Source organism: Orbicella franksi, chromosome 8, assembly GCF_964199315.1.
Source record: "Orbicella franksi chromosome 8, jaOrbFran1.1, whole genome shotgun sequence".
NCBI lineage: Eukaryota > Metazoa > Cnidaria > Anthozoa > Scleractinia > Merulinidae > Orbicella > Orbicella franksi.
The window spans coordinates 25,293,673-25,365,540 of NC_138152.1; the positions used below are offsets into that span (position 1 = coordinate 25,293,673).

General features: G+C 38.4%; 3 protein-coding genes, 1 long non-coding RNA gene and 2 pseudogenes across 6 annotated transcripts in view; 2 read left to right on the plus strand and 4 right to left on the minus strand.

Moving 5' to 3' along the window:
* LOC145495424 (uncharacterized) overlaps positions 1 to 323 on the minus strand; it is a 2,676-nt gene extending 2,353 nt beyond the window's left edge. Inside the window, exon 1 of the long non-coding RNA XR_014050417.1 lies at positions 1 to 323. This exon is cut by the window's left edge and continues 17 nt beyond it. This is a non-coding gene — a long non-coding RNA (uncharacterized LOC145495424).
* Positions 324 to 19,851: 19,528 nt separating this feature from the next.
* On the plus strand, positions 19,852 to 23,358 carry LOC145494890 (uncharacterized; annotated as a pseudogene). Its single transcript, XR_014050343.1, has 5 exons — positions 19,852 to 19,886; positions 19,998 to 20,024; positions 20,282 to 20,371; positions 20,855 to 20,911; positions 21,581 to 23,358. The product of XR_014050343.1 is annotated as an uncharacterized LOC145494890 (transcript).
* A 3,012-nt stretch (positions 23,359 to 26,370) lies between these two features.
* On the minus strand, positions 26,371 to 39,649 carry LOC145494293 (DELTA-actitoxin-Aas1a-like). The gene is made up of 6 exons (XM_081473733.1): positions 39,309 to 39,649; positions 31,529 to 31,637; positions 30,506 to 30,574; positions 29,443 to 29,536; positions 28,959 to 29,153; positions 26,371 to 27,082 (listed from the first exon to the last, which is right to left on the minus strand). Exons 1-6 carry the CDS (start codon positions 39,647 to 39,649, stop codon positions 26,745 to 26,747), a joined length of 1,146 nt encoding a protein of 381 aa, XP_081329859.1. The 3' UTR covers positions 26,371 to 26,744.
* A 7,554-nt stretch (positions 39,650 to 47,203) lies between these two features.
* Positions 47,204 to 50,313, plus strand: LOC145494998 (uncharacterized; annotated as a pseudogene). Its single transcript, XR_014050364.1, has 4 exons — positions 47,204 to 47,532; positions 47,791 to 47,880; positions 48,364 to 48,420; positions 49,090 to 50,313. The product of XR_014050364.1 is annotated as an uncharacterized LOC145494998 (transcript).
* A 4,171-nt stretch (positions 50,314 to 54,484) lies between these two features.
* On the minus strand, positions 54,485 to 60,465 carry LOC145495414 (uncharacterized). The gene is made up of 4 exons (XM_081475025.1): positions 60,013 to 60,465; positions 58,378 to 58,446; positions 56,821 to 57,398; positions 54,485 to 54,955 (listed from the first exon to the last, which is right to left on the minus strand). Exons 1-3 carry the CDS (start codon positions 60,118 to 60,120, stop codon positions 57,225 to 57,227), a joined length of 351 nt encoding a protein of 116 aa, XP_081331151.1. The 5' UTR covers positions 60,121 to 60,465; the 3' UTR covers positions 54,485 to 54,955; positions 56,821 to 57,224.
* Positions 54,618 to 57,149, minus strand: LOC145494294 (DELTA-actitoxin-Afr1e-like). Its single transcript, XM_081473735.1, has 4 exons — positions 57,107 to 57,149; positions 56,821 to 57,015; positions 55,755 to 55,808; positions 54,618 to 54,955 (listed from the first exon to the last, which is right to left on the minus strand). Exons 1-4 carry the CDS (start codon positions 57,147 to 57,149, stop codon positions 54,618 to 54,620), a joined length of 630 nt encoding a protein of 209 aa, XP_081329861.1.
* Positions 60,466 to 71,868: the final 11,403 nt, after the last annotated feature.

Genomic DNA, 71,868 nt, shown 5'->3' on the forward strand with positions numbered 1-71,868 from the left:
GGCAAGTTTTCATCCGCAGTGCCAGAATAGAAGTAGAAAGAGCCTTGCTGCCAACGAAGTCCACTTTCGTTGTCAACGCCAATCGCGCATTTGCGTTTCACGTTAGCGAGGACATTTAGGACGTCTTTCAACAGATTGATTGTAAGCTGAGCACCTTCAATAACCGTTCCTGCAGCAACTGAAATGAAATAAGCAAGTTAGTTTCACAACCGAAATGTTTTTAAAACCTTCGCACTGAAGTCACCGATCTAGAGATCTACTTGCTATACCAACAGCTCCTGATTTTGACGAGTGGCGGCAAACCTGTGCCATCTTTAGAGGGCTAACTCAACTAGAATTGTACCAACTGGTAAAGTTTTTACTCCTGTAATGTTCTGTGTATATGCTTAACGTTTTGATATGTTTTGTTTGTTTGTTTGTTTTTGTTTTGTTTTGTTTTGTTTTGTTTTGTTTTTTCTAAGACCGATTCCTAAAGATGATTTACCTTTGCGCTTAGACTTTTCGCTGTCTTGGTCTTCCAAGTCCTTCGGCAGTTTAACTTCAGTGTTATGAGATCGCTCCAAAAGGGCCTCCAGTTCCTATGCCGGAAAAAGGAAAACAAACCAAACAACCCAAAGGGAGAGGGATTTTTTAGTTTTTAAGTTTCTAAGAGTAACATTGTAGCTTTTAGGGATAGTAAAGGGCGTCGGCCAATAAATGGATGTGTGCGCTATATAAATGAACTATTATTATCATTATTATTATTATTATTATTATTATTGTTCTTGTTGTTGTTGTTGTTGTTACTATTATTATCATTCAGTTGGATTTTACAGAAAAAAAAAACAATAATTTCTTTTTACCTGGCGATTGGGAACCATTTCAGGGAAGTCGGTTAAACCAGCATCTGCCAACAATGCCTGAACTTCCCGCTTTGTAAAGAAGAAAAAAGCTAAAATGTTAGAACAACAATCAGCAATGTTTCAAAACTGTCGCTTGACACATTGTTATTTAGGAATGTTTTATGCCAAAATTTAACCGTCCTCTGGCTGGTATGGTTAATTCACACCTTATCATGACAACATAGTTGAATCAGTTTACAATGCACAAAAAACATCAGCAGCAACATCATCGTAATTATTGTTATTGTTATAATTATTATAATTATCAATGGTGTTGTCATGAATAACAATGGCAACATTATTATAATCGTTTATTGTTTTCAGTAACCTGGATTTTCGTTTTAACTCTCTGATTTAATATTTACGATGTATTTGTTCACTTTCTTCTTTTTTTTTTTCTAATGGACAGCGACAAATATCCAATAAAAGTTGTTACTACCTTGCTTTTGTGCAGTTCTATTAGTTGCTATGTAAAGAAAACATATTTCCAAGGCCTTTTTAGTGTTAAACACACACAAAGACGTTTTTCACCCTCTGTCAAGTGTTAAAAATATAAATAAATTCCTTCGACATGTAAACTTAGTGTATTTGAATGAAATTGTGGACGTTTCAATTCAACTTTCTTGGAAAAGTGTATAGGTATGACAAGGTCTCAGCTCGTCTGCCAAGAGGCTCCCGGCGGGGACGGAAAAAATATTCTGCGAGCAAAGCGAGCGGACGAGTGCGAAACTGGAGAATTCGGAGAGCAAGGCGATCGGGGCGGGACGCTCCGTCGCCGGGAGCCTGCTCGCAGGCTAGGTCTCGGCATAAACTTCAGATTCTAAATGGCACGTCGAGTTGCAAAAGCTAATTTTCATGCGCTTTTCCGTTTTTCATGCTCGCTTTAAATTCTAATTTTATTCAAGGCGTAAAACGGACTTCAAATGCCATAGCAATTTTAAGAGAAACGCCATTCAGGGTTGCAAACAGAAAGTTTGATCAAAGGCAATAACATAAGTCAACTCTTTCTTTACTTCTCCATTTGGGTTGTTTGGTTTGATCGCAGATCCAAAGCTAGTAGTAGTAACCGAAACGATTAACAGCAAGGAGAAGATAAAACTGAGCTGGTCCATGTTCAACCTAGAAAACAATAATAAGACCACAGAACATTCATTACCAATGACAAGAAGTTCAACAAACTTACCGAAAGTTGCTTCAACAACGATTTCGGTTTATGTTGGAAACAAACTGATGATTGTTAAAGAGGCAGTTTAAACGTAGAAAATAACAAAAAACTGACTTACTGTTTTCCGCGCTGTATATGTATCTATCTGTGCATAACCTGATACGCCTTTAGGTGAAATCGCTCTGAACAGGTTTTTATATACCGTGGAACTTCGCTATACCCACGAGAGTTAATTGTTTTCTATTTCGTCGCCTATTTTTTGCTTTGCCTTTGTTTCTATCAATTCAAAATATTTCTAGCTGCGTTCGGTTCAGTTTCTGCATTTATTAGTTCATTTTTGCGTACTTTTTTCCGTGCAGATTAAATGTAGATTAGTCTTTTCGCGTCGTGTTATGTAATCGCTCATTGTTAATTACGTAACCTCGTCAACTCTATTCTTTGAGAAACCAGAACCTGCAAGGGACCGCATACGATAAACGCTGGCAACGTAGGATATACAAGAGATCTGATTAGCCAAAAAAAAAATGTATGAAGACAAATAATAGACTGTAAGGCTGATAATACGTGAAAAACATTTCGAGACACCAACATGACAAGAACCGATTAAGTAGAATCGCAACAGTGGACAGCTGTTTCGCGCTTCTTGGGGCTCGTCAGCACTGTGTATAGCGAAGATATGTAACGCCAGCTCAACAGGCAACGCACATAAATTGCAAAAATGACCCGTTCACTATATCAAGCTCTGTACTTTGAACTCACTTGCGCCCCGAAACACGCGTTGCCACATCACGTGTTTCGGGGCGCAAGGAGACAAAGTGTAAAGATTGGTTTTTCGAAAAGCAAAAGAATAAATGTGGCTGGACAAGGCCAGCCTAAACATTTACACATTCAACCGCATGGCCAGTACCAACGTTTAAAACGCAGCGTATCAGATCTGAAAAGACCTACAGTCCGCAAATACATAAATGAGAAACCAGAGACTGCAACGCTTATCGTATGCTACTCTTGCGATCCTACTTTATCGATGTTGTATACTGTTGCGATTCTACATTATCGGTTCTTGTCATGTTGGTGTCTCGAAACGTTTTTCAAGTAGAATCAGCGTTACAGTCTATTGTTTTTCTATTCTTTTGCTCAAATTAAGTATATAGCGTTGCAGTTTTTCAATTTGTTTTCAGTCGTTTTCCTGGCGTGCCCTACCGATCTTGTAAGTAATCAAGCCTTCCTTTGTATGTTTTGCTGCTTTTTTTCATATTCAATTGTTGTTTACGTTCTTATTCATTAATTCTGTATTTTTACTCTGTTTCACATGTTTCAAGTGAATTGCTAGAATTGACAGGATTAAAGACGAATTCAGACCGTACTCAGTGGAGTGTTGTTTACACCCGCCTTACGATCACCATGTTAACACAGTTACGTCGTTATTATGGCCACTGTTTTTCTTCCAGCGAAACGCCCATACATTTTCTAATAAGAAAACCCCATTAATGCGGCCACCACGTTAATAAGACCAATAGCGCTAGCCACATACTGAAATCCTAACCTGTATAAACCTTCATAATTTTATCCAGTTACACGGCCATTAAAGCCAGTTATGTTCACCTTTCCAATGATAATATTACATGTAGTGAGTGAAGTTCCGATTTTTAAGAAGTACATCTGCATTCCGGATGCTTATAAAAGGACTGTTGTCTAGAAGCGCAATTGTAATACATTTGTTGAGACTTCGCTCGGTTTAGACCAATCATGAAATTTAATTTGGCCGTACCCTGTTAAGACGACTAGATTTTTATGGCCCGTTGGTGACCCTATTAACGGGGTTCCACTATAAGCAATGCCAATTACAGAAACCTTAATGACTACGCTATTTTGTAGTCTTCATGTAAGAATGTTTGGCGATCCTTGCCTTCTCTCCTCTTTGCTGCATGTGACTGGTTCTAAAACTGAAAATGACAATGGCACTGAAATGAACTCTTTTACTTCTGGCCACTTGCACAGTTCAGACAACTTTTACTGCACAATTAGTTTATCTCCACGAGCTAATTAAAGCAAAGGGAACTTGACATAGGCGATGAAATGCAATTGTTCTAAATTATTCAAAGTGGTCGGTTTGTGATTAGCGCAATCGCTAGTTCGCGCTGTGTTTCTTAACCTTATTCTTAAAAGTTTTATAAGTTTGAATAAAGTTAAATTTGTATGCATTTTTTTGTTTGCTCTTTGCTTTAGAAAGCTTCACTTAGAAACACTGAATTAATTTCTTTAGTTTCTGGAAGGAATTTACGACTTTAGTAAGGACGACATCGTAGCTGTAAGACGATAGTTTTACGTAGTAGTCTTGTACAACTATTCGCCCGTACGTACTATGAATTGATAGTTTAGTTGAAAATCTTTTTTATTATGTAACTTTAAAGATATAATATAACAAATATAATGATATAGTATTAGTCTAACAAACGGCTGGAATCTTTCCGCAAGCAAGTCGGATCCTCAGTGAAAGCTAGGCGGTTTTGGCTCGAAATCGTTACTCAAGAACTAAAATATTTCAGGCGTTATTATTCTAGGAAACAATAGAGAAGGACTTTCAAAAAGAAACTGTTACCTAAACTTGTCTAGGGTTGGTGCATGAAATCACAGACAAAGATCATGATAACAAATAGAAGCTAATAATAAATTTACTGGGTTGAGTCTTCTCTTTGGATATCTTCCACGATGAGCGAAACCTTCCTAAAAGCCTAGCTCTCTGTGAGAACTTAATGTTATCTGTAACATTGCTTCCTTTTAAGAAGTCCTAAACTTGAAACAAATAAATTTAAAATTGACAGCTGTCATTTCGAAAAAAAAAAACAAGTGCAACTGAAACTCATTTCACAATTGCTAGAACTTGTTTGCACCTGTGAAACTTTGAATCAGTGCATGCCCAACTACAATTGTCTTGGGTAGGCCTCTAAGAATCAACTTAATAAAAAAATTTTCATCGAACGAGAAACACTGAAAATTCGTCATAAAAGAGAAATTTAAGAAACTTTAAATCAACTTTAAAGAATATCCCTACCCCGGTAGGGGGGAGGGGGACTCCCATATGGAATGGACGGGGATGCTTGTCGTGTCGCTTAGGGGTGTAAATTTCCGATTTTGGTCTCGCTTAGGATGTTCTGGGCAAAATGTCATTATTTTTAGCCGTCAAGGTCTCGTTAAGGGTTGCACGCGAAGAAATAACAAAACAGAAAGACTTTTGATTCTTTATATTTACTCAATTCATATAAACAAATTCGCCATCATTAAAAGTCACTGTACTTTTTATTTGCCTGTTTTATAAACTGGTCTCTTTTAGGGGTTAAATTCAAAATTTCCGACGAGCATTCCCGTCCACTCCATATGGGAGTTCCCCCCCCCCCCCCGGGATCCCTACCTAACAAACGTTTTTGCATACCCAAATTCAAATTTTAAGGTTAATGTTGAGCACAACAATTATGATAGGATTCCAGGATTTTAAACAAATGAGGACAAAAGGTTACCTTATCAGGTCGGTTAGGCAAGTTTGAAATGTGTTGCTAAGGGATTATTCTTTGTCTCCAGGCATTCCTTTGATTGGACCTGACACGTAAAATGTTATCAAAATTGTGCCTAATTGTAGTCCATTGTTTAATGGTGTTAACCAGTTCCAAACTAACAATGGTTAAAATAAAGTATAATAATTTAAAAAATTACTTCAACCAAGGTTTATTAAATTGTTTTTATTTGTTGATCCTAACGTTTGGAAAACATAAAATTGAGCTATAAGCTTGAGTGTTCGTCTAATGCTTAATCATTAGATGTTCTCTACACGAAACACTAAGGTATCACTTACTAGTTTTATTTAAAATAACCACTATGCATTCCAAGAAACTATTTAAAGTAGATATTTCAGTGTATTTTGAATTAAACTCGCAGAATGTCAAACCAAGGTGATGTTTACCGTTAACAAAAGGGCGCAAAATATTTCTGAACACACCGATTTTATTTTGAATAAACATAATATTGACGAAATAATTCATTTGCTTGATAGACGATATGTTGCTCTCCCTGATTTTGCTAGTAGTTATTTCAAAAGAAACTGTTGTCACCATTGCACCGGGGAGCTTAATTTTATACCTGTGTACTTTACTTTCAAAAACCAAACCATTCTAATTTAGAAAGTGAAAACTTCTTCAGGTTCACCTTACGTTTCCTAAAATTTCTATTGTTATGACAAATTTCCCTTTTTTTTATCGTTTGTCGAATTCTTTTATGTTAAAGAAACAGGGCAGAGGTTCAAACAATGCCAGACGCCTTGATGGAATTCGCTAATTTTTCGCCTTGACACCTTTAGGCCGCACGGACTAAACGCGGAATTCATTTTTAAGGAATTTCGCGCGAAAATCTTCCAGTCGATCGTGTTTTTTTTTTAAGATTTTACCGCAGTCAGATAGAGTAACTTGTGTAAGAAATGCAAAAAAAAAAAAAGAAAAAGAAAAGAAAGAAAGAAATAAATAAAAAAAAAAGGAAAAATGGGGGTCATCGACTTCGTTTCAGAGATAAAGCGTGTGGAAAACTATCCTGATTTTTAAAAATTGGCGCACGTAATTCAGCATGGTCTTTAGAGGTTTATAGTTAAGGTATCATGGTAGGTGGATTGACAGTGTTTGGAAATCGCGCTCTTACGCCGGCGCTTTGAAAGAAAACCCCATCAACCTATACATTTTCTGACAGCTTAATAGTTATAAAATACAATCATATCTTTGAAATTTTCTAAAAAGTTATCGTCGCAGTGATATTAAAAGAAATTCCCAGAAACACTGCTTTGCTTAAACTGGTTCGCTTCCTGGCTTGAATTATCGGAGCGGCGCAATTTACATCGGAAATGTTTTCTGACACATCACCCTCAAAAATCGTGTCTGCAATTTTCTAGATGTGGTTTGGTTTTTTTTCTACACCCTCCTAAACTTTGATATTTTTAATGCGGACGTTTCCTTCTACAAAAGAGGCCATAACTTTGAAACGGAAGCGAAATTACACAAAGCCCGACACCCTTTTTCGAAGGAGGTATCCTAGAACATACCTGCCGATTTTCAGCTAATTCCATCGGAAGACGCGCGTAAACGAACTAAAAATGTTTGTCCTTATATGCAGTTTTATTTTATCGAGAAAAACACGAAAAACCTTTTATGAGATTTTTATGAATAGGTGTTCAAAATCCCCTCCGTACTGACAGATGACGGCATGGGTCAGTTTACCATAACAATGGGTTATGACAACTTGAAATAAACAGACGACTAATATTCTGGCGCGGAAACCCGCGTCGCAGTGAAGTCGTCCGCGAAGGGACAAACTACAAGTTGAACTGCCATGATCTTTTACTTAAAAGATTTCGTCGGCGGCATTGGTATTATGTTGCTTAAGTTTAGGCTCCTTCGTTCTCTAGACATTTTTTGAAACCATGCCTCGTGAAGCCAAAAAGCATGAAAAAGAGGAAATCTCGAGGTCTACCTTGTCAACATCTACATCTGCGCTTGACTCTCTCGTTGTGGAAGTTTCGGAATCGCGTCCGTTCTACAACAATTTTGTGCGACTAGCACTTGTTGTATTTTGTCCTTTAGCTTCATTGGCGGGACTAGTGTCCTTGAATTCCTTCGACCATTCTTCTTGGTTACAGTGCGACTCACGGTCGCTCAGAGCCAAAGATCTAGTTCGACGCTGAACCTTTCGGTTCCACCAGATTATCGCCTCCTCGGCGGTCTCTTCTAAGACGAAAATGGCCAAGAATTTTTCGTCCTGACATAAAGAAAATTCGACAAGAACGAAAGCCAACTTGCGATGAAACAACCAGATAAAGAACAGTTCGCGTGCACAAATGAAATATCACACCGCAATTCGCGCTACTTGTGGCAACTGGCGGTGAATTTTAATTAGAGGTGTCAACGCGCTGTAAGGGGTTAATAATATTCAACTATAGTTTGTTTGCTTTAACTTAAAAAGTAAAAAAGCCCTTTCCCCCATTCTTTTTGCAAAATATTTATCTCAGTCTTCTCAATTTGAACAGCCAAAGAAAGGGTTTTCGCATTTTTCGTAAAAATCCACCTACCATGATACCTCAAAAACATCGAAGGTGAGTCCACGGAGGCAAACGATCTTGGTCATATTTTGTAGAAGTGGGTCTTGCTTAAGTAATTCCAAATGTTAACAACGTTTTCACAAAACTTAACCCTTCAAGAAACATTTGAAACCACTTCACAGGTAAAAGAAGAGCTAAAAAGACGGAGTTCGATGGTGCATTTTGCAAAAAATTCAAACTTCTAATCGATAAATTTTCATCGGTAGAGAAAACGATTCATCAAAAGAAAAATAGGGGTCACCGAATGTCCAAGATCGTTCAATCCAGGCAAAGCTATAGCAATGGGCATCTGCCCTATCATTGCCCAATTTATTACTTGGCGCGCTTGATGCATGAGGTGGCGTGTGAATTTCCGAGCGCAGTAAGGATGCGCAGAAACAATTAGCTCAAACGTCCTTAAACAGCTAGACGCGCGCACGCTTTCACCTATCCGTTAGAGTCGCGTGTCTAATTGTTTATTTCTTCGATGACGTGTCACATTCAACACTTCGAACTGAAGAGGGGCAAGGCCCGAAACGTCTGCCAATTACATACTTATAATGTTATTTTGGCACCATTCTAGTGCTATTTATAACTTAAGTATCAAGTTCCCCAAGCTTTGGAGTTCCGTTCCTCTTTTTGCACTGTATTTACAATACCATCTGGCGATGACGACTTTTAAATGTATGACTGGGTGCGTCCTGGACGCCATGTTTTCTAGATATACATAAACAATTAGCATCACTAAACGCACAAGGAACTCGCAGAGTTTACAGATTCCAATGTATCAACAGAGAACACATCTCTTCCTGGTAATGACGAGTGTGTTCTCTGTTGATGCATTGAAGTTGCTTCCTCTCTGAGCTGGTTCACTTCACCATATGTAAAGTTTACGTGCATTTCGAAACTACTCATCACACTGTAGCCGAGAAAATCGCGGAACAAAAAGACCTGAAATATTCCAGCTGATCTAGGTTTGTTGCATGAGGCCAAGGTGTGCTTCGCAAAATAAGTGACGCGGAGTAAGACTGTCAGGACAATTTTTTCCGCCCTTCCGGTTCCTAGGCAAACCGGAAGTAACTTTCCTTTTCAAGATAACGCTGTTGTAATAAAATTCTGGCCAGTCTGATACGGATTTTTTAATCTGAGCTCTCTTTTGTCGTTTGATTTCTTGGAACCTGAGTTCTTACATGTTTTCTCGTAGAATTTTCACCACTTCTGAGTTAACCACTTCAATGTTGACCAAAGCTATTGAAATATCTCAGACTGTAAAAACCGGTGTAAATAAAGTACTTATTTTGTAGGAGAATGTTGACCTAAAGCCCCCCTCATCTCGGTCATCATTTTGCCGAAGATTTAGATGGCTGTCTTTGTATAAAATTGAACGCCTACACGATGCTGTATTGAGAAACCGCTTTTGAGCTGACGGGCCAACCTTGACAACCTTGCATACAGCTGATGCGCCTGAAATTTGAATTGGCCAATCGGGATTCAGCAGGAGGGAAAACTGTACTGTCCTGAAATCAAATGCTTGTTAACAGGAAAGGCAGTGAAGTCGGGCAACGTTTCTCACTACTGGAGAAGACAGTAAATGTTCACGAAAATTGAGTTACAATTCAAAGACCGATATCGGAACATGAAATATAAAACACTTTGTGAATCAAAGCTTTTAATTTTGGACTGAAAATAGGTCGCTCGCGTCTGACAAATTACTCTTCGATGGCTGTCACCAAGTACGACAATAGTTGTGTCATATTGAACAAAATATGCTGTGCCTCATCATATTAAGCCCAAAATGCTCGAGTTAAGTATCAGAAGAGGCCCAAGCAACTCCAGTATTGTCTTTATTTTTGTTAGTTGGGAACAAAAATACTATTCGCATTATGAACACTCACCTAAAGGCTGATGTTTATTCAGAGAGAAAGAGTGAATCTAGTGATATTCAATGGTGTCAACTCGAAAGCTTTTAAAAAATAGTACATATCAACCAGAGTTTTTAACGCTTATTTACATCGGTTTTTCTTTTAATTTTAATTTTTATTTTAAGTTACTAATTCAAAAAAGTAGGGATTACCGTACTCGTTTAGGGAAAAATTAAGATGTATGTCATTGTCCAGCTTGGCTTGAATGAAATCTATTATTGTTGTGCTTGCCGAAGCTAATTTCTTGAGCTGTCCATCTTAATTTAGACCGTTCAGGGTACCACCTTTTGGTCTGCCACCAAATAATAAATGCTAGAGAATGTCCAAAGAGATTTTTTCTGTGTGCGCACAGACTAAACTAGATGTGCGAGTGACTTCCAAAGAAAAATTACGCCAGTATGGTGTACATGAATGACAAGCCTTTAGAGAAAATAGTGATGATCTCTGAGCGGTATAAAATGTCATCCTGGAATCATGTAATCACTCTCAAGTCGGTGGAATGCCTACTTCCTCGTTTGGGGACTTGTTTTCATGAAGTCTCCGTAAAGCTCTCGAGCTTTCCGATTAAAACTCGTAAACTCCTAAGGGCATTCCATGAGCACTCCGGAAGCCTTCGAGGTTATTTCCGCTGGAGCTTCCGACACTGTATTAGCGGACGGAAGGCGAAAACGCGAATGAGGCCATGTGAAATCAATTTATTAATTAACCCAAAAAGAAGTGAAGGCATGATTGATCACCGCAGTTATGCACACAACTCAAGTAGTTGTGAAATTAAAGCCTGAAAAAATCTCCGCAGCTCAAATATATGATCATTCATGATATGAATTCGCACCTCGCCCCCAGGATTTCACCCGACAATATCTCCTCGCGGTTTATTTACGGTCTCGCTCGACGGACTAAGCGAAAGAAGGACTACTCGTAGTCCAATTTAGCCAAGCCTAAAAGCGGAACTTTCGTACCACGTTGCTCAGAGCCCGATTATGCTAACCCAGGATAAGGGAGAATTTTGATTTCAGTTTGTAACGTTGCGGTGAGGTTTTCTGTATGTTGTTTGGCCTTTTGTTTTGAGTTGATTAATCTTATAATACACAAAACAAAAGCAGTGAAAAGCATTTGTATTAAAGAAAAATCTATACTTCGGTTAACTTTTAATCCTAGGTTAGCGTTAACCCGCTTCCGAACAACCCGGCCCTGTTTACAACCACCTAAGCTGACATGAGCTCGCGATCCAGTCGAAAACCAGCACTCGGTCATAGGTCAACTAGAAAAAAACATGTGACCTAGATAAGCTTAAAGCTTGAGCCCATGATATGATCAGGTAATACTGGTCAGGGAATACCTTGTTTTTACAGTTGTCAATCGTCCTGTTTTTGACCATAAAACCCTGGCCAAACGGACTCCCAAGCGGTCGCAAGTAGCTGCAAGTCGAACTTAGGAGGTAGATAATTGCGTTGGGTGGCCAAACGGACACGCAAGTTTCCTCGCAAGTACACAAAAGCCGCAAAAAAAAAACCCATTTCAAGGCAGACATATCCTGTATTTCATTGGCTGATAATAGATTAATGGACGCCACTCCGTCATGCGCTGTGTAGCAGGAGCCCTAGCGTTCATCCAGCTTGAGAGTGGAAACAAACTGACCGGGGTAGAAAGAGTCGCTGGGTTTAGGTTTACTCGGTTCGTATCTTGTTGGGGTCAAAGTAGAGCCAGACACACGTTCCATTCCATAACATGGAGAATGATCACCGTAATTCCCCTTGTCAGTCGTGTGAAACCCGAAAAATCTGGTACCGTCTGACACACCATATCTGATATCACTGTCAGGCCCTTGTCCAATACTGACGTCATTTGCAACAGTGATTTCTACTGTCATCCTTACAGGCGCCGGCGGGAATCATGGAAACTTTGAGAAGAGCGGCGTTTCTTATTGAGCCTGCGTTGAATGTAAGTTGGTCAGCGGTAACTGTACGAGAACTGTCAATGTAGGACCCATGCGTCTCCAACCAAGAAGGAGTCATGGTTTGATGGTAAATCAAGTTTTCCTGAAAACGTCATTTAAAAAATAATCAAGATCGACTCTTAGAGTTAAGCTATAGCGGAGCTTCAGCTCGCTTAGCGGAGTATCATGGGTAAAAACAGTAGCCATAATCGGGGACGGAGACCGTAAGTCTCGGGATTCGCGCGCACCTATGATATGGGACAATTTTTCTATTTTTAGAACAAATTGCGCCATCCTGACGTCATATATCCGCGCGGATTCACGCACATGTCAGGGGCTCTCGCGTGGATGTTGTCACGTTGCGTGATCAAATGGTGAGAGTTGAGAGATTCTCTTGCGTATTTTTCACAGCGATGGCAGGGAATAAGGCAGGGAATACGAACCAGGGCGCTTATATGTAGTTTAATGCTCTGAGCTAACGGAAAAGGTGGGTTTTTCAGGGTCGAAAACAAGACTTCAATCTCGCGCTGGGAATGAATAATAAGATCTGCTCACGCTAGTTGTAAGCTCACGCATATGCTTAAGAATATAGCAAGAAAACTCTCTACTCTGGTATCGAGTTAATTTGTGAGTTTCTCAGACAATGTTTAATCATAACCAAAACCTGTTTTGATGGTTTCTTATTGTCTCTGCTCGTTTGGTGAGTTTGCAAAGGTTTTTGAAAGGAAAGTCTGACGCGTACAATTAGCTCATTTGCATAGTGCAGCTCGTGCACTTTCAAGTCCGAGTCGGTGTTTTCAATTGTCAACAAATCTTGACAAAGATTTCTTTCGTTATCTTTTGTGTTGAGATGCTGCAACAAATTTCACGAATGCAAAAAAGGCTACTAACATCAGGTGTGTTTCTTCAACATAAGCATAGTGAAGTTTTAGATTGCGAAAGTGAAAATAGACAAGGAGTTTTTATAACTCGATTAACAAAATCGAAATCGTTATTCCAAGTTGATTAAAGAAAGCGTCATCGTAACTTTGCTGATTATTTCTGCTTTATTCACATATTTTCAGTTTAGCTTTTAATATGTTCTCAAACATTTATCAATCTTAAACATATTTAAAAACTATAGAGTTATTGTTTGAGTTCGATGTACGCTTTCACACGAAAGTGCGGTGGAAGTACAATTTGTCATGTTTACTGACTGTACAAAACACGCATCGGCGGGCGCTCTCATTCATCGACCAAAGAGAATTTACTGGATTTTTACACGAATAAAACTGAGCAGTATCTACGGACGTAAAGTTATTAAGCCTCGATGAAACATCAAGGGTTACTGACAATTCAAGCGAAACTCAAACTAGCAATTATTTTGTTTTACTTTTCGGTCGCGATAGACTGACAAATTCCTCGCAAGCGTGTGGCAAGAGGAGTTATGAAACTATGAAGTCCTGAAGCTCTGCTATATCTAAATATATCCAGCTAGTTTATTGCTGTGTAATGGAAAAGCTGTTAATCTTCAACATATGTGAAATTTAAAGTGGAGTAATGTACCGCTCATGTAAAAGAAGCATCAGTCGGAACACAACTTGCTTACGACGAAAATACTTAAGCAAAACTCCAACAGACGTAAACGCGTTGAGTTGTGGGGCAAAAACACGAAACATTTCGGGAATTTCGGATGCCATTTCCCCGCGCGACATCTGCACAAATCCTCGCAGCATGCACCCGCGTGTGCCGCAGGTGATGGCGCAATTTGTTCTAAAAATAGAATTATTGTCCCATATCATGGGGACAACCCCAATACTTGAAATGGCGCGCGCTTACGGTCTCCGTCCCCGATTATGGCTCCTGGTAAAAATTAATAGCGAAAACTTGCAGGTAGTTTTCCATCAGACATAACTAGAATAGGTAATTGAAATCACGAGTGTCCGAGCAAACCACTTGACTCACCTTTACATTACAGAAATCCGCTGAACGTACCGACTGCTCACAACAGGAAAGAGCGACCTAAATAAAAAGAAAATAAACAATTAGTCGTTGAATAATGACAGGGGATACTCCACAAACATTTACTTAGGGGAGTGTGAGCCGCTTCTTGAAACATTTGCCTTCAGTTTCAGACCAAAAGATGCTTTTTTAATTACCCTATCTGTGGCTTAACTTAGTAATTGATACCTATTACAGACCAAATTCTACTCAGGAACCTTTTGCGTAATTATTTAAGAAGGCCCTCAAATAAGATTGATAGAAACGCATCTTTCAAGAGACGAATATCAATAAGGATAAAAATATCTTCTTCCAAGACTTACACATAAAGCTGACTAAGGCGTACAAACCATACTCTATTTCAAAATGTTAAAAATCGATACCCTATTTCAGACCAAAACGGCTAAAAAGCCAGGCGCTTTGGCGCCGCACACAACTGTTCAGGGGAGAAGGGTAGATGCCATCCCCAATAAGTTAATTTCAGAGTTTTGAAAAGACTCTTTACTCTAAGGGGCTGAAACTTTCAGTAGCTGTTCATTAACCCTTCTGTATTTTTACCTCCAGCTTTCTTCATCAAATTGCAAATATTTACGAATTTGTACATTTCATAACTATTCCGGCTTGATTTTGTATTGAGCTCCGTTATTTCTTGAATTTTTAAGGAAAATAGTAGCTAATAGTGAAATCCAAGATAGCGGATCTAAGATGGCTAGTCAAATGACGTCATAATCAACAAAACTGGTATGATCTTGTACAGCAATCTCAGGGCTATCCGGAATCAATGTAATTACCTTATCTCGCTGAACGAAAACCCAGGGGAGGGGTTCCATCCACCCACCCCCCTTGGTACCATGGTGGGGGTATGAATTGGCTTGTACGTCCGAGGGCTCACATACAAGGCGAGACTCCCGGACATTCATCACGATCGTCTCTAGTATAGCGTAGTTTTCTTTCAATGAATGACCAGGTTGATTCCATCACTGTACCAGATCATCCAAAATTCCTGCCTAGACTAAGTTCTAAGCTAGTTTTTGGAATCTTGTTCTTTCTTAGTTTCAGTGTTCTAATACCAACTCATCAGGGGTACCCAGCGGATCGATCGTTTCGGTAAAATATCTGTTCGGTAGGTCTTTTAATTTAGTTAATCACCTCTCAGATTTTCTCTGGGGAATTGTCACCTCGTACTTTCGTCATATGAGAAAATTGATGCATTTTGTATTGGGATTGGTAAGAAAAGAGACGTTTCGGGTACCGCTCATCTGTTGTTTTCGGAAAGGAGGAAGTGAAGCGCACGGCTCAAAATATAGGGGTTTACTATAACCTTATAACTAAATAACCCTAACAACAAATCTAAACCTACTACAGCCGCCGAACATTTCCTGTCCTCTCCTAACCACACTGCTAACGACATGCAATTAATCCCCATCGAAAAAATCTTTTCGAACCGAGGCTCTATCCGTAAGGCCATGCAAGCTTTTTTAATTCAAAAAAGGCAGAACAATTGATCCTGATGGTCTGAACATCCGCGAAGAAACATATTAATTGTTTCCATTTGTTTTCTTTTATTATGTTCTTTTGTCATGTTATCTATTTTTATTTTACCGTATGCTTATCTTTAATTTACACTGTCAATTACTTTTACGTATTTCCGGTATTACGAAAATATCGGCTACATAAAGAAACGTCCCAATGTAAAATTTTCATTGTACCTGAAGAAGGCTGGTTTGGCCAGCCGAAATATAGTACATCTTCAAAAAATCATCCTACGTTGTGTCGGTTTTTGCTTTTGTATTCTTCATTTTATATGTAAAGCTGATTAGATCACTGTTGATCCAACGTATACCAGCAGGATCATCGTTCCGGTCGCTTGCTTGAACATTTTATAGTCAAAATAGGGACAGGTGGCGGGCACTAGTGGACGACCTATGTTCCATCAGGAACGAAGGGGGTCGAGTTAGTGAGTGAGTGATGGTTTTCGGCAAGGCAATATGACCTAAGGCTTTCGGGAAATGGACTAAAAAGTCCAAACAAGTTCGACAGGACTAGCTTTAATATGACCAAACAAATTAAAAATAATATATCTCGGCCTTAAATTAACCCAGATAGATTTAAAAGTACTAAAACAGCGTTTTAATATGAAGAATTTCAGACAAACCTTCGTTGGGTTCCCCTGCAGCTGACACAACAAAATTTTTTAAATCAAAAGACGCGGCTGCTAATAAACTTAACTCACATTGCACATCCGCGGGCAAAGGAACAGCAGCAGTAAAATCTGCATATTCACGATATATATTGAGCCATCTTTCGATGTACTCCGAACTGCGAGGGACAAACAGAAAGTATAATTGCTACATGAATATATCATAGACGCTTACAGTTAACAAGAATACTTTTGCGTTTATTGTTCCGAGTTCTCTTCTGCGAGTTTTCTCAGCAGGTCTTTATGGCAAGTGTGTTCAAAAAAACTGTGAGGCAAGTAATTCCTGATGCAAAAGGTCCTATGGAGCAGTAACCTTCACCTACGCATTCGCCGGAATTTCTTACTGGAAAAAATTGAGGCTGCTGTTTAGATGTGTAAATCACTTATCGTTCAATGTCTTCAATACGTCAACGTCTCATTCAAAAGAGCAAGAAGACAACAGCTAAATGTGTCGCTAAAATGGCAAAAATAGAAACTTTCGCAAAACCTACTTGTGTCTGTAAGAAAAGAAGTGAATTTATCGTCGAGCACCAGTTAATCTGTGTTACGCGGACTTTTGCAAGGAAATGATTCACAATAGCCGGACTAACATTCGTTTCTTAATTTGTCTATCACCGCTCAGTTGTGTTTGCTCAGTCTAGTTTACTGTGGTATAACTGCAACTGAGTGTGATTCTCGCTCAATAAATTAACAAACGAGACTGCTATCTCTTCGAAATCAATGGGTAACAGGGAACAATTTGTTTATTTAATATTAAGTTCAGTTAAATGATTCCTTTATTTGTTCATTGAAAACTATATGTGGTAGGTCGAACTGAAGAAACGTTTTCAAACTTTGTTGTATATACGGAAAATTAACTGTTATTGTCATAAGTTAAGCAACAAATTAAACTGCCAGAAATTTTTCTGACATCTTTGAGAACTTTGCGCCTGTATTTAAACATTCATAACTGCTTTTAAGGATGAATTTGAAACTTACAAAGTGTGTTTATAAACCTGAATCTACACTGACCAAATTTTTCAAAGCCTGGTAGCATTAGTTCCTTTTGTCTTGTGGTGTATTTGATCAATTTTGGATGTACTTTTTGGATACATAGATTCTTTTTCAGGAAAACGGTTCTGCAAATGTAGAAAGTATGGTTAGACCAATAGGAAGGCTTTTAAAATGAGTTAAGAGAAAATGTTTTCAATTATTAGGGACATTGAATTGCTGGAATGGTTTGTTTTGTTGCTCATGGTGTATGAATTCAGCTGCACTTCTTCTCAACGTATCCCTTCTCCTGTAAACATTATACTAAGCACGTCCGCCCCAGCTGAGCTTCAGGGAGAATATGAATAATATATTATCCCTGAAAAATATTTAAAAATAGCAGAGTTTATACTTGTGATTTCTTTCCCTACCCTATAATCCTCGCACGTACAAGCTGTCGTGAAGACGTCATTTGATCGGCAGTCTTCGATCCGCCATCTTAGATCAGCCATCTTGAATTTCACTATTTTCTTAAAATGTCAAGAGATACGGGAAATCAGTACTTAAGAATCAAGCCAAAATACTTTTTGAAAGTAGAAATTTAAGAATTTCTGCATTTAATGAAGAGAACTGAAAAAAAAAGAGAATCATGTCAAGAAAGTTGATGTTTGACCAGACCTACATGAAGTATGCAGTAACCATGGCAACGTCAAAAATCGTAGACACACTAATGACATATCAAAATGTCCTTCAAAAATGAATGAACAGCTACTGAAAGTTTCATCCTCTTAGAGTAAATCGTCTTTTCACAACTTCAATAAAAACCTTATGGGGGTGAGAGGGGGGCATCCACCCCTGCTTCCCTTGTAGTCCAAGGGCTAAAAAGACCAAAGTGACGAGATTTTCTCTTTTCTTTTGTCCATTCTCAACTTTTATATTAAAGAATATGTGTGTTTTCTCAACGGCCGTCCAAATATAAGATGAAACTTTAACTGTTGAGGGGGAAGAAAGGCTCTATGTCTAAAGTACTGCATTGATTGTTCAACAAGTTGCAATTAATTAAATTTATCTCTTTATAACTTTCCCGACTGACCGCTCTACATTGATGACAGTTTCCAAGGTCGAGATACACTCATGCAGTACATTAGACATATAGCCCTTGTTTTTCTCTGTCCAGTTGAAGCTTCATCTTATAATTAGAAGAAGGCTGAGAAAGCACAAATATTTAATTGAGGTTAGTAACGGAAAAAAAGAAAATCTCATTTTGTTCTTTTAGCCCTTGGACGTACAAGGGGAGGGAGGCCCTGGATGCCAACCCCCCTCCCCCACCCCAATAAGGTTTGTTCCAAGTTGTGAAAAGTCGATTCACTCTAAGACGCTGAAATTTTCAGTAGCTGTTCATTCATCTTTCGCGGACATTATGGTATGTCATTTGTGTGTGTACGATTTCTGACGTTGCCATGGTAACCTCAAACATGATGTAGGATTGCCCAAAAATTAACTTTTTTGACATAGTTCTCTATTTTTTTGGCGGACCCAATTAAGATGGCGGATCCAAGAGTGCTGATCAAATGACGTCTTCACGACAGCTTCTACTTCCAAGGGCTAGAGGATCAGGGAAAGAAATCTCAACTATAACTCCTACTATTATCCAAAATTTACAGGGATACTACATTATTAAAATTCTCCCTGAAGCTCGGCTGGGGCGGACGTGCTTAGAATAGTGTTTACATGAGAAGGGATACGTTGAGAAGAAGGTCAGCTGAATTCATACGCCATTAGCAACAAAACAAACCATTCCAAAAAATTAATATCCCTGATAATTAGAACATTTTGTCTTAACTCATTATCAAAGCTTTTATATTGGTCTAAGGATATTTTCTGCTTTTGCAAAAACGTTTTCCTGAATAAAAATCTATATATCCAATTAGTACATCCAAAAGGAATTGATCAAATACCTACCCCACAACACAAACGGAATGAACTAGCGGCTAGTTCTGACTTTTAAAAGCAATTTGTCTTTCATTTCTATTTGTTTCTTCATGAATTGAAAATTGTGCAAGGGAATGAAGAACACAATCTTCATTTCACGTCTGGGTATCAATAGATAAAAAATAAAATTAAGCGGGGGCAAAATTTACCAGAACTTCGGGTCATGTAAGTTAAAAAAAGGCCCAACCTGAATAAGGTTAAGCGAGCGATCGTCCATGGCTTTGAATAATTTGGTAGGCGTAGTCAGGTTTATAAACACACCTTGTCAGTTTCAAACTCATCCTTAAAAGCAATTATGAAGGTTTAAATGCAAGTGCAAAGTTCTCAGAGATGTCAAAAATGTTCTGCAGATTAATTTGTTTCTTAACTTATGACAACAACAGTTAATTTTTCGTATAAACAACAAAGTTTGGAAACGTTTTAGTTTCGATTGTTTTTCTCCAGTTCGACGTACTACACATGTTTTTGAATGTACAAAGAGGAATCATTTAACTGAACTTAGTCTTAGATAAACAAATCGTACCCTGTTACCCATTAGTTTTGATGAGATAGCAGTGGCGTTTATTTATTCAGGGAGAATCACACTCAATTGCAGTTATGCCTCAGTAAACTAGATTGAGCAAACACAACTGTGCGGCTACAGACAAAATAAAATAAGAATGTTAATCTATCATGAATCATTTCCTTGGAAAAATCCGCGTAACACAGGTTAACTGGCCTTAACAGACACAGGTATGTAAGCTTGAAGTGCCCAATATGTGTTTAATTTTTAATCCTTATTACTGCTTTCGATTATCATCTTCTGTTTTAACATATTGTTGTTTTCCTGCTCTTTCGAACAAGGTTCTGGCGTATTGAAGACCTTGAACGGTAAGTGATTTAAACATCTAACAGCAGCCTCATTTTTTATCCTAAAAGATTCCTGCGAATGTGTAGGTGAAGATTAATGTTTTGTGGGACCTTTTTCATCGGAAATATTTGCCTTGGAGTTTTTTTGCACACTTCCCATTAAGAAAACACGCATAAGCGAAATTTGGGATAATAATCAGTCACACCAAAGCATTCGTGTTCACTGCAATCGTCTATGATACGTACATGTAGCATTTTTTATGGTTCATCCCTCACAGGTCAAAGAATATCAATCTTGAAAGATGGCTCAATATCGTGTGAATATGCAGATGTTACTGCTGTTGTCTCTTTGCCTGGTGATGTGCAATGTGAGTTAATTTTAATACCAGCTTCCTCTTTCATTTAAGAACCTTTGCTATGAATTGTCGGGAGAACAGTGAAACTAAGAACGAGATTTTAGCAACAAGCTGAGCACTTAGCCCGGCAGGAATTTTGGAAGGAACTATTTCAGTCATAGAATCAACATTTGGACTTTTATAGGTTTGTCTCAGAAGAAGAAGATATTTTTATCCTTGTTACTCTTCTTCTATTGAAAAGTTTGGTTTCATTAATCTCATTAAAGGCCCTGCTCAAATAATTACGCGGAAGGACATTTTTCCTGGATAGAATTTGGTCTGTAATAAGTAACAATTACTAGGCTAAGCGTCAAACAGGGAAAGAAAATGACATCTTTTGGTTTGAAACTAAAGGCAAAGGTTTCAAGAAGTGGGTCGCACACCGCCACCCATATTTTCGTGGATTACCCACCTCTCAGTATTAAATTACTAATTGTTTGCTTTCTTGTCGCTTAGCTCGCTCTTTCCTGTTGTGTGCAGTCAGTATGTTCAGCGGATTCCTGTAATAAAGAGGTGAGTCACGTGGTTTCTCGGAAGCTAGTGATTCCAATATTACCTATTCTAGTTATTTTTGGTGGAAAACTACTTGCAATTTATATGCTATCAAGAGCCATAATCGGGGACGGAGACCATAAGCGCGCGCCATTTCTAGTATTGGGGCTGTCCCTATGATATGGGACAATTTTTATATTTTTAGAACAAATTGCGCCATCGCGTGCGGCACAGGCGCGTACACGCTGCGTAGATTTTTGCGGATGTATCGCGGGAGAAATGGCGTCCAAAATTCCCGAAATTTTTGATATTTTTGGTCCACAACTCAATACGTTTATGATTATTGGACATTTGCTTGACTATTTTCGTCCGCGTAAGTTGCTCCAATCTGAGTGAAGTAAGACCGTATCGAATTTAGACATGGCCCCGCTTTATATCACTAACCAAGTTGGGTTTCCGCGGTTTCTTTTACAAGAATGTTACTCAACTATAAATTTCACATATAATGAACGTTAAGAGCTTTTCCATAACAAAGCAAAAAACTAGTTGGATATATTTAGATATAACGGTGTTTTATAACTTCAAGGTTTCCCTCCTCTTACCAGACGCTTGCGGGGGTTTGCAGGGCTGCTGAGCTGAGGTATAACTAAATTGTACAAGTTTTAATTACTTTTTTAATGACGTTTTCAGGAAAAATTGATTTACCATCAAACCATGACTCCTTCTTGGTTGGAGGCGCATGCGTCCTACATTGACAGTTCTCGTACAGTTACCGCTGATCAACTTACATTCAACGCAGGCTCAATAAGAAACGCAGCTCTTCTCAAGGTTCCCATGATTGCCGCCGGCGTCTGTAAGGATTCAACTCCGCTGACCGTAGAAATCACTGTTGCAAATAACGTCAGTATTGGACAAGGGCCTGACAGCGATATCAGATATGGCGTGTGAGACGGTACCAGATTTATCGGGTTTTACACAACTGACAAGTTGAATTACGGCGATCATCCTCCATGTTATGGAATGGAAGGTGTGTCTGGCTCTACTTTGACCCCAACAAGATACGAACCGATTAAACCTAAACCCAGCGACTCTATCTACCCCGGTCAGTTTGTCTTCACCCTTAAACTGGATGAACGCTGGGGCTCGTGCTACCTTGCGCATGACGGAGGCTTCGTGAGGACCGCTGACTACAACAACCGACTGATGCGCAGCAAGGGACTCACACTTGAAGTCTACAAACATGATAAAGGAGAGAACGTTGGAATCAAGTACATCAAGGTCGCCATCAAGCAAGATGCTTAGAGGGAGAAATCTTAAAACGAAGCACAATCAATGTATCCGGCATCACTTGAATTGTCGTGAATTGACCGTAAGGGAACGATAGCGGTAGAAAATCAGAATAAAAGTAATATTGGGAGTTGATTATTTGTGAAATTATAAACTGATGGAAACTTTAGTGATAAAATGAAATGTTTGCTTCGGGTTATTTAATAAATAATAAACAAGGGATTTACTTAGAAAAAGATGCTTCATCCTAAGCCGTCCTAACTCTTGCTTCTCGTGGTAAATAATAACAATTCTCTGTGTGTGTGTGTTCAGTTTAATAACAATACTAGAAGGCGACGTTTTGACAGCGGAGAAAAGGCGTACGGGCACCTTCGGACTTGGGAGAGGGAGGTGGGGCGGTGACCTTATTAACCCCCCCAAAATACACAATGCCCTAAAGCGTGAGTGTCGTTCAAACGTGCTCAATTCCTAGTAAAAACAAAAACGTTCACAATTTTCACGTCATAATGAAACTGTTATCATTCCAAAAATAGTTATTTTGAAACCTCGCATACTCTATGACCTAGCTCGATCGACAACCTAGTAAAATCAGAAACTCATAAGAGAAACAATTAATTCTTCCTTGTACGAAGAGTTCAAGAAAATTTTAAAGCGGCTCTTAACTATGGCGCCATTCCAAGCGGCTCTTTCCAGAGCCACCACAAAAAGTCTTGGTCTTCGTTTGCTTTGATTCTTTTGTCATTTTTTTGTTGATGGAAATAATGTCCGTCTCGTGGATTTCCATGATATACATTGGAACGATAAATGGCTTTTCCAAAACAGAATAACTGGATCCTTCATGATCATTTGACCTGAACTCCGTTTTGACAAGGCAAACGTCGATCAGAGAAAGAAGCCTTCAAGCCTGGCCTTGACTAACTTTTAGAATGTTTTCTCTCAAGTACTTTTGTCCGAATCGTCAGCGCTCTGCTCGAAAAATTTCAAAAATTTCTGAAACTGCGCAGCTCGAGTCAACAAACACGCGATAGAAATCTCGAATTGTTTGATATATTTTCTGTTGTGAAATGAAGTGGTTAGCTTCTTCGTGCTTAGGATAGTCGATTCATTCTAAGATGCTGCAACTTTCAGAAGCTGTTCATTCATCTTTCGCGGACATTATGGTATGTCATTTGTGTGTCTATGATTTTTGACGTTGTCATGGTAACCACAACATCATGTAGGTCTGCCCAAACTTTGCAAAGCCTTAATGTTGCAAGAAGAACTGGTGCTTTTGTTAACATGGACAACGAACGTGACTTCTCAATGGTAATTCTAAGGCAAACGTCTGATAGCGGTTGCTTTTGCCCATGACTTGTCCGTGCATCATTAAATACATTTATTAGAAAACCGCTCAACATGCAACTAATCATTTTCCTTCATTAGAGTGTCAAAACTGCAGATGACAAAGCTGGATTTTTGCCCTTCACAAGAATTTCATACATTTTAGTCTCTTTGACATCGTCTACTTTCCAAACTTTGGCACGAGCATTTCTAGCTGGTATTCTGCTTAATTAATTACCAAGTATGAACTGATTATCAGCGACCTATTCCTGGTGGATGTTTGTATGTACAGCATTTCTGTCAGCGACACTCGCAGGAACTTCAAAGCGGAATGAACTGTTATTGATAATGTAAATAGACTAGATTGCTAATCAGGCCCAGGCTTTTTGGGGTCTTGTGGGGCCGAAGCCATGGACTTTCCTGGCCCTCACTCCGTAACTATTATCTATAGCCATGAAACCTGGGAGATTTAATGTACTTCCATAAATATTTCCTTTTGGGCGCAAAATAAGAAGAATTGGCGTCATTCTCAAACAGCCCCCATATTAGATCCGCCTTTTTGGCAGGATTTTATGATTTTTGCAAAATCTCAGAAAACCACTAAAAAGCGATAAAAAAAATAACTTTGTCTAAAGGAGTAAAAGTTACAGCAAGAAAATTGATAAATGAAGTCTTGTTTTGAAAGTTGAACAAAAACAAAAAAAGCAATTGACACAAAGCTCCCAGATACATTTTAGGAAAATTAATCAAATTTGGGATTCATTAATTCAACAACATTAAAGTTACAAGCGGTGAAAGTTGTTGAGGGCCCAATAAGACTCTCCCAATCGCACTCCGGTCTGAATAGGGTTAAAATGAAACTGGACCCAAACACGTGCCTTACTTCTTACAATACCTGTTGAATCAGATGATGATGATACAATTAATAACCCAAGCAACGTACAACGTTTAATTTAGTCACACTTGGGAAAAGACTAATGGCTTTAGTTGAAAGCCCAATCTCCTTAATATGAAGAATTTCAAAGCATTGCTAGTTTTTCTGGATAAGATGCTTGTCCACTGCACGTAATCCTCAAGCATTTTGGTGTGCTACCGTACAGTTCGCCGGTTCCCATTTGCACCCTTAGCAAGTTGCCGAAAGAAGACGTAATGTATTAATGTCTTGCTATTACTATTTTGCTCAAGATAAAACACGATACCTACAAGAACTCGAACTCGGACCGCTCAGTCGACTCATGTAACCATAAAACGAACAACCTGTAAGTCTACCGAGTCTCCCTTGTGTCATCGTTGACGGTTAACTAACTTAATCTTAAAAATTACAATTTCGTCAATTGTGATAGGTTTAAAAAACTCCTATTTTCCACTAGTTCACTTGCCAAGTTGTTATGGGACAGTTTGTTATTGGACAGTTTGTTATCGGGCAGTTCAATAAGCCAATCACATTCAAAGTTGTAGTTTAAATCAACTAATCACATTCAAAGTTGTAGTTAGGTGCGTGCGTGCGTGCGTACGCTTTTGTGTTTTTGGCGCCTAATTGCCGGTAGGGTGCGCGGTGGCCTTGGAATGTTTATATCTCCTTTGTAGGTATTTTAATTCAAATTTTCCCTTTCTTTCATAAATTGGCCATTCTTCTTTTCTCGGAAATTGTAATTTTTATGATTAATTGGTAATAAGACTTCGTGTCGTCCAATTCGGTCTGTAATCATACTCGTGATAAACAAATCGAACTCCCGCGGCGCGGTCGTCCGATTTTCTTATCACTCCTGTAATAACCGACCGAACTGGACTCCACTCAGTCCTATTACCATTACTAATTCTACTGACGCTATTCACAACTTGGAAAAAGCCTTCGGATTGCGATAACAACCACAGCTCCTTCCCTTGTAGTCCAAGGGCTAAAAGGACAAAATGACGAGGTTTTCTCTTTTTTCTTTTCCGTTATTAACCTCTATTGAGTATGTGGACCTTTTTAACGGTCTTCCAATTATAAGATGAAGCTTTACCTGGACAGAGAAAAACAAGGGCTCTATGTTTAAAGTGGCGTATTTCATATTAAAAAAGGTCCAATTTTTCTCTTTATAACTTTCCTGACTGACTGCTCTACACTGGTGACAGTTTCCACGTTCGAGGTACTCTCCGCGGCCAGTTCTGTACACCACTTCAACAAACGGACTCTTAAATGTCCTTTGTCTTTGATTTTCTACTTGGTTCTTCAAGAATTGAAAATTGTATAGTGGAAAGAAAATACAATCTTAACTTCACGTCTAAGTATCAATAGATAAAAACAGTAAAATAAGACGGGAGCAAAATCCACCAGATTTTCGGATCGTGTAAGTTAGAAAACAAGCTCGACCTCAATATGTTTAAGCGAGCGAGCTTGGCTCCTCTGCTCTTCTCTTAAAAATTTCATGGTTTTTTCTTTTGGTTCAAGATTTTGTCAGTGTAATACATCACTTTAACAAATAGCCACTAAGAAATTCCTTTTTCAAGTTTCATTTTCTATTGTTTTTTTCTGTTTGTTTGTTTGTTTGTTTGTTTGTTTTGTTTTGTTTTGGTTTGTGCTTTTCTTTTTCTTGCGTTGGAAATGAAACAAGAGTGAAGAATACGAACTTTACTTCATATCTGGGTATTAATCAATCAGATTTGACGAGGAAAACGGGAAAAAACTAGAGATTTGTCTCAAAAGTTGATTTTTGGCCCGACCTACACGAGATTTGTTGGTTGCCATGGCAGCATCAAAAATGATACACACAGAATTACCACATCAATTTCTGCAGAGAATAAAGAAACAGCTACTGAAAGTTTTAGCCCTTTAGAGTAAATCGTCTTGTCAGAACTTTGAAAAAACCTTAAGGGTGTTTTGGGGTGGGGGGGTGTACGTCTGAGGGTTGAGAGTATTACCTCCGATGGTTAAGAGAATTAGAGAAAAAAAAAAGGAAATTAAATAAGTTAGGGAAAATAAACAATATCAAACCAAAATATTATACTTAACACATGATATCGAAATTAAGAAGCGAACAGGGTTGGCATGTTAAAAGGAGGAAACCATCGGCTCTTTGAGAGGAGTTCCCGTCTAGCCCATTGAGCTCCTTAGTGTTGGTTCACTTGTGAAAAACAATAAAACAGTTTCTTTTTCCCAAACGTTTATTTTTCATTTCAACTCTTCAATACTAAGCACCACAGAAAAAAAAAATCGGTTATGCGATTAAGTTGTGCATGCATGCTTGGTTTATATGCGAGTTGCTCATTCTTTTAGAACATGAATTTCCAAGGTAGCTTTACCAGAGTTGGACATAGAGCCGCGAAATTTCAGACCAGAACCGAGGGATCTGTCATGCCAACCATTTGCCTTGAAGGGGTTTGCATCATAATACAAATCATAATACTGATCATAGTTGGCCCTTTGGTTTCCAGGGTACAGCTTAGCATTCCACCAGTTCTGGTAAAAGTTATAATCAAACGGAACAGAGAACATCACAGCAAGTGTTTTGTCGATGTTTGGAATGTAGTAGGCAAAGACTCCGACAGCTCCCGTTGCGACTGGTCCAGACGTTTTGCGAGGTCCGTAAACAACAGCGCGCGCTGTGGAAAATAGAATAAAAGAAACAGACAAACAATTTACACATTTTAAACTCAGCTATCGCAAAACATCGTAATCTGTGAGTGGCAAGCAGATCGATTATTTTGCCAACGCCGAAGGCCGAGGCAAATAATTGAGCTGTGAGATCAGTTATAAAATAATAAACCACCACACTAGAAAATATAACCCTACGCCTTCTGCAAGCCACACAAGATACGTACAAACTTTATCGATGCTCCAGTACTTATACATTTGAAAATATTTGAAATTTCGTAGTATTCGAAAAAATGTTAAACATTTAAAAATCAAAGCACAATTCAATTTAATATTTAGAAAACATGTTTTCCATCGTCAATTCAAAGACGTTTGCAACTTTGTAAGCCCTAATGTAAAGATGTTAATAAAAAAAATGCTAATTATGAAGACTGAAGTGTCCGAAACATGTTTTCTCAAGTGAAACGTTGCGTCTTGCTTTTGAAATGTTGAAGGCATTTTTAAATAGAACATTAATATTAAGACCCCTGAACGAAAAACTCTGTGCCAAGTTATTTGTTCTTGATCTTCGCTTTATTGACAAGGGTTTTAAGATGATTTCTGCAGAACATTCCAACAATAATGGCAAAAGTTAATTTACCAAAAAAACCTCATGGCATGGTAATATTTTGAATAAAGGAAGGAAGATCTTATCGAAACCTTAGCTCTCAAGCTGACCCCGCGAGACAAAACTGGACTTGAAGTTATCCATATTTCAATTAAAACGGACGTTTCGCGTTAGTTGAAAACGCAATAACACGCGCTTTAAGCAGTTTTACGAGGTTTGACATTCAATTTCTCCAGAATGCTTGAAGATTTAATCGCGGGGTCATCTAGAGAAATGAATTACAGTGAGATGTTTTAAATAGTATTCAAAAAGTTACCCTGCTATAAGTAGATTCTTAGTTAATAAATTTTGCACTTATTGCTTGAACTTTGAGCGGAATCTGTCTTAATTTCTTTCTTAGTTATCAATCTCGGCCCTTTTAAAGAGACTCCAATTCTGAAAAATGGGGATATCACAGAAAATTACATCACACATTAAGCATGGCGCGAAAAGGTGAAGGATGTTTGCGCAAGAATCCTCTAAGAAAAAAATATACGTATATGTTTAACAAGGTGAAACCTTCTTGCTGGTCATATTGTGTTGAAGTTCAAGTAATATATCAAACACGAGAAACAGTGTTTCATCGGGTTATTCAAACACCGAGAAGACAGTCGAAAATACGACGCGCAGCGGAGTATTTTTGACGAAATTCGAGGTGTTTGGATAGCCGATGAAACACTGTCTCGAGTGTTTGATATATCTTCTCAGTGAAACAAAAACTAAGCAGAAAATCGACTAAATATCTTCCCAGAAATTCTCCAAAAATCTTCTAAATATCAAACATTTTCTAAATATCTTGAAAACTCCTCTAAAAAATCTATTTTTTATCGTAAAAAAAAACATTCCGATTTTAAATCTCTTATGCCGACCGAAATTTCTAAAATCTCTTTAAGTGGAAGGAGTTAAAGAAGAAGATTCAGGTGCTTCGATGTTACCAGCTTCCGCCATTTTTAAAATTTGTTCCTTCAGCGCTTTTAGTGATATGGAAAACATTTTTCAAGTGGGAAATCGCTAAGCTGTATTGTTTCTGGCATAAAATTTAGTCTTGTTTCAATGGAAAAGCGAGGAAAACACAGCGCTAAGCCAAAATAGGTATCAATATTTTTAAATTAGCCTAACTTTTCTAAATATCTTAATGTTTCTAGAAATCTAGGAAAATTCTAAATATCCAAAAACATATCCAAATATTTGTGGCAAGGCCTAAGCGAGCCTCCGTAAATGCTAGATTCACTTCTCACCGTTATCCACAGAATAAGGCAAGTTTTCATCCGCAGTGCCAGAATAGAAGTAGAAAGAGCCTTGCTGCCAAGGAAGTCCACTTTCGTTGTCAACGCCAATCGCGCATTTGCGTTTCACGTTAGCGAGGACATTTAAGACGTCTTTCAACAGATTGATTGTAAGCTGAGCACCTTCAATAACCGTTCCTGCAGCAACTGAAATGAAATAAGCAAGTTAGTCTCACAACCGAAATGTTTTTAAAACCTTACCACTGAAGTCACCGATCTAAAGATCTACTTGCTATACCAACAGCTCCTGATTTTGACGAATGGCGGCAAACGTTTGCCATCTTTAGAGGGCTAACTCAACTAGAGCTGCACCAACTAGTAAAGTTTTAATTCCTGTAATGTTCTGTGTATATGCTTTACGTTTTGATATGTTCTGTTTGTTTGTTTTTGATTTGTTTTTGTTTTTTTCTAAGACCGATTCCTAAAGATGATTTACCTTTGCGCTTAGACTTTTCGCTGTCTTGGTCTTCCAAGTCCTTTGGCAGTTTAACTTCAGTGTTATGAGATCGCTCCAAAAGGGCCTCCAGTTCCTATGTAGGAAGAAGGAAAACAAACCAAACAACCCAAAGGGAGAGGGTTTTTTGTTTAGTTTTTAAGTTTCTTAGAGTAAAATTGTAGTTTTTAGGGATAGTTTTGTAAAGGGCGTCGGGCAAAAAATGTATGTGTGCGCTATATAAATGAAGTATTATTATCAGTATTATTATTATTATTATTATTATTATTATTATTATATTAGCATTAGGGTTTGTCACCCTAATGCTGATTCGTATAGGGACCTAGAGTTCCAACAGGTATACCGCAATCATGAGAACGAGAAGAAGCGCCTTTATGCGAGGAGGGTCTTGGATATCGAACAAGGAACTTTAACTCCCCTTATTTTCACGTCAACAGGCGGCATGGGAAACGAGTGCTTGCAATACCATTCCAGACTGGCGCAGCTGATCTCCATCAAGAAAGGAGAACATTATGCTAAAACAATCTCCTGGATAAGAGCAAGGACATCCTTTGCTTTACTAAGATCCGCACTAATCTGCCAAAGAGGTTCAAGAGCTAGAAGGAAAGCCTTTTGTGAGTTTAAGAACATTGATATTGACGTTGAAACCCAGGAGGGAACCATTATGTAAACACTGTTGAAATAGGTCTTAATAGTTTATTTCTTTTATTTACTTTTACCTTGTAATATACCGATATTGACGTTGAAACCCAGGGAGCCATTATGTAAACACTGTTGAAATAGGTTTTAATAGTTTATTTCTTTTACTTACTTTTACCTTGTATATACCAATTTGTATGGAATATGTTAATTAATGTTATGATGATGATAGTAGTATTAATATTTGTTGTAGTAACCATGATATCATGATTAGATATGGAAACATGTTTTACTTTTTTTTTATATAAATTACTATTACTATTATTATTATTGTTGTTGTTACTATTATTATTATTCAGTTGGATTTTACAGAAAAAAAAAAAAAAAAACAATAATTTCTTTTTACCTGGCGATTGGGAACCATTTCAGGGAAGTCGGTCAAACCAGCATCTGCCAACAATGCCTCAGCTTCCCGCTTTGTAAAGAAAAAAAAAAGCTAAAATGTTACAACAACAATCAGCAATGTTTCAAAACGGTCTCTTGACACATTGTTATTTAGGAATGTTTTATGCCAAAATTTAACCGTCCTCTGGCTTGTATGGTTAATTCTCACCTTATCATGACAACATAGTTGAATCAGTTTACAATCCACAAAAAACATCAGCAACAACATCATCACCATCATCGTAATTATTGTTATTGTTACAATTATTATATTTATCAATGGTGTTGTCATAAATACTAATGCCAACATTATTATAATCAATTATCATTTTTAGTAACCTGAATTCAAGTTTTCACTTTCTGATTTAATATTTACAATGTATTTGTTTACTTTATTCTTCTTTTCTACTGGACAGCTACAAATATCCAATAAAAGTTGTTATTACGTATCTTGCTTTCGCGGCCGCCGGGCAGTTCTTCTAGTTCGCATGTGGAGCGAAATATATCCAAGGACTTTCTGCGGCTAATTCTTAGTGTCTAACACATGCAAAGGCGTTTTTCAATGAAATTCTGGCCGTTTCAATTTGACTTGCTTGCAAAAGTCTTTAGGTATGGCACGGTCTCAGCTAGCTTACGAACAGGCTCCCGGCAAGTACAGAAAAACAAATTCGACGAGCAATGCGAGCTGGCGAGCGCAAAACTGAAGAATCTGGAGAGCAAGGCGATCGGGGCGGGACGCTCGCTCACCGGAAGCCTGTTGGTAGGCTAGGTCTCAGCATAAATTTTGGATTCTAAAAGGCACCTCGAGTTGCAAAAGCTGATTTTCATGCGCTTTTCCATTTTTCATGTTCGCGTTAAAAATCGAATTTTATTCATGGCGTAAACCGGACCACAAATGTCACAGCAATTTTACGATAGACGCCATTTAGGGTTGCAAACAGAAAGTTTGATCAATGGCAATAACATCAGTCAATTCTTTCTTTACCTCTCCATTTGGGTTGTTTGGTTTGATCACAGACCCAAAGGTGGTAGTAGTAACCGCGGAAACGATTAGCAGCAAGGAGAAGATAAAACTGAGACGGTCCATGTTCATCCTAGACAACAATAATAAGACCACAGAACATTCATTACCAATGACATGAAGTTCACCAAGCTTACCGAAAGTTGTTTCAACAACGATTTCGGTTTATGTTGGAAACAAACTGATGATTGTTAAAGAGGCAGTTTTAATATAGAAAATACCAAAAAACTGACTTACTGTTTTCCACGTTGTATATGTATCTATCTCTGCGTAACCTGATACGCCTTTACGTGAAATCGCTCTGAACAGGTTCCTATATACCGTGGAACCCCGCTATACCCACGAGAGTTAATTGTTTTCTATTTCGTCGCCTATTGTTTGCTTTGCCTTTGTTTCTATCAAATCAAAATATTTCTAGCCGCGTTCGGTTTAGTTTCTGCATTTATTAGTTCATTTTTGCGTACTTTTTTCCGTGCAGATTAAATGCAGATTAGTCTTTTCGCGTCGTGTTATGTAATTGCTCATTGTTAATTACGTAACCTCGTCAACTCTATTCTTTGAGAAACCAGAACCTGCAAGGGACCGCATACGATAAACGCTGGCAACGTAGGATATACAAGAGATCTGATTAGCCAAAAACAAATGTATGAAGAGAAATAATAGACTGCAAGGCTGATAATACGTGAAAAACATTTCGAGACACCAACATGACAAGAACCGATAAAGTAGAATCGCAACAGTGGACAGCTGTTTCGCGCTTCTTGGAGCTCGTCAGCACTGTGTATAGCGAAGATATGTAACGCCAGCTCAACAGCCAACGCACATAAATTGCAAAATGACCCGTTCACTATATCAAGCTCCGTACTTTGAACTCACTTGCGCCCCGAAACACGCGTTGCCACATCACGTGTTTCGGGGCGCAAGGAGACAAAGTGTAAAGATTGGTTTCTCGAAAAGCAAAAGAATAAATGTGGCTGGACAACGCCAGCCTAAACATTTACACATTCAACCGCACGGCCAGTACCAATCTTTAAAACGCAGGGTATCGGATCTGAAAAGACCTACAGTCCGCAAATACATAAATGAGAAACCAGAAACTGCAGCGCTTATCGTATGCTACTCTTGCGACCCTACTTTATCGATGTTGTATACTGTTGCGATCCTACATTATCGTTTCTTGTCATGTTGGTGTCTCGAAACGTTTTTCAAGTAGTATCAGCGTTACAGTCTATAGTTTTTTTATTCTTTTGCTCAAAATTCCGTATATAGCGTTGTAGTTTTTCAATTTGTATCCAGTCGTTGTTTTCCTGGCGTGCCCTACCGATCTTGTAAGTAATCAAGTCCTCCTTTGTATGTTTTGCTGCTTTTTTTCGTATTCAGTTGTTGTTTACGTTCTTATTCATTAATTCTGTATTTTTACTCTGTTTTACATGTTTCAAGTGAATTGCTAGAATTGATAGGATTAAAGACGAATTCAGACCGTACTCAGTGGAGTGTTGTTTACACCCGCCTTACGATCACCGCGTTAACACAGTTACGTCGTTATTATGGCCACTTTTTTTCTTCCAGCGAAACGCCCGTACATTTTCTAATAACAAAACCCCATTAATGCGGCCACCACGTTAATAAGACCAATAGCGCTAGCCACATACTGAAATCCCAACCTGTATAAACCTTCATAATTTTATCCAGTTACACGGCCATTAAAGCCAGTTATGTTCACCTTTCCAATGTTAATATTACATGTAGTGAGTGAAGTTCCGATTTTTAAGAAGTACATCTGCATTCCGGATGCTTATAAAAGGACTGTTGTCTAGAAGCGCAATTGTAATACATTTGTTAAGACTTCGCTCGGTTTAGACCAATCATGAAATTTAATTTGGCCGTACCCTGTTAAGACGACTAGATTTTTATGGCCCGTTGGTGACCCTATTAACGGGGTTCCACTATAAGTAATGCCAATTACAGAAACCTTAATGACTACGCTATTTTGTAGTCTTCATGTAAGAATGTTTGGCGATCCTTGCCTTCTCTCCTCTTTGCTGCATGTGACTGGTTCTAAAACTGAAAATGACAATGGCACTGAAATGAACTCTTTTACTTCTGGCCACTTGCACAGTTCAGACAACTTTTACTGCACAATTAGTTTATCTCCACGAGCTAATTAAAGCAAAGGGAACTTGACATAGGCGATGAAATGCAATTGTTCTAAATTATTCAAAGTGGTCGGTTTGTGATTAGCGCAATCGCTAGTTCGCGCTGTGTTTCTTAACCTTATTCTTAAAAATTTTATAAGTTTGAATAAAGTTAAATTTGTATGCATTTTTTTGTTTGCTCTTTGCTTTAGAAAGCTTCACTTAGAAACACTGAATTAATTTCTTTAGTTTCTGGAAGGAATTTACGACTTTAGAAAGGACGACATCGTAGCTGTAAGACGATATTTTTACGTAGTAGTCTTGTACAACTCTTCGCCTGTACGTACTATGAATTGATAGTTTAGTCGAAAACCTTTTTTATTATGTAACTTTGAAGATATAATATAACAAATATAATGATATAGTATTAGTCTAACAAACGGGTGGAATCTTTCCGCAAGCAAGTCGAATCCTCAGTGAAAGATAGGCGGTTTTGGCTCGAAATCCTTACTCAAGAACTAAAATATTCCAGGCCTTATTATTCTAAGAAACAATAGGGAAGGACTTTCAAAACGAAACTGTTACCAAAACTTGTCTGGGGTGGGTGCATGAAATCACAGACAAAGATCATGATAACAAATAGAAGCTAACAATAAATTTACTGGGTTGAGTCTTTTCTCTGGATATATCGTCTTTTGCAGACAGTCTTCCACGATGAGCGAAACCTTCCTAACAGCCTAGCTCTCTGTGAGAACTGAATGTTATCTGTAACATTGCTTCCTTTTAAGAAGTCGTAAACTAGAAACAAATAAATTTAAAATTGACAGCTGTCATTTCGAAAAAAAGAAAACAAAAAAAAAGTGCAATTGAAACTCATTTTACAATTGCTAGAACTTGTTTGCACCTGTGAAGCTTTGAATCAGTGCATGCCCAGCTACAATTGTCTTGGGTAGGCCTCTAAGAATCAAGATAATAAAAGAATTCTCATCAAACGAGAAACACTGAAAATTCGTCATAAAAAAGAAATTTAAGAAACTTTAAATCAACTTTAAAGAGTATCCCTACCTAACAAACGTTTTTGCATACCCAAATTCAAATTTTAAGGTTAATGTTGAGCACAACAATTATGATAAGAATCCAGGATTTTAAGCAAATGAGGACAAAAGGCTACCTTATCAGGTCGGTTAGGCAAGTTTGTAATGTTTTGCTAAGGAAATTATTCTTTGTCTCCAGGCATTCTGTTGATTACACCGGACACGTAAAATTGTGCTTAATTTAATGGTGTTAACCAGTTTCAAACTAACAATGGTTAAAATAAATATAATAAATTAAAGCATTACTTCAACCAAGGTGTATTACATTGTTTTTATTTGTTGATTCTAACGTTTGGAAAACATAAAATTGAGCTGTAAGCTTGAGTGTTCGTCCAATGCTTAATCATTAAATGTTCTCTACACGAAACACTAAGGTATCACTTACTAGTTTTATATAAAATAACCACTATGCATTCCAAGAAACTATTTAAAGTAGATATTTCAGTGTACTTTTGAATTAAACTCGCAGAATGTCAAACCAAGGTGATGTTTGCCGTTAACAAAAGGGCGCAAAATATTTCTGAACACACCGATTTTATTTTGAATCAACATAATATTGACGAAATAATTCATTTCCTTGATAGAGGATATGTTGCTCTCCCTGATTTTGCTAGTAGTTATTTCAAAAGAAACTGTTGTCACCATTACACCGGGAAGCTTAATTTTATACCTGTGTACTTTACTTTCAAAAACCAAACCATTCTAATTTAGAAAGTGAAAACTTTTTCAGGTTCACCTTACGTTTCCTAAAATTTCTATTGTTAGGAGAAATTTTCATTTTTCTTTTCTCGGTTGTCGAATTTTTTTATATTGAGGAAACAGGGCAGAGGTACAAACAATGCCAGACGCCTTGACGGAATTCGCTAAACGTGCAGTTCATTTTTTAAGGATTTTCGCGCGAAAATCTTCCAGTCGATCGTGTTTTTTTTTAAGATTTTACCGCATTCAGATAATGAGTAACTTGTGTAAGAAATGCAAAAAAAAAGAAAGAAAGAAAGAAAGAAAGAAATAAAAAAAAGAAAAAAAGAAAAATGGGGGTCATCGACTTCGTTTCAGAGATAAAATGTGTGGAAAAGTACCCTGATTTTGAAAAATTGGCGCACGTAACTCAGCATGGTCTACAGAGGTTTATATTTAAAAACATCGAAGGTGAGTCCACGGAGGCAAACGATCTTGGTCATATTATGTAGAAGTGGGTCTTGCGTAAATAATTCCAAATTTTAACAACGTTTTCACAAAACTTAACCCTTCAAGAGACATTTGAAACCGCTTCACAGGTAAACGAAGAGCTAAAATGACGGAGTTCGATGGTGCATTTTGCAAAAAATTCAAACTTCTAATCGATAAATTTTCATCGGTAGAGAAAACGATACATCAAAAGAAAAATAGGGGTCACCGAATGTCCAAGATCGTTCAATCCAGGCAACGGCTATAGCAATGGGCATTTGCCCTATCATTGCCCAATTTATTACTTCGCGCACTTGATGCATGAGGTGACATGTGAATTTCGGAGCGCAGTAAGGATGCGCAGAAACAATTAGCTCAAACGTCCTTAAACAGCTTGACGCGCGCACGCTTTTACCTATCCCTTAGAGTCGCGTGTCTAATTGTTTATTTCGTCGATGACGTGTCACATTCAACACTTCGAACTGAAGAGGGGCAAGGCCCGAAACGTCTGCCAATTACATACTTATAATTTTATTTTGGCACTATTCTAGTACTATTTATAACTTAAGTATCAAATTCCCCAAGCTTTGGAGCTCCGCTCCGCTTTTTGCACTGTATTTACACTACCATCTGGCGATGACGACTTTTAAATGTATAACTGGGTGCGTGCTGGACGCCATGTTTTCTAGATATACATAAACAGTTAGCATCACTAAACGCACAAGGAACTCGCAGAGTTTACAGATTCCAATGCATCAACAGAGAACAGATCTCGTCCTGGCAATGTCGAGTTGTGTTCTCTGTTGATGCATTGAAGTTGCTTCCTCTCTGAGCTGGTTCACTTCACCATATGTAAAGTTTACGTGCATTTCGAAACTGCTCATCACACTGTAGCCGATAAAATCGCAGAACAAAAAGACCAGAAATATTCCAGCTGATCTAGGTTTGTTGCATGAGGCCAAGGTGTGCTTCGCAAAATAAGTGACGCGGAGTAAGACTGTCAGGACAATTTTTTCCGCCCTTCCGGTTCCTAGGCAAACCGGAAGTAACTTTCCTTTTCAAGATAACGGTGTTGTAATAAAATTCTGGCCAGTCTGATACGGATTTTTTAATCTGAGCTCTCTTTTGTCGTTTGATTTCTTGGAACCTGAGTTCTTACATGTTTTCTCGTAGAATTTTCACCACTTCTGTGTTAACCAGTTCAATGTTGACCAAAGCTATTGAAATATCTCAGACTGTAAAAAACGGTGTAAATAAAGTACTTATTTTGTAGGAGAATGTTGACCTAAAGCCCCCCTCATCTCGGTCATCATTTTGCCGAAGATTTAGATGGCTGTCTTTGTATAAAATTGAACGCCTACACGATGCTGTATTGAGAAACCGCTTTTGAGCTGACGGGCCAACCTTGACAACCTTGCATACAGCCGATGCGCCTGAAATTTGAATTGGCCAATCGGGATTCAGCAGGAGGGAAAACTGTACTGTCCTGAAATCAAATGCTTGTTAACAGGAAAGGCAGTGAAGTCGGGCAACGTTTCTCACTACTGGAGAAGACAGTAAATATTCACGAAAATTGAGTTACAATTCAAAGACCGATATCGGAACATGAAATATAAAACACTTTGTGAATCCAAGCTTTTAATTTTGGACTGAAAATAGGTCGCTCGCGTCTGACAAATTACTCTTCGATAGCTGTCACCAAGTACGACAATAGTTGTCTCATATCGAACAAAATATTCTGTGCCTCATCATATTAAGCCCAAAATGCTCGAGTTAAGTATCAGAAGAGGCCCAAGCAACTCCAGTATTGTCTTTATTTTTGTTAGTTGGGAACAAAAATACTATTCGCATTATGAACACTCACCTAAAGGCTGATGTTTATTCAGAGAGAAAAAGTGAATCTAGTGATATTCAATGGTGTCAACTCGAAAGCTTTAAAAAAATAGTACATATCAACCAGAGTTTTTAACGCTTATTTACATCGGTTTTTCTTTTAATTTTAATTTTTATTTTAAGTTACTGATTCAAAAAAGTAGGGATTACCGTACTCGTTTAGGGAAAAATTAAGATGTATGTCATTGTCCAGCTTGGCTTGAATGAAATCTATTATTGTTGTGCTTGCCGAAGCTAATTTCTTAAGCTGTCCATCTTAATTTAGACCGTTCAGGGTACCACCTTTTGGTCTGCCACCAAATAATAAATGCTAGAGAATGTCCAAAGAGATTTTTTCTGCGTGCGCACAGACTAAACTAGATGTGCGAGTGACTTCCAAAGAAAAATTACGCCAGTATGGTGTACATGAATGACAAGCCTTTAGAGAAAATAGTGATGATCTCTGAGCGGTATAAAATGTCATCCTGGAATCATGTAATCACTCTCAAGTCGGTGGAATGCCTACTTCCTCGTTTGGGGACTTGTTTTCATGAAGTCTCCGTAAAGCTCTCGAGCTTTCCGATTAAAACTCGTAAACTCCTAAGGGCATTCCATGAGCACTCCGGAAGCCTTCGGGGTTATTTCCGCTGGAGCTTCCGACACTGTATTAGCGGACGGAAGGCGAAAACGCGAATGAGGCCATGTGAAATCAATTTATTAATTGAAGCCTGAAAAAATCTCCGCAGCTCAAATATATGATCATTCATGATATGAATTCGCACCTCGCCCCCAGGATTTCACCCGACAATATCTCCTCGCGGTTTATTTACGGTCTCGCTCGACGGACTAAGCGAAAGAAGTAATACTGGTAGTCCAATTTAGCCAAGCCTAAAAGCGGAACTTTCGTACCACGTTGCTCAAAGCCCGATTATGCTAACCCAGGATAAGCGAGAATTTTGATTTCAGTTTGTAACGTTGCGGTGAGGTTTTCTGTATGTTGTTTGGCCTTTTGTTTTGAGTTGATTAATCTTATAATACACAAAACAAAAGCAGTGAAAAGCATTTGTATTAAAGAAAAATCTATACTTCGGTTAACTTTTAATCCTAGGTTAGCGTTAACCCGCTTCCGAACAACCCGGCCCTGTTTACAACCACCTAAGCTGACATGAGCTCGCGATCCAGTCGAAAACCAGCACTCGGTCATAGGTCAACTAGAAAAAAAAATTGACCTAGATAAGCTTAAAGCTTGAGCCCATGATATGATCAGGTAATACTGGTCAGGGAATACCTTGTTTTTACAGTTGTCAATCGTCCTGTTTTTGACCATAAAACCCTGGCCAAACGGACTCCCAAGCGGTCGCAAGTAGCTGCAAGTCGAACTTAGGAGGTAGATAATTGCGTTGGGTGGCCAAACGGACACGCAAGTTTCCTCGCAAGTACACAAAAGCCCCCCAAAAAACCCATTTCAAGGCAGACATATCCTGTATTTCATTGGCTGATAATAGATTAATGGACGCCACTCCGTCATGCGCTGTGTAGCAGGAGCCCCAGCGTTCATCCAGTTTGAGAGTGGAAACAAACTGACCGGGGTAGAAAGAGTCGCTGGGTTTAGGTTTATTCGGTTCGTATCTTGTTGGGGTCAAAGTAGAGCCAGACACACGTTCCATTCCATAACATGGAGAATGATCACCGTAATTCCCCTTGTCAGTCGTGTGAAACCCGAAAAATCTGGTACCGTCTGACACACCATATCTGATATCACTGTCAGGCCCTTGTCCAATACTGACGTCATTTGCAACAGTGATTTCTACGGTCATCCTTACAGGCGCCGGCGGGAATCATGGAAACTTTGAGAAGAGCGGCGTTTCTTATTGAGCCTGCGTTGAATGTAAGTTGGTCAGCGGTAACTGTACGAGAACTGTCAATGTAGGACCCATGCGTCTCCAACCAAGAAGGAGTCATGGTTTGATGGTAAATCAAGTTTTCCTGAAAACGTCATTAAAAAAGTAATCAAGATCGACTCTTAGAGTTAAGCTATAGCGGAGCTTCAGCTCGCTTAGCGGAGTATCATGGGTAAAAACAGGAGCTATAATCGGGGACGGAGACCGTAAGTCTCGGGATTCGCGCGCACCTATGATATGGGACAATTTTTCTATTTTTAGAACAAATTGCGCCATCCTGACGTCATATATCCGCGCGGATTCACGCACATGTCAGGGGCTCTCGCGTGGATGTTGTCACGTTGCGTGATCAAATGGTGAGAGTTGAGAGATTCTCTTGCGTATTTTTCACAGCGATGGCAGGGAATAAGGCAGGGAATACGAACCAGGGCGCTTATATGTAGTTTAATGCTCTGAGCTAACGGAAAAGGTGGGTTTTTCAGGGTCGAAAACAAGACTTCAATCTCGCGCTGGGAATGAATAATAAGATCTGCTCACGCTAGTTGTAAGCTCACGCATATGCTTAAGAATATAGCAAGAAAACTCTCTACTCTGGTATCGAGTTAATTTGTGAGTTTCTCAGACAATGTTTAATCATAACCAAAACCTATTGAGATGCTGCAACAAATTTCACGAATGCAAAAAAGGCTACTAACATCAGGTGTGTTTCTTCAACATAAGCATAGTGAAGTTTTAGATTGCGAAAATGAAAATAGACAAGGAGTTTTTATAACTCGATTAACAAAATCGAAATCGTTATTCCAAGTTGATTAAAGAAAGCGTCATCGTAACTTTGCTGATTATTTCTGCTTTATTCACATATTTTGAGTTTAGCTTTTAATATGTTCTCAAACATTTATCAATCTTAAACATATTTAAAAACTATAGAGTTATTGTTTGAGTTCGATGTACGCTTTCACACGAAAGTGCGGTGGAAGTACAATTTGTCATGTTTACTGACTGTACAAAACACGCATCGGCGGGCGCTCTCATTCATCGACAAAAGAGAATTTACTGGATTTTTACACGAATAAAACTGAGCAGTATCTACGGACGTAAAGTTATTAAGCCTCGATGAAACATCAAGGGTTACTGACAATTCAAGCGAAACTCAAACTAGCAATTATTTTGTTTTACTTTTCGGTCGCGATAGACTGACAAATTCCTCGCAAGCGTGTGGCAAGAGGAGTTATGAAACTATGAAGTCCTGAAGCTCTGCTATATCTAAATATATCCAGCTAGTTTATTGCTGTGTAATGGAAAAGCTGTTAATCTTCAACATATGTGAAATTTAAAGTGGAGTAATGTACAGCTCATGTAAAAGAAGCATCAGTCGGAACACAACTTGCTTACGACGAAAATACTTAAGCAAAACTCCAACAGACGTAAACGCGTTGAGTTGTGGGGCAAAAACACGAAACATTTCGGGAATTTCGGATGCCATTTCCCCGCGCGACATCTGCAAAAATCCTCGCAGCATGCACCCGCGTGTGCCGCAGGTGATGGCGCAATTTGTTCTAAAAATAGAATTATTGTCCCATATCATGGGGACAACCCCAATACTTGAAATGGCGCGCGCTTACGGTCTCCGTCCCCGATTATGGCTCCTGGTAAAAATTAATAGCGAATAACTTGCAGGTAGTTTTCCATCAGACATAACTAGAATAGGTAATTGAAATCACGAGTGTCCGAGCAAACCACTTGACTCACCTTTACATTACAGAAATCCGCTGAACGTACCGACTGCTCACAACAGGAAAGAGCGACCTAAATAAAAAGAAAGTAAACAATTAGTCGTTGAATAATGACAGGGGATACTCCACAAACATTTACTTAGGGGAGTGTGAGCCGCTTCTTGAAACATTTGCCTTCAGTTTCAGACCAAAAGATGCTTTTTTAATTACCCTATCTGTGGCTTAACTTAGTAATTGATAGCTATTACAGACCAAATTCTACTCAGGAACCTTTTGCGTAATTATTTAAGAAGGCCCTCAAATAAGATTGATAGAAACGCATCTTTCAAGAGACGAATATCAATAAGGATAAAAATATCTTCTTCCAAGACTTACGCATAAAGCTGACTAAGGCGTACAAACCATACTCTATTTCAAAATGTTAAAAATCGATACCCTATTTCAGACCAAAACGGCTAAAAAGCCAGGCGCTTTGGCGCCGCACATAACTGTTCAGGGGAGAAGGGTAGATGCCATCCCCAATAAGTTAATTTCAGAGTTTTGAAAAGACTCTTTACTCTAAGGGGCTGAAACTTTCAGTAGCTGTTCATTAACCCTTCTGTATTTTTACCTCCAGCTTTCTTCATCAAATTGCAAATATTTACGAATTTGTACATTTCATAACTATTCCGGCTTGATTTTGTATTGAGTTCCGTTATTTCTTGAATTTTTAAGGAAAATAGTAGCTAATAGTGAAATCCAAGATAGCGGATCTAAGATGGCTAGTCAAATGACGTCATAATCAACAAAACTGGTATGATCTTGTACAGCAATCTCAGGGCTATCCGGAATCAATGTAATTACCTTATCTCGCTGAACGAAAACCCAGGGGAGGGGTTCCATCCACCCACCCCCCTTGGTACCATGGTGGGGGTATGAACTGGCTTGTACGTCCGAGGGTTCACATACAAGGCGAGACCCCCGGACATTCATCACGATCGTCTCTAGTATAGCGTAGTTTTCTTTCAATGAATGACCAGGTTGATTCCATCACTGTACCAGATCATCCAAAATTCCTGCCTAGATTAAGTTCTAAGCTAGTTTTTGGAATCTTGTTCTTTCTTAGTTTCAGTGTTCTAATACCAACTCATCAGGGGTACCCAGCGGATCGATCGTTTCGGTAAAATATCTGTTCGGTAGGTCTTTTAATTTAGTTAATCACCTCTCAGATTTTCTCTGGGGAATTGTCACCTCGTACTTTCGTCATATGAGAAAATTGATGCATTTTGTATTGGGATTGGTAAGAAAAGAGACGTTTCGGGTACCGCTCATCTGTTGTTTTCGGAAAGGAGGAAGTGAAGCGCACAGCTCAAAATATAGGGGTTTACTATAACCTTATAACTAAATAACCCTAACAACAAATCTAAACCTACTACAGCCGCCGAACATTTCCTGTCCTCTCCTAACCACACTGCTAACGACATGCAATTAATCCCCATCGAAAAAATCTTTTCGAACCGAGACTCTATCCGTAAGGCCATGCAAGCTTTTTTAATTCAAAAAAGGCAGAACAATTGATCCTGATGGTCTGAACATCCGCGAAGAAACATATTAATTGTTTCCATTTGTTTTCTTTTATTATGTTCTTTTGTCATGTTATCTATTTTTATTTTACCGTATGCTTATCTTTAATTTACACTGTCAATTACTTGTACGTATTTCCGGTATTACGAAAATATCGGCTACATAAAGAAACGTCCCAATGTAAAATTTTCATTGTACCTGAAGAAGGCTGGTTTGGCCAGCCGAAATATAGTACATCTTCAAAAAATCATCCTACGTTGTGTCGGTTTTTGCTTTTGTATTCTTCATTTTATATGTAAAGCTGATTAGATCACCGTTGATCCAACGTATACCAGCAGGATCATCGTTCCGGTCGCTTGCTTGAACATTTTATAGTCAAAATAGGGACAGGTGGCGGGCACTAGTGGACGACCTATGTTCCATCAGGAACGAAGGGGGTCGAGTTAGTGAGTAAGTGATGGTTTTCGGCAAGGCAATATGACCTAAGGCTTTCGGGAAATGGACTAAAAAGTCCAAACAAGTTCGACAGGACTAGCTTTAATATGACCAAACAAATTAAAAATAATATATCTCGGCCTTAAATTAACCCAGATAGATTTAAAAGTACTAAAACAGCGTTTTAATATGAAGAATTGGAGACAAACCTTCGTTGGGTTCCCCTGCAGCTGACACAACAAAATTTTTTAAATCAAAAGACGCGGCTGCTAATAAACTTAACTCACATTGCACATCCGCGGGCAAAGGAACAGCAGCAGTAAAATCTGCATATTCACGATATATATTGAGCCATCTTTCGATGTACTCCGAACTGCGAGGGACAAACAGAAAGTATAATTGCTACATGAATATATCATAGACGCTTACAGTTAACAAGAATACTTTTGCGTTTATTGTTCCGAGTTCTCTTCTGCGAGTTTTCTCAGCAGGTCTTTATGGCAAGTGTGTTCAAAAAAACTGTGAGGCAAGTAATTCCTGATGCAAAAGGTCCTATGGAGCAGTAACCTTCACCTACGCATTCGCCGGAATTTCTTACTGGAAAAAATTGAGGCTGCTGTTTAGATGTGTAAATCACTTATCGTTCAATGTCTTCAATACGTCAACGTCTCATTCAAAAGAGCAAGAAGACAACAGCTAAATGTGTCGCTAAAATGGCAAAAATAGAAACTTTCGCAAACATACTTGTGTCTGTAAGAAAAGAAGTGAATTTATCGTCGAGCACCAGTTAATCTGTGTTACGCGGACTTTTGCAAGGAAATGATTGACAATAGCCGGACTAACATTCGTTTCTTAATTTGTCTATCACCGCTCAGTTGTGTTTGCTCAGTCTAGTTTACTGTGGTATAACTGCAACTGAGTGTGATTCTCGCTCAATAAATTAACAAACGAGACTGCTATCTCTTCGAAATCAATGGGTAACAGGGAACAATTTGTTTATTTAATATTAAGTTCAGTTAAATGATTCCTTTATTTGTTCATTGAAAACTATATGTGGTAGGTCGAACTGAAGAAACGTTTTCAAACTTTGTTGTATATACGGAAAATTAACTGTTATTGTCATAAGTTAAGCAACAAATTAAACTGCCAGAAATTTTTCTGACATCTTTGAGAACTTTGCGCCTGTATTTAAACATTCATAACTGCTTTTAAGGATGAATTTGAAACTTACAAAGTGTGTTTATAAACCTGAATCTACACTGACCAAATTTTTCAAAGCCTGGTAGCATTAGTTCCTTTTGTCTTGTGGTGTATTTGATCAATTTTGGATGTACTTTTTGGATACATAAATTCTTTTTCAGGAAAACGGTTCTGCAAATGTAGAAAGTATGGTTAGACCAATAGGAAGGCTTTTAAAATGAGTTAAGAGAAAATGTTTTCAATTATTAGGGACATTGAATTGCTGGAATGGTTTGTTTTGTTGCTCATGGTGTATGAATTCAGCTGCACTTCTTCTCAACGTATCCCTTCTCCTGTAAACATTATACTAAGCACGTCCGCCCCAGCTGAGCTTCAGGGAGAATATGAATAATATATTATCCCTGAAAAATATAAAAAAATAGCAGAGTTTATACTTGTGATTTCTTTCCCTACCCTATAATCCTCGCACGTACAAGCTGTCGTGAAGACGTCATTTGATCGGCAGTCTTCGATCCGCCATCTTAGATCAGCCATCTTGAATTTCACTATTTTCTTAAAATGTCAAGAGATACGGGAAATCAGTACTTAAGAATCAAGCCAAAATACTTTTTGAAAGTAGAAATTTAAGAATTTCTGCATTTAATGAAGAGAATTGAAAAAAAAGAGAATCATGTCAAGAAAGTTGATGTTTGACCAGACCTACATGAAGTATGCAGTAACCATGGCAACGTCAAAAATCGTAGACACACTAATGACATATCAAAATGTCCTTCAAAAATGAATGAACAGCTACTGAAAGTTTCATCCTCTTAGAGTAAATCGTCTTTTCACAACTTCAATAAAAACCTTATGGGGGTGAGAGGGGGGCATCCACCCCTGCTTCCCTTGTAGTCCAAGGGCTAAAAAGACCAAAATGACGAGATTTTCTCTTTTCTTTTCTCCATTCTCAACTTTTATATTAAAGAATATGTGTGTTTTCTCAACGGCCGTCCAAATATAAGATGAAGCTTTAACTGTTGAGGGGGAAGAAAGGCTCTATGTCTAAAGTACTGCATTGATTGTTCAACAAGTTGCAATTAATTAAATTTATCTCTTTATAACTTTCCCGACTGACCGCTCTACATTGATGACAGTTTCCAAGGTCGAGATACACTCATGCAGTACATTAGACATATAGCCCTTGTTTTTCTCTGTCCAGTTGAAGCTTCATCTTATAATTAGAAGAAGGCTGAGAAAGCACAAATATTTAATTGAGGTTAGTAACGGAAAAAAAGAAAATCTCATTTTGTTCTTTTAGCCCTTGGACGTACAAGGGGAGGGAGGCCCTGGATGCCAACCCCCCCCCCCCCCACCCCAATAAGGTTTGTTCCAAGTTGTGAAAAGTCGATTCACTCTAAGACGCTGAAATTTTCAGTAGTTGTTCATTCATCTTTCGCGGACATTATGGTATGTCATTTGTGTGTCTACGATTTCTGACGTTGCCATGGTAACCTCAAACATGATGTAGGATTGCCCAAAAATTAACTTTTTTGACATAGTTCTCTATTTTTTTGGCGGATCCAAGAGTGCTGATCAAATGACCGTCTTCACGACAGCTTCTACTTCCAAGGGCTAGAGGATCAGGGAAAGAAATCTCAAGCATAACTCCCACTATTATCCAAAATTTACAGGGATACTACATTATTTAAATTCTCCCTGAAGCTCGGCTGGGGCGGACGTGCTTAGAATAGTGTTTACATGAGAAGGGATACGTTGAGAAGAAGGTCAGCTGAATTCATACGCCATTAGCAACAAAACAAACCATTCCAAAAAATTAATATCCCTGATAATTAGACCATTTTCTGTTAACTCATTATCAAAGCTTTTATATTGGTCTAAGGATATTTTCTGCTTTTGCAAAAACGTTTTCCTGAATAAAAATCTATATATCCAGTTAGTACATCCAAAAGGAATTGATCAAAAACCTACCCCACAACACAAACGGAATGAACTAGCGGCTAGTTCGGACTTTTAAAAGCAATTTGTCTTTCATTTCTATTTGTTTCTTCATGAATTGAAAATTGTGCAAGGGAATGAAGAACACAATCTTCATTTCACGTCTGGGTATCAATAGATAAAAAATAAAATTAAGCGGGGGCAAAATTTACCAGAACTTCGGGTCATGTAAGTTAAAAAAAGGCCCAACCTGAAAAAGGTTAAGCGAGCGATCGTCCATGGCTTTGAATAATTTTGTAGGCGTAGTCAGGTTTATAAACACACCTTGTCAGTTTCAAACTCATCCTTAAAAGCAATTATGAAGGTTTAAATGCAAGTGCAAAGTTCTCAGAGATGTCAAAAATGTTCTGCAGATTAATTTGTTGCTTAACTTATGACAACAACAGTTAATTTTCCGTATAAACAACAAAGTTTGGAAACGTTTTAGTTTCGATTGTTTTTCTCCAGTTCGACGTACTACACATGTTTTTGAATGTACAAAGAGGAATCATTTAACTGAACTTAGTCTTAGATAAACAAATCGTACCCTGTTACCCATTAGTTTTGATGAGATAGCAGTGGCGTTTATTTATTCAGGGAGAATCACACTCAATTGCAGTTATGCCTCAGTAAACTAGACTGAGCAAACACAACTGTGCGGCTACAGACAAAATAAAATAAGAATGTTAATCTATCATGAATCATTTCCTTGGAAAAATCCGCGTAACACAGGTTAACTGGCCTTAACAGACACAGGTATGTAAGCTTGAAGTGCCCAATATGTGTTTAATTTTTAATCCTTATTACTGCTTTCGATTATCATCTTCTGTTTTAACATATTGTTGTTTTCCTGCTCTTTCGAACAAGGTTCTGGCGTATTGAAGACCTTGAACGGTAAGTGATTTAAACATCTAACAGCAGCCTCATTTTTTATCCTAAAAGATTCCTGCGAATGTGTAGGTGAAGATTAATGTTTTGTGGGACCTTTTTCATCGGAAAATATTTGCCTTGGAGTTTTTTTGCACACTTCCCATTAAGAAAACACGCATAAGCGAAATTTGGGATAATAATCAGTCACACCAAAGCATTCGTGTTCACTGCAATCGTCTATGATACGTACATGTAGCATTTTTTATGGTTCATCCCTCACAGGTCAAAGAATATCAATCTTGAAAGATGGCTCAATATCGTGTGAATATGCAGATGTTACTGCTGTTGTCTCTTTGCCTGGTGATGTGCAATGTGAGTTAATTTTAATACCAGCTTCCTCTTTCATTTAAGAACCTTTGCTATGAATTGTCGGGGGAACAGTGAAACTAAGAACGAGATTTTAGCAACAAGCTGAGCACTTAGCCCGGCAGGAATTTTGGAAGGAACTATTTCAGTCATAGAATCAACATTTGGACTTTTATAGGTTTGTCTCAGAAGAAGAAGATATTTTTATCCTTGTTACTCTTCTTCTATTGAAAAGTTTGGTTTCATTAATCTCATTAAAGGCCCTGCTCAAATAATTACGAAAAAGGACATTTTTCCTGGATAGAATTTGGTCTGTAATAAGTAACAATTACTAGGCTAAGCGTCAAACAAGGAAAGAAAATGACATCTTTTGGTTTGAAACTAAAGGCAAAGGTTTCAAGAAGTGGGTCGCACACCGCCACCCATATTTTCGTGGATTACCCACCTCTCAGTATTAAATTACTAATTGTTTGCTTTCTTGTCGCTTAGCTCGCTCTTTCCTGTTGTGTGCAGTCAGTATGTTCAGCGGATTCCTGTAATAAAGAGGTGAGTCACGTGGTTTCTCGGAAGCTAGTGATTCCAATATTACCTATTCTAGTTATTTTTGGTGGAAAACTACTTGCAATTTATATGCTATCAAGAACCATAATCGGGGACGGAGACCATAAGCGCGCGCCATTTCTAGTATTGAGGCTGTCCCTATGATATGGGACAATTTTTATATTTTTAGAACAAATTGCGCCATCGCGTGCGGCACAGGCGCGTACACGCTGCGTAGATTTTTGCGGATGTATCGCGGGAGAAATGGCGTCCAAAATTCCCGAAATTTTTGATATTTTTGGTCCACAACTCAATACGTTTATGATTATTGGACATTTGCTTGACTATTTTCGTCCGCGTAAGTTGCTCCAATCTGAGTGAAGTAAGACCGTATCGAATTTAGACATGGCCCCGCTTTATATCACTAACCAAGTTGGGTTTCCGCGGTTTCTTTTACAAGAATGTTACTCAACTATAAATTTCACATATAATGAACATTAAGAGCCTTTCCATAACAAAGCAAAAAACTAGTTGGATATATTTAGATATAACGGTGTTTTATAACTTCAAAGTTTCCCTCCTCTTACCAGACGCTTGCGGGGGTTTGCAGGGCTGCTGAGCTGAGGTATAACTAAATTGTACAACTTTTAATTACTTTTTTAATGACGTTTTCAGGAAAAATTGATTTACCATCAAACCATAACTCCTTCTTGGTTGGAGGCGCATGCGTCCTACATTGACAGTTCTCGTACAGTTACCGCTGATCAACTTACATTCAACGCAGGCTCAATAAGAAACGCAGCTCTTCTCAAGGTTCCCATGATTGCCGCCGGCGTCTTTAAGGATTCAACTCGGCTGACCGTAGAAATCACTGTTGCAAATAACGTCAGTATTGGACAAAGGCCTGACAGCGATATCAGATATGGCGTGTGAGACGGTACCAGATTTATCGGGTTTTACACAACTGACAAGTTGAATTACGGCGATCATCCTCCATGTTATGGAATGGAAGGTGTGTCTGGCTCTACTTTGACCCCAACAAGATACGAACCGATTAAACCTAAACCCAGCGACTCTTTCTACCCCGGTCAGTTTGTCTTCACCCTTAAACTGGATGAACGCTGGGGCTCGTGCTACCTTGCGCATGACGGAGGCTTCGTGAGGACCGCTGACTACAACAACCGACTGATGCGCAACAAGGGACTCACACTTGAAGTCTACAAACATGATAAAGGAGAGAACGTTGGAATCAAGTACATCAAGGTCGCCATCAAGCAAGATGCTTAGAGGGAGAAATCTTAAAACGAAGCACAATCAATGTATCCGGCATCACTTGAATTGTCGTGAATTGACCGTAAGGGAACGATAGCGGTAGAAAATCAGAATAAAAGTAATATTGGGAGTTGATTATTTGTGAAATTATAAACTGATGGAAACTTTAGTGATAAAATGAAATGTTTGCTTCGGGTTATTTAATAAATAATAAACAAGGGATTTACTTAGAAAAAGATGCTTCATCCTAAGCCGTCCTAACTCTTGCTTCTCGTGGTAAATAATAACAATTCTCTGTGTGTGTGTTCAGTTAATAACAGTAGGGACCTTACGCAAAACACGACGGCAACGGCAACAAGAACGTCACTAAACAAAAGGCTTGATGAGCAAACTATGATAATGGCTCTGCACGTGAATTATAATTCTTGGTACATTTCCTTGCCGTCCTCTGCAAAACAGCAACGTGAAATGACCTATTTCTGCGTTGTCTGGAGAACGTGAACCACAACGGCTAATTTTTCATATTTCTATTTGGAGCTGGACGCATTCGTAGCATATTCAGCAGGGCAAATTTTAATACCGACAAACACACTGGATAGTTTCAAATAAATCCGAAATTCCAAAGTAAAATAGAGGCACATTTTTTACGAGACGTCGTCCTCGCCGTCGCCGTCGTATATGCGTAAGGTCCCTAATACTAGAAGGCGACGTTTTGACAGCGGAGAAAAGGCGTACGGGCACCTTCGGACTTGGGAGAGGGAGGTGGGGCGGTGACCTTATTAACCCCCCAAAAATACACAATGCCCTAAAGCGTGAGTGTCGTTCAAACGTGCTCAATTCCTAGTAAAAACAGAAACGTTCACAATTTTCACGTCATAATGAAACTGTTATCATTCCAAAAATAGTTATTTTGAAACCTCGCATACTGTATGACCTAGCTCGATCGACAACCTAGTAAAATCAGAAACTTATAAGAGAAACAATTAATTCTTCCTTGTACGAAGAGTTCAAGAAAATTTTAAAGCGGCTCTTAACTATGGCGCCATTCCAAGCGGCTCTTTCCAGAGCCACCACAAAAAGTCTTGGTCTTCGTTTGCTTTGATTCTTTTGTCATTTTTTTGTTGATGGAAATAATGTCCGTCTCGTGGATTTCCATGATATACATTGGAACGATAAATGGCTTTTCCAAAACAGAATAACTGGATCCTTCATGATCATTTGACCTGAACTCCGTTTTGACAAGGCAAACGTCGATCAGAGAAAGAAGCCTTCAAGCCTGGCCTTGACTAACTTTTAGAATGTTTTCTCTCAAGTACTTTTGTCCGAATCGTCAGCGCTCTGCTCGAAAAATTTCAAAAATTTCTGAAACTACGCAGCTCGAGTCAACAAACACGCGATAGAAATCTCGAATTGTTTGATATATTTTCTGTTGTGAAATGAAGTGGTTAGCTTCTTCGTGCTTAGGATAGTCGATTCATTCTAAGATGCTGCAACTTTCAGAAGCTGTTCATTCATCTTTCGCGGACATTATGGTATGTCATTTGTGTGTCTATGATTTTTGACGTTGTCATGGTAACCACAACATCATGTAGGTCTGCCCAAACTTTGCAAAGCCTTAATGTTGCAAGAAGAACTCGTGCTTTTGTTAACATGGACAACGAACGTGACTTCTCAATGGTAATTCTAAGGCAAACGTCTGATAGCGGTTGCTTTTGCCCATGACTTGTCCGTGCATCATTAAATACATTTATTAGAAAACCGCTCAACATGCAACTAATCATTTTCCTTCATTAGAGTGTCAAAACTGCAGATGACAAAGCTGGATTTTTGCCCTTCACAAGAATTTCATACATTTCAGTCTCTCTGACATCGTCTACTTTCCAAACTTTGGCACGAGCATTTCTAGCTGGTATTCTGCTTAATTAATTACCAAGTATGAACTGATTATCAGCGACCTATTCCTGGTGGATGTTTGTATGTACAGCATTTCTGTCAGCGACACACGCACGAACTTCAAAGCGGAATGAACTGTTATTGATAATGTAAATAGACTAGATTGCTAATCAGGCCCAGGCTTTTTGGAGTCTTGTGGGGCCGAAGCCATGGACTTTCCTGGCCCTCACTCCGTAACTATTATCTATAGCCATGAAACCTGGGAGATTTAATGTACTTCCATAAATATTTCCTTTTGGGCGCAAAATAAGAAGAATTGGCGTCATTCTCAAACAGCCCCCATATTAGACCCGCCTTTTTGGCAGGATTTTATGATTTTTGCAAAATCTCAGAAAACCACTAAAAAGCGATAAAAAAAATAACTTTGTCTAAAGGAGTAAAAGTTACAGCAAGAAAATTGATAAATGAAGTCTTGTTTTGAAAGTTGAACAAAAACAAAAAAAGCAATTGACACAAAGCTCCCAGATACATTTTAGGAAACTTAATCACATTTGGGGTTCATTACTTCAACAACATTAAAGTTACAAGCAGTGAAAGTTGTTGAGGGCCCAATAAGACTCTCCCAATCGCACTCCGGTCTGAATAGGGTTAAAATGAAACTGGACCCAAACACGTGCCTTACTTCTTACAATACCTGTTGAATCAGATGATGATGATACAATTAATAACCCAAGCAACGTACAACGTTTAATTTAGTCACACTTGGGAAAAGACTAATGGCTTTAGTTGAAAGCCCAATCTCCTTAATATGAAGAATTTCAAAGCATTGCTAGTTTTTCTGGATGAGATGCTTGTCCACTGCACGTAATCCTCAAGCATTTTGGTGTGCTACCGTACAGTTCGCCGGTTCCCATTTGCACCCTTAGCAAGTTGCCGAAAGAAGACGTAATGTATTAATGTCTTGCTATTACTATTTTGCTCAAGATAAAACACGATACCTACAAGAACTCGAACTCGGACCGCTCAGTCGACTCATGTAACCATAAAACGAACAACCTGTAAGTCTACCGAGTCTCCCTTGTGTCATTGTTGACGGTTAACTAACTTAATCTTAAAAATTACAATTTCGTCAATTGTGATAGGTTTAAAAAACTCCTATTTTCCACTAGTTCACTTGCCAAGTTGTTATGGGATAGTTTGTTATTGGACAGTTTGTTATCGGACAGTTCAATAAGCCAATCACATTCAAAGTTGTAGTTTAAATCAACTAATCACATTCAAAGTTGTAGTTAGGTGCGTGCGTGCGTGCGTACGCTTTTGTGTTTTTGGCGCCTAATTGCCGGTAGGGTGCGCGGTGGCCTTGGAATGTTTATATCTCCTTTGTAGGTATTTTAATTCAAATTTTCCTTTTCTTTCATAAATTCGCCATTCTTCTTTTCTCGGAAATTGTAATTTTTATGATTAATTGGTAATAAGACTTCGTGTCGTCCAATTCGGTCTGTAATCATACTCGTGATAAACAAATCGGACTCCCGCTGCGCGGTCGTCCGATTTTCTTATCACTCCTATTATAACCGACCGAATTGGACTCCACTCAGTCCTATTACCATTACTATTTCTACTGACGCTATTCACAACTTGGAAAAGGCCTTCGGATTGCGATAACAACCACAGCTCCTTCCCTTGTAGTCCAAGGGCTAAAAGGACAAAATGATGAGGTTTTCTCTTTTCTCTTTTCCGTTATTAACCTTTATTGAGTATGTAGATTTTTTTAACGGTCTTCCAATTATAAGATGAAGCTTTACCTGGACAGAGAAAAACAAGGGCTCTATGTTTAAAGTGGTGTATTTCATATTAAAAAAGTTCCAATTTTTCTCTTTATAACTTTCCTGACTGACTGCTCTACACTGGTGACAGTTTCCACGTTCGAGGTACTCTCCGCGGCCAGTTCTGTACACCACTTCAACAAACGGACTCTTAAATGTCCTTTGTCTTTGATTTTCTACTTGGTTCTTCAAGAATTGAAAATTGTATAGTGGAAAGAAAATACAATCTTAACTTCACGTCTAAGTATCAATAGATAAAAACAGTAAAATAAGACGGGAGCAAAATCCACCAGATTTTCGGATCGTGTAAGTTAGAAAACAAGCTCGACCTCAATATGTTTAAGCGAGCGAGCTTGGCTCCTCTGCTCTTCTCTTAAAAATTTCATGGTTTTTTCTTTTGGTTCAAGATTTTGTCAGCGTAATACATCACTTTAACAAATAGCCACTAAGAAATTCCTTTTTCAAGTTTCATTTTCTATTGTTTTTTTCTGTTTGTTTGTTTGTTTGTTTGTTTTGTTTTGTTTTGGTTTGTGCTTTTCTTTTTCTTGCGTTGGAAATGAAACAAAAGTGAAGAATACGAACTGTACTTCATATCTGGGTATTAATCAATCAGATTTGACGAGGAAAACGAGAAAAAACTAGAGATTTGTCTCAAAAGTTGATGTTTGGCTCGACCTACACGAGATTTGTTGGTTCCCATGGCAGCATCAAAAATGATACACACACAATTAGCACATCAATTTCTGCAGAGAATAAAGAAACAGCTACTGAAAGTTTTAGCCCTTTAGAGTAAATCGTCTTGTCAGAACTTTGAAAAAACCTTAAGGGTGTATGGGGGGGTGTACGTCTGAGGGTTGAGAGTATTACCTCCGATGGTTAAGAGAATTAGAGAAAAAAAAAAGGAAATTAAATAAGTTAGGGAAAATAAACAATATCAAACCAAAATATTATACTTAACACATGATATCGAAATTAAGAAGCGAACAGGGTTGGCATGTTAAAAGGAGGAAACCATCGGCTCTTTGAGAGGAGTTCCCGTCTAGCCCATTGAGCTCCTTAGTGTTGGTTCACTTGTGAAAAACAATAAAACAGTTTCTTTTTCCCAAACGTTTATTTTTCATTTCAACTCTTCAATACTAAGCACCACAGAAAAAAAAAAAATCGGTTATGCGATTAAGTTGTGCATGCATGCTTGGTTTATATGCCAGTTGCTCATTCTTTTAGAACATGAATTTCCAAGGTAGCTTTACCAGAGTTGGACATAGAGCCGCGAAATTTCAGACCAGAACCGAGGGATCTGTCATGCCAACCATTTGCCTTGAAGGGGTTTGCATCATAATACAAATCATAGTACTGATCATAGTTGGCCCTTTGGTTTCCAGGGTACAGCTTAGCATTCCACCAGTTCTGGTAAAAGTTATAATCAAACGGAACAGAGAACATCACAGCAAGTGTTTTGTCGATGTTTGGAATGTAGTAGGCAAAGACTCCGACAGCTCCCGTTGCGACTGGTCCAGACGTTTTGCGAGGTCCGTAAACAACAGCGCGCGCTGTGGAAAATAGAATAAAAGAAACAGACAAACAATTTACACATTTTAAACTCAGCTATCGCAAAACATCGTAATCTGTGAGTGGCAAGCAGATCGATTATTTTGCCAACGCCGAAGGCCGAGGCAAATAATTGAGCTGTGAGATCAATTATAAAATAATAAACCACCACACTAGAAAATATAACCCTACGCCTTCTGCAAGCCACACAAGATACGTACAAACTTTATCGATGCTCCAGTACTTATACATTTGAAAATATTTGAAATTTCGTAGTATTCGAAAAAATGTTAAACATTTAAAAATCAAAGCACAATTCAATTTAATATTTAGAAAACATGTTTTCCATCGTCAATTCAAAGACGTTTGCAACCTTGTAAGCCCTAACGTAAAGATGTTAATAAAGAAATGCTAATTATGAATACTGAAGTGTCCGAAACATGTTTTCTCAAGTGAAACGTTGCGTCTTGCTTTTGAAATGTTGAAGGCATTTTTAAATAGAACATTAATATGAACGAAAAACTCTGTGCCGAGTTATTTGTTCTTGATCTTCGCGTTATTGACAAGGGTTTTAAGATGATTTCTGCAGAAGATTCCAACAATAATGGCAAAAGTTAATTTACCAAAAAAACCTCATGGCATGGTAATATTTTGAATAAAGGAAGGAAGATCTTATCGAAACCTTAGCTCTCAAGCTGACCCCGCGAGACAAAACTGGACTTGAAGTTATCCATATTTCAATTAAAACGGACGTTTCGCGTTAGTTGAAAACGCAATAACACGCGCTTTAAGCAGTTTTACGAGGTTTGACATTCAATTTCTCCAGAATGCTTGAAGATTTAATCGCGGGGTCATCTAGAGAAATGAATTACAGTGAGATGTTTTAAATAGTATTCAAAAAGTTACCGTGCTATAGGTAGATTTTTAGTAAATAAATTTTGCACTTATTGCTTGAACTTTGAGCGGAATCCGTCTTAATTTCTTTCTTAGTTATCAATCTCGGCCCTTTTAAAGAGACCCCAATTCTGAAAAATGGGGATATCACAGAAAATTACATCACACATTAAGCATGGCGCGAAAAGGTGAAGGATGTTTGCGCAAGAATCCTCTAAGAAAAAAATATACGTATATGTTTAACAAGGTGAAACCTTCTTGCTGGTCATATTGTGTTGAAGTTCAAGTAATATATCAAACACGAGAAACAGTGTTTCATCGGGTTATTCAAACACCGAGAAGACAGTCGAAAATACGACGCGCAGCGGAGTATTTTTGACGAAATTCGAGGTGTTTGGATAGCCGATGAAACACTGTCTCGAGTGTTTGATATATCTTCTCAGTGAAACAAAAACTAAGCAGAAAATCGACTAAATATCTTCCCAGAAATTCTCAAAAAATCTTCTAAATATCAAACATTTTCTAAATATCTTGAAAACTCCTCTAAAAAATCTATTTTTTATCGTAAAAAAAAACATTCCGATTTTAAATCTCTTAGGCCGGCCGAAATTTCTAAAATCTCTTTAAGTGGAAGGAGTTAAAGAAGAAGATTCAGGTGCTTCGATGTTACCAGCTTCCGCCATTTTTAAAATTTGTTCCTTTAGCGCTTTTAGTGATATGGAAAACATTTTTCAACTGGGAAATCGCTAAGCTGTATTGTTTCTGGCATAAAATTTAGTCTTGTTTCAATGGAAAAGCGAGGAAAACACAGCGCTAAGCCAAAATAGGTATCAATATTTTTAAATTGGCCTAACTTTTCTAAATATCTTAATGTTTCTAGAAATCTCGGAAAATTCTAAATATCCAAAAACATATCCAAATATTTGTGGCAAGGCCTAAGCGAGCCTCCGTAAATGCTAGATTCACTTCTCACCGTTATCCACAGAATAAGGCAAGTTTTCATCCGCAGTGCCAGAATAGAAGTAGAAAGAGCCTTGCTGCCAAGGAAGTCCACTTTCGTTGTCAACGCCAATCGCGCATTTGCGTTTCACGTTAGCGAGGACATTTAAGACGTCTTTCAACAGATTGATTGTAAGCTGAGCACCTTCAATAACCGTTCCTGCAGCAACTGAAATGAAATAAGCAAGTTAGTCTCACAACCGAAATGTTTTTAAAACCTTACCACTGAAGTCACCGATCTAAAGATCTACTTGCTATACCAACAGCTCCTGATTTTGACGAGTGGCGGCAAACGTTTGCCATCTTTAGAGGGCTAACTCAACTAGAGTTGCACCAACTAGTAAAGTTTTAATTCCTGTAATGTTCTGTGTATATGCTTTACGTTTTGATATGTTCTGTTTGTTTGTTTTTGATTTGTTTTTGTTTTTTTCTAAGACCGATTCCTAAAGATGATTTACCTTTGCGCTTAGACTTTTCGCTGTCTTGGTCTTCCAAGTCCTTTGGCAGTTTAACTTCAGTGTTATGAGATCGCTCCAAAAGGGCCTCCAGTTCCTATGTAGGAAAAAGGAAAACAAACCAAACAACCCAAAGGGAGAGGGTTTTTTGTTTAGTTTTTAAGTTTCTTAGAGTAAAATTGTAGTTTTTAGGGATAGTTTTGTAAAGGGCGTGGGGAAAAAAATGTATGTGTGCGCTATATAAATGAAGTATTATTATCAGTATTATTATTATTATTATTATTATTATTATTATTATTATTATTATTATATTAGCATTAGGGTTTGTCACCCTAATGCTGATTCGTATAGGGACCTAGAGTTCCAACAGATATACCGCAATCATGAGAACGAGAAGAAGCGCCTTTATGCGAGGAGGGTCTTGGATATCGAACAAGGAACTTTAACTCCCCTTATTTTCACGTCAACAGGCGGCATGGGAAACGAGTGCTTGCAATACCATTCCAGACTGGCGCAGCTGATCTCCATCAAGAAAGGAGAACATTATGCTAAAACAATCTCCTGGATAAGAGCAAGGACATCCTTTGCTTTACTAAGATCCGCACTAATCTGCCAAAGAGGTTCAAGAGCTAGAAGGAAAGCCTTTTGTGAGTTTAAGAACATTGATATTGACGTTGAAACCCAGGAGGGAACCATTATGTAAACACTGTTGAAATAGGTCTTAATAGTTTATTTCTTTTATTTACTTTTACCTTGTAATATACCGATATTGACGTTGAAACCCAGGGAGCCATTATGTAAACACTGTTGAAATAGGTTTTAATAGTTTATTTCTTTTACTTACTTTTACCTTGTATATACCAATTTGTATGGAATATGTTAATTAATGTTATGATGATGATAGTAGTATTAATATTAGTTGTAGTAACCATGATATCATGATTAGATACGGAAACATGTTTTACTTTTTTTTATATATATAAATTACTATTACTATTATTATTATTGTTGTTGTTACTATTATTATTATTCAGTTGGATTTTACAGAAAAAAAAAAAACAATAATTTCTTTTTACCTGGCGATTGGGAACCATTTCAGGGAAGTCGGTCAAACCAGCATCTGCCAACAATGCCTCAGCTTCCCGCTTTGTAAAGAAAAAAAAAAGCTAAAATGTTACAACAACAATCAGCAATGTTTCAAAACGGTCTCTTGACACATTGTTATTTAGGAATGTTTTATGCCAAAATTTAACCGTCCTCTGGCTTGTATGGTTAATTCTCACCTTATCATGACAACATAGTTGAATCAGTTTACAATCCACAAAAAACATCAGCAACAACATCATCACCATCATCGTAATTATTGTTATTGTTACAATTATTATATTTATCAATGGTGTTGTCATAAATACTAATGCCAACATTATTATAATCAATTATCATTTTTAGTAACCTGAATTCAAGTTTTCACTTTCTGATTTAATATTTACAATGTATTTGTTTACTTTATTCTTCTTTTCTAATGGACAGCTACAAATATCCAATAAAAGTTGTTATTATGTATCTTGCTTTCGCGGCCGCCGGGCAGTTCTTCTAGTTCCCATGTGGAGCGAAATATATCCAAGGACTTTCTGCGGCTAATTCTTAGTGTCTAACACATGCAAAGGCGTTTTTCAATGAAATTTTGGCCGTTTCAATTTGACTTGCTTGCAAAAGTGTTTAGGTATGGCAGGGTCTCAGCTAGCTTACAAACAGGCTCCCGGCAAGTACAGAAAAACAAATTCGACGAGCAATGCGAGCGGGCGAGCGCAAAACTGAAGAATCTGGAGAGCAAGGCGATCGGGGCGGGACGCTCGCTCGCCGGAAGCCTGTTGATAGGCTAGGTCTCAGCATAAATATTGGATTCTAAAAGGCACCTCGAGTTGCAAAAGCTAATTTTCATGCGCTTTTCCATTTTTCATGTTCGCGTTAAAAATCGAATTTTATTCCTGGCGTAAACCGGACCACAAATGTCACAGCAATTTTACGATAGACGCCATTTACGGTTGCAAACAGAAAGTTTAATCAAAGTGAAGACTGATCATCGCAGTAAATTTTCCAATTTAAGCAATTGGAAAGAAGAAGCCTGAAAAAAATCAGGGCTTCTACGGGATTCGAACCCGTGACCTCCGCGATACCGGTGCGATGCTCTACCAACTGAGCTCGCTCCCAATGTGTGGCTTCATAGCTCAGTTGGTAGAGCATCGCACCGGTATCGCGGAGGTCACGGGTTCGAATCCCGTAGAAGCCCTGATTTTTTTCAGGCTTCTTCTTTCCAATTGCTTAAATTGGAAAATTTACTGCGATGATCAGTCTTCACTTTCATCTACAACCGCAGTTCATATATGATTTATTTCATGTAAACTTCACATCATTTCACTCCTCACGGGAAGATATGAACTCAATAAATTGACCTCGCTCCCAATGTGTGGCTTCATAGCTCAGTTGGTAGAGCATCGCACCGGTATCGCGGAGGTCACGGGTTCGAATCCCGTAGAAGCCCTTATTTTATTTCAGGCTTCTTCTTTCCAATTGCTTAAATTGGAAAATTTACTGCGATGATCAGTCTTCACTTTCATCTACAACCGCAGTTCATATATGATTTATTTCATATAAACTTCACATCAGAAAGTTTGATCAATGGCAATAACATCAGTCAATTCTTTCTTTACCTCTCCATTTGGGTTGTTTGGTTTGATCACAGATCCAAAGGTGGTAGTAGTAACCGCGGAAACGATTAGCAGCAAGGAGAAGATAAAACTGAGGCGGTCCATGTTCATCCTAGACAACAATAATAAGACCACAGAACATTCATTACCAATGACATGAAGTTCAACAAACTTACCGAAAGTTGTTTCAACAACGATTTCGGTTTATGTTGGAAACAAACTGATGATTGTTAAAGAGGCAGTTTTAATATAGAAAATACCAAAAAACTGACTTACTGTTTTCCACGCTGTATATGTATCTATCTCTGCGTAACCTGATACGCCTTTACGTGAAATCGCTCTGAACAGGTTCCTATATACCGTGGAACCCCGCTATACCCACGAGAGTTAATTGTTTTCTATTTCGTCGCCTATTGTTTGCTTTGCCTTTGTTTCTATCAAATCAAAACATTTCTAGCCGCGTTCGGTTTAGTTTCTGCATTTATTAGTTCATTTTTGCGTACTTTTTCCGTGCAGATTAAATGTAGATTAGTTTTTTTCACGTCGTGTTATGTAATCGCTCATTGTTAATTACGTAACCTCGTCAACTCTATTCTTTGAGAAACCAGAAACTGCATACGATAAACGCTGCCAACGTAGCATCTACAAGAGATCTGATCAGCCAAAAAAATGTATGAAGACAAACAATAGACTGCTAGACTGATACTTCGTCAAAAATGTTTCGAGACTAGGGGTTGACACATTATGCTCCTAAAATCGAGCATTATGCTTTTTAGCACTGCCCCCAAAACGGACTATTATGCTCCAAATTATGCTCGACTGTAACTATTGTAATCGTAATTATGCCGCAAATTTTTTTTCCCGGACCCCGGTGAGTTATACTTATGCCGTAAAAAATTTTTTCCCGAACCCCGGTGAGTCATAATTGTGCCGTAAAAATTTTTTCTGAGACCCCCGTGAAGTGCTCAATACTAATGGAAACCATGTAGAACATTAAAATAGCTTGAAATTTTGTAGTTTTAACTTAATAAATGGACAATAGTAGCTCTAAAAAAGGAAATAACTGTTATGTTGCAAAATGGCACTATTATGCCGCCAAAAAAGCACTATTATGCCGGCAAAATGCACTATTATGCCGGCATTATGCTCGATGCTCCACATATAGTATTATGCTCGAAATTATGCCGGCATAATGTATCAACCCCTATTCGAGACACCAACATGACAAGAACCGATAAAGAAGGATCGCAACAGTGGACAGCTGTTTCGCCCTTCTTGGGGCTCGTCAGCACTGTGTAGCGAAGATATGTAACGTCAGCCCAACAGCCAACGCACATAAATTGCAAAATGACCCCAGTTCACTATATCAAGTTCCGTACTTTGAACTCACTTGCGCCCCGAAACACGCGTGGCCACATCACGTGTTTCGGAGCGCAAGGACACAAAGTGGCAAGATTGGTGTCTCGAAAAGCAAAAGAATAAATGTGGCTGGACAAGGCCAGCCCAGACATTCACACATTGTTTACACCCGCCTTACGATCACCGCGTCAACACAGTTACGTCGTTATTATGGCCACTTTGTTTCTTCCAGCGAAACGCCCATACATTTTCTAATAACAAAACCCCATTAATGCGGCCACGACGTTAATAAGACCAAAAGCCACATCCTGAAATCCCAACCTGTATAATCGTTCATAATTTTATCCAGTTTATACGGCAATTAAAGCCAGTTATGTTCACCTTTCCAATGTTAATATTACATGTAGTGAGTGAAGTTTCGATTTTTAAAAAGTATATCTGCATTCCGTATGCTTATAAAAGGACTGTTGTCTAGAAGCGCAATTGTAATACATTTGTTAAGACTTCGCTCGGTTTAGACCAATCATGAAACTTAATTTGGCCGTACCCTGTTAATACGACCATATTTTCATGGCCTGTTGGTGACCCTATCAACGGGGTTGCACTACAGGCAATGCCTATTAGAGAAACATTGATGACTACGCTATTTTGTAGTCTTCATGTTAGAATGTTTGGCGATCCTTGCCTTCTCTCTTCTTTGCTGCACGTGACTGGTTCTAAAACTGAAAATGACAATGGCACTGAAATGAACTCTTTTACTTCTGGCCACTTGCAGAGTTCAGACAACTTTTACTGCACAATCAGTTTATCTCCACGAGCTAATTAAAGCAAAGGGAATTTGCCATAGACGATGAAATGCAATTGTTCTAAACTATTCAAAGTGGTCGGTTTGTGATTAGCGCAATCGCTAGTTCGCGCTCTGTTACTTAACCTTGTTCTTAAAAATTTTATAAGTTTGAATAAAGTTAAATTTGTATGCATTCTTTTGTTTGCTCTGTGTTTGAGAAAACTTCACTTAGAAACACTGAATTAATTTCGAGGAAAAGGTTGTTGTTATTCATCGTAGTAGATACAATAATAAAGTGTATTATCGTTTGTCTCACGATGTAGTCACTTGAGATGTAGATCGCGACGTTTCGACTGCTTACTGCTAGTCTTCTTCAGGCGATAAGGTGGACTGATTGCACGGTATCATTTATATCACAAAGGTCGGCTGTAATTGGTGCATTTCGATCCTCCTATTGTTCCATTGTTCTGGCGAGTAGCTGTTCCCTCAGTGGTCCGCTGTTGTACCGTTCTCCTGTTGTTGTGTTTCTTGATCGTGGGTATCCATGCTTCAGGAATCTCAATTCCACTATCCCTGTTGATGTTGTTAGGGTGAAGTCTTATGTGAATAGCTTCCTTGACCCTACGTGTGTACCAGTGAGGATCGCGATCAATAAACTTGACCTCATTGCAGATAGGATCGTGGCCGGTCTCGTGGGTGTGTTCAGAAACGGCGGAGGTTTGGGTACGGGTGAGTCGTATAGCCCTGTCGTGTTCTCTGATCCTCTCCTGCATAGATCCCCCTGTTTCCCCGATGTAGACTTTGCCGCACTCACAGGGAATCCTATAGACAACACCATGTTGCTTAGCCGGGTTGACGGTGTCCTTTGGTCGCACTAAGTGTGACCGAAGTGTCGTGTTGGAATTAAAGACGGTGCGAGTGCCTTGCTGTTCTAGGCAGCGGCGGAGAGACTCCGAAACTCCTTGGACATAAGGTAAAACGGCGGTGGATTTAAATTCCGCGACAGGCTCTCTTGAATTAATTTCTTTAGTTTCTGGAAGGAATTTGCGGCTAGCGGTTTTGGCTCGAAATCCTTACTCAAGAACTAAAATATTTCAGGCCTTATTATTCTAGGAAACAATAGGGAAGGACTTTCACAAAGAAAATTTTTACCTAAACTTGTCTGGGGTGGGTGCATGAAATCACAGACAAAGATCATGATAACAAATAGAAGCTAACAATAAATTTACTGGGCTGAGTTTTCTCTTTGGATGTATCATCTTTTGCTGACAGTCTTCCACGATGACCGAAACCTTCCTAACAGCCTAGCTCTCTGTGAGAACTAAATGTTATCTGTAACATTGCTTCGTTTTAAGAAGTCGTAAACTTGAAACAAATAAATTTGAAATTGACAGCTGTAATTTCGATAAAAAAAAACAACAAAAAAACAAAAAAACAAGTGCAATTGAAACTCATTTCACAATTGCTAGAACTTGTTTGCACCTGTGAAGCTTTGAATCAGTGCATGCCCAACTACAATTGTCTTGGGTAGGCCTCTAAGAATCAACTTAATAAAAAAAATTTCATCGAACGAGAAACACTGAAAATTCGTCATAAAAAAGAAATTTAAGGAACTTTAAATCAACTTAAAGAGTATCCGTACCTAACAAACGTTTTTGCATACCCAAATTCAAATTATAAGGTTAATGTTGAGCACAACAATTATGATAAGACTCCAGGATTTTAAACAAATGAGGACAAAAGGTTACCTTATCAGGTCGGTTAGGCAAGTTTGTAATGTTTTGCTAAGGGAATTATTCTTTGTCTCCAGGCATTCTGTTGATTAGACCTGACACGTAAAATGTTATCAAATTGTGTTTAATTGCAGTCCATTGTTTAATGGTGTTAACCAGTTCCAAACTAACAATGGTTACAATAAAATATAATAAATTTAAAAATAACTTCAATCAAGGTGTATTAAATTGTTTTTATTTGTTGATCCTAACGTTTGGAAAACATAAAATTGCGCTTTAAGCTTGAGTGTTCGTCTAATGCTTAATCATTAGATGTTCTCTACACGAAACAATAAGGTATCACTTACTAGTTTTATTTAAAATAACCACTATGCATTCCAAGAAACTATTTAAAGTATATATTTCAGTGTATTTTGAATTAAACTCGCAGAATGTCAAACCAAGGTGATGTTTGCCGTTAACAAAAGGGCGCAAAATATTTCTGAACACACCGATTTTATTTTGAATAAACATAATATTGACGAAATAATTCATTTCCTTGATAGACGATATGTTGCTCTCCCTGATTTTGTTAGTAGTTATTTCAAAAGAAACTGTTGTCACCATTGCACCGGGAAGCTTAATTTTATACCTGTGTACTTTACTTTCAAAAACCAAACCATTCTAATTTAGAAGTGAAAACTTTTTCAGGTTCACCTTACGTTTCCTAAAATTTCTATTGTTATGACAAATTTCCATTTTTTTTTTCTCGTTTGTCGAATTTTTTTATATTGAGGAAACAGAGCAGAGGTACAAACAATGCCAGACGCCTCGACGGAATTCGCTAATTTTTCGCCTTGACACCTTTAGGCCGCACGGACTAAACGTGGAATTCATTTTTTAAGGAATTTCGCGCGAAAATCTTCCAGTCGATCGTGTTTTTTGTTAAGATTTTACCGCAGTCAGATAATGAGTAACTTGTGTAAGAAATGCAAAAAGCATGAGCTACAGGGGTTTATATTTAAAAACATCGAAGGTGAGTCCACGGAGGCCAACGATCTTGGTCATATTTTGTACAAGTGGGTCTTGCGTAAATAATTCCAAATGTTAACAACGTTTTCACAAAACTTAACCCTTCAAGAGACATATGAAACCGCTTCACAGATAAACGAAGAGCTAAAAGACGGAATTCGATGGTGCATTTTACAAAAAATTCAAACTTCTAATCGATAAATTTTCATCGGTAGAGAAAACGATACATCATTAGAAAAATAGGGGTCACCGAATTTCCAAGATCGTTTAATCCAGGCAAAGCTATAGCAATGGGCATCTGCCCTATCATTGCCCAATTTATTACTTGGCGCACTTGATGCATGAGGTGGCGTGTGAATGTCCGAGCGCAGTAAGGATGCGCAGAAACAATTAGCTCGAAGGTCCTTAAACAGCTAGACGCGCGCACGCTTTCACCTATCCCTTAGAGTCGCGTGTCTAATTGTTTATTTCTTCGATGACGTGTCACATTCAACACTTCGAACTGAAGAGGGGCAAGGCCCAAAACGTCTGCCAATTAGATACTTATAATTTTATTTTGGCACTATTCTATTACTATTGATAACTTAAGTATCAAATTCCCCAAGCTTTGGAGCTCCGCTCCGCTATTTACACTGTATTTACACTACCATCTGGCGATGACGACTTTTAAATGTAGAACTGGGTGCGTGCTGGACGCCATGTTTTCTAGATATACATAAACAGCTAGCATCACTAAACGCACAAGGAACTCGCAGAGTTTACAGATTCCAATGCATCAACAGAGAACACATCTCGTCCTGGCGATGTCGAGTTATGTTCTCTGTTGATGCATTGAAGTTGCTTCCTCTCTGAGCTGGTTCACTTCACCATATGTAAAGTTCACGTGCATTTCGAAACTGCTCATCACACTGTAGCCGAGAAAATCGCAGAACAAAAAGACCAGAAATATTCCAGCTGATCTAGGTTTGTTGCATGAGGCCGAGGTTCGCTTCGCAAAATACGTGACGCGGAGTAAGACTGTCACGACAGTTCTTTCCGGCTTTCCGGTTCCCCGGTAAACCGGAAGTAACTTTTCTTTTCAAGATAACGCTGTTGTAGTAAAATTCTGGCCAGTCTGATACGAATTTTTTTAACCTGAGTTCTCTTTTGTCGTTTGATTTCTTGGAACTTGAGCTCTTAAACGTTTTCTCGTAGAATTTTCACCATTTCTGAGTTAACCAGCTCAATGTTGACCAAAGCTATTGAAATATCTCAGACTGTAAAAAACGGTGTAAATAAAGTACTTATTTTGTAGGAGAATGTTGACCTAAAGCCCCCCTCATCTCGGTCATCATTTTGCCGAAGATTTAGATGGATGCCTTTGTATAAAATTGAACGCCTACACGGTGCCATGTTGAGAAACCGCTTTTGAGCTGACGGGCCAACCTTGGCAACCTTGCATACAGCCGATGCGCCTGAAATTTGAATTGGCCAATCAGGATTCAGCGGGAGGGAAAACTGTACTGTCCTGAAATGAAATGCTTGTTAACAGGAAAGGCAGTGAAGTCGAGCAACGTTTCTCACTACTGGAGAAGACAGTAAATATTCACGAAAATTGAGTTACAATTCAAAGATCGGAACATGAAATATAAAACACTTTGTGAATCCAAGCTTTTAATTTTGGACTGAAAATAGGTCGCTCGCGTCTGACAAATTACTCTTCGATGGCTGTCACCAAGTACGATAATAGTTGTCTCATATCGAACAAAATATTCTGTGCCTCATCATATTAAGCCCAAAATTCTCGAGTTAAGTATCAGAAGAGGCCCAAGCAACTCCAGTATTGTCTTTATTTTTGTTAGTTGGGAACAAAAATACTATTCGCATTATGAACACTTACCTAAAGGCTGATTTTTATTCAGAGAGAAAAAGTGAATCTAGTGATATTCAATGGTGTCAATTCGAAAGCTTAAAAAAAAAAAATAGTATATATCAACCAGAGTTTTTAACGTTTATTTACATCGTTTTTTTTTTTTTTTTTTATTTTAATTTTTATTTTAAGTTACTGATTCAAAAAAGTAGGGATTACCGTACTCGTTTAGGGAAAAATTAAGATGTATGTCATTGTCCAGCTTGGCTTGAATAAAATCTATTATTGTTGTGTTTGCCGAAGCTAATTTCTTGAGCTGTCCATCTTAATTTAGACCGTTCAGAGTACCACCTTTTGGTTTGCCTCCAAATAATAAATGCTAGAGAATGTCCAAAGAGATTTTTTCTGTGTGCGCACAGACTAAACTAGATGTGCGATTGACTTCCAAACAAAAATACGCCAGTATGGTGTACTTGAATGACAAGCCTTTAGAGAAAATAGTGATGATCTCTGAGCGGTATAAAATGTCATCCTGGAATCATGTAATCACTCTCAAGTCGGTGGAATGCCTACTTCCTCGTTTGGGGACTTGTTTTCATGAAATCTCCGTAAAGCTCTCGAGCTTTCCGATTAAAACTCGTAAACTCCTAAAGACATTCCATGAGCACTCCGGAAGTCTTCGGGGTTATTTCCGCTGGAGCTTCCGACACTGTATTAGCGGACGGAAGGTGAAAACGGGAATGACGCCATGTGAAATCAATTTATTAATTAACCCAAAAAGAAACGAAGGCATGATTGATCACCGCAGTTATGCACACAACTCAAGTAGTTGTGAAATTAAAGCCTGAAAAAATCTCCGCAGCTCAAATATATGATCATTCATAATATAAATTCGCACCTCGCCCCCAGGATTTCACGCGGCAATATCTCCTCGCGGTTTATTTACGGTCTCGCTCGACGGACTAAGCGAAAGAAGTACTACTCGTAGTCCAATTTAGCCAAGCCTAAAAGCGGAACTTTCGGGCCAAGTTGCTCAAAGCCCGATTATGTTAACCCAGGATAAGCGAAAATTTTGATTTCAGTTTGTAAGTTGCGGTGAGGTTTTCTGTATGTTGTTTGGCCTTTTGTTTTGAGTTGAATAATCTTATAATACACAAAACAAAAGTAGTGAAAAGCATTTGTATTGAAGAAAAATCTATACTTCGGTTAACTTTTAATCCTAGGTTAGCGTTAACCCGCTTCCGAACAACCCGGCCCTGTTTACAACCAGCTAACCTGACATGAGCTCGCCATCCAGTCGAAAACCAGCACTCGGTCATAGGTCAACTAAAAAAAAAAACATGTGACCTAGATAAGCTTAAAGCTTGAGCCCATGATATGATCAGGTAATACTGGTCAGGGAATACCTTGTTTTTACAGTTGTCAATCGTCCTATTTTTTACCATAAAACCCGAGCCAAACGGACTCGCAAGCGGTCGCAAGTAGCTGCAAGTTGAACTTAGGAGGTAGATAATTGCGTTGGGTGGCCAAACGGACGCGCAAGTTTCCTCGCAAGTACACAAAAGTCGCAAAAAAAAAAAAAAACATTTCAAGGCAGACATATCCTGTATTTCATTGGCTGATAATAGATTAATGGACGCCACTCCGTCATGCGCTGTGTAGCAGGAGCCCCAGCGTTCATCCAGCTTGAGAGTGAAAACAAACTGACCGGGGTAGAAAGAGTCGCTGGGCTTAGGTTTATTCGGTTCGTATCTTGTTGGGGTCAAAGTAGAGCCAGACACACCTTCCATTCCATAACATGGAGAATGATCGCCATAATTCCCCTTGTCAGTTGTGTGAAACCCGAAAAATCTGGTACCGTCTGACACACCATATCTGATATCACTGTCGGGCCCTTGTCCAATACTGACGTCATTTGCAACAGTGATTTCTACGGTCATCCTTACAGGCGCCGGCGGGAATCATGGAAACTTTGAGAAGAGCGGCGTTTCTTATTGAGCCTGCGTTGAATGTAAGTTGATCAGCGGTAACTGTACGAGAACTGTCAATGTAGGACGCATGCGTCTCCAACAAAGAAGGAGTCATGGTTTGATGGTAAATCAAGTTTTCCTGAAAACGTCATTAACAAAGTAATCAAGATCGACTCCTAAAGTTAAGCTATAGCGGAGCTTCAGTTCGCTCAGCGGAGTACCACGGGTAAAAATTAATAGCGAATAACTTGCAGGTAATTTTCCATCAGACATAACTAGAAGAGGTAATTGAAATCACGAGCGTCCGAGCAAACCACTTGACTCACCTTTACATTACAGAAATTCGCTGAACGTACCGACTGCTCACAACAGGAAAGAGCGACCTAAATAAAAAGAAAGTAAACAATTAGTCGTTGAATAATGACAGGGGATACTCCACAAACATTTACTTAGGGGAGTGTGAGCCGCTTCTTGAAACATTTGCCTTCAGTTTCAGACTAAAAGATGCTATTTTAATTACCCTATCTCTGGCTTAACCTAGTAATTGATACCTATTTCAGACCAAATTCTACTCAGGAACCTTTTGCGTAATTATTTTAGAAGGCCCTCAAATAAGATTGATAAAAACGCATCTTTCATAAGACGAATATCAACAAGGATAAAAATATCTTCTTCCAAGACTTACACATAAAGCTGACTAAGGCGTACAAACCGTACTCTATTTCAAAATGTTAAAAATCGATACCCTATTTCAGACCAAAACGGCTAAAAAGCCAGGCGCTTTGGCGCCGCACATAACTGTTTAGGGGGCAAGGGTAGATGCCACCCTCCATAAGTTAATTTCAGAGTTTTGAAAAGACTATTTACTCTAAGGGGTTGAAACTTTCAGTAGCTGTTCATTAATCCTTCTGTATTTTTTCCTCCAGCTTTCTTCATCAAATTGCAAATATTTACGAATTTGTACATTTCGTAACTATTCTGGCTTGATTTTGTATTAAGTTCCGTTTTTTCTTGAATTTTTAAGGAAAATAGTGGCTAATAGTGAAATCCAAGATAGTGGATCTAAGATGGCTAGTCAAATGACGTCATAATCAACAAAGCTGGTGTCATCTTGTAGATCAATCTCAGGGCTATCCGGAATCAATGTAATTACCTTATCTCGCTGAACGAAAACCCAGGGGAGGGGTTCCATCCACCCATCCCCCCTTGGTACCATGGTGGGGGTATGAATTGGCTTGTACGTCCGAGGGTTCACATACAAGGCAAGACCCCCACACATTCATCACGATGTCCCTAGTATAGCGTAGTTTTCTTTCAATGAATGACCAAAGGTTGAGTCCATCACTGTACCAGATCATCCAAAATTCCTGCCTAGACTAAGTTCTAAGCTAGTTTTTGGAATCTTGTTCTTTCTTAGTTCCAGTGTTCTAATACCAACTCATCAGAGGTACCCAGCGGATCGATCGTTTCGGTAAAATATCTGTTCGGTAGGTCTTTTGATTTAGTTAATAACCTCTCGGATTTTCTCTGGGGAGCTCTTACCTCGTACTTTCCTGATATGAGACAATTGATGCATTTTGTTTTGGGATTGGTAAGAAAAGAGACGGTTCGGGTACCGCTCATCTGTTGTTTTCTGCAAGCAGGAAGTGAAGCGCACTGCTCAAAATAGGGTCAGGTGGCGGGCGCTAGTTGACGACCTATTTTCCATCAGGAACAAGGAGGATTGAGTTAGTGAGTGAGTGATGTTTTCGGCAAGGCAATACGACCTAAGGCTTTCGGGAAATTGACTTAAAAGTCCTAATAAATTCGACAGGACAAGCTCTAATATGACTAAACAAATAAAAACTAATGTATCTCGGCCTTAAATTAACCCACAGAGCTTTAAAAGTACTAAAACAGCGTTTTAGTATGAACAATTTGAGACAAACCGACGTTGGGTGCTCCTGCAGCTGACACATAACAAACGTTTTTAAAAATTTTTAAGACGCGGCTGCTAATCCGCAGGCATTGAAACAGCAGCAGTAAAATCTGCATATTCACACGATATTGAGCGATCAGTCGATAGAGTCCGAACTGCGAGGGACAAACAGAAAGTATAATTGCTACATGAATATATCATAGACGCGACCAGTTAACAAGAACACTTTTGCGTGTTATTGTCCCGAGTTCTCTTACGCCAGTGTTCTCAGCAGGTCTTAATGGCAAGTGTGGTAAAACAAACAAACAAACAAACAAACTCGGAGGCAAGTAATTCCTGATGCAAAAGGTCCCATGGAACAGTACCCTTTACCTACGCATTCGCCGGAATTTTTTACTGGAAAAAACTTGAGGCTGCTGTTTAGATGTCTAAATCACTTACCTTTCAGTGTCTTCAATACGTCAACGGCTTATTCGAAAGAGCAAGAAGACAACAGCTAAATGGGTCGTTAAAAGGGTAAAAACAGAAACTTTCGATTCGCAAAACCTACTTGTGTCTGTAAGAAAAGAAGTGAATTTATCGTCGAGCGCCAGTTAATCTGTGTTACGCGGACCTTTGCAAGGAAATGATTCACAATAGCCGGACTAACATTCGTTTTTTAATTTGTCTATCACCGTTCAGTTGTGTTTGCTCAGTCTAGTTTACTGTGGTATAACTGCAACTGAGTGTGATTCTCGCTGAATAAATTAACAAACGAGACTGCTATCTCTTCGAAATCAATGGGTAACAGGGAACAATTTGTTTATTTAATATTAAGTTCAGTTAAATGATTGCTTTATTTGTTCATTGAAAACTATACGTGGTAGGTCGAACTGAAGAAAAATAACCAAAACTAAAACGTTTCCAAACTTTGTTGTATATACGGAAAATTAACTGTTAATGTCATAAGTTAAGCAGCAAATTAAACTGCCAGAACTTTTTCTGACATCTTTCAGAACTTTGCGTCTGTATTTAAACATTCAAAATTGCTTTTAGGGATGAATTTGAAACTTACAAAGTGTGTTTATAAACCTGAATCTACACTGACCAAATTTTTCAAAGCCTGTTAGCATTAGTTCCTTTTGTCTTGTGGTGTATTTGATCAATTTTGGATGTACTTTTTGGATATATAGATTCTTTTTGAGGAAGATGGTTTTGCAAATCTGGAAAGTATGTTTAGACCAATAGGAAAG

Excerpts from the sequence above, each read along its gene's own strand:
- LOC145494293 (XM_081473733.1), bottom strand. The coding sequence starts at position 39,649 with ATGACCGTAGAAATCACTGTTGCAAATGACGTCAGTATTGGACAAGGG. Across the intron at positions 31,638-39,308 it reads GCCAATGAAATACAGGATAT|GATGAACATGGACCGTCTCA; the intron begins GTCTGCCTTGAA and ends ATTGTTGTCTAG. Across the intron at positions 27,083-28,958 it reads GCCTTATTCTGTGGATAACG|CGCGCGCTGTTGTTTACGGA; the intron begins GTGAGAAGTGAA and ends TATTTTCCACAG.
- LOC145494294 (XM_081473735.1), bottom strand. The coding sequence starts at position 57,149 with ATGGCAAACGTTTGCCGCCACTCGTCAAAATCAGGAGCTGTTG. Across the intron at positions 57,016-57,106 it reads GTCAAAATCAGGAGCTGTTG|TTGCTGCAGGAACGGTTATT; the intron begins GTATAGCAAGTA and ends ATTTCATTTCAG. Across the intron at positions 55,809-56,820 it reads GCCTTATTCTGTGGATAACG|ATGACCCCGCGATTAAATCT; the intron begins GTGAGAAGTGAA and ends TCATTTCTCTAG.
- LOC145495414 (XM_081475025.1), bottom strand. The coding sequence starts at position 60,120 with ATGAACATGGACCGCCTCAGTTTTATCTTCTCCTTGCTGCTAATCGTT. Across the intron at positions 58,447-60,012 it reads CAAACAACCCAAATGGAGAG|CGGGAAGCTGAGGCATTGTT; the intron begins GTAAAGAAAGAA and ends TTCTTTACAAAG. Across the intron at positions 57,399-58,377 it reads AAATGGTTCCCAATCGCCAG|GAACTGGAGGCCCTTTTGGA; the intron begins GTAAAAAGAAAT and ends TTTCCTACATAG.